This window comes from Coregonus lavaretus (genome assembly GCF_964263955.1).
Source record: "Coregonus lavaretus genome assembly, contig: HAP1_SCAFFOLD_2206, whole genome shotgun sequence".
Taxonomy (NCBI): domain Eukaryota; kingdom Metazoa; phylum Chordata; class Actinopteri; order Salmoniformes; family Salmonidae; genus Coregonus; species Coregonus lavaretus.
Window position 1 is genome coordinate 21,144 of NW_028165381.1, and position 65,104 is coordinate 86,247.

Here is a 65,104-nt window from a genome sequence, read left to right on the forward strand (position 1 = left end):
ACTGGTCATCCCCAAAGCCAACACCTTCTTTGGCCGCAATTCCTTCCAGTTCTCTGCTGCCAATGACTGGAACAAATTGCAAAAATCTCTAAAGCTGGAGACACTTATCTCCCTCACTAACTTTAAGCATCAGTTGTCAGAGCACCTTACCGATCACTGCACCTGTACACAGCCCATCTGAAATTAGCCCGCCCAACTACCTCATCCCTATATTGTTATTTATTTTGCTCATTTGTACCCCAGTATCTCTATTTGCACATCATCTCTTGCACATCATTCCAGTGTTAATACTAAATTGTAATTATTTTGCACTATAGCCTATTTTATTGCCTTACCTCCATAACTTGCTAAATTTGCACACTGTATATTATATGTATTTCTGTTGTATTTTTGACTTTGTTTTGTTTTACCCCATATGTAACTCTGTGTTGTTGTTTTTATCGCACTGCTTTGCTTTATCTTGGCCAGGTCGCAGTTGTAAATGAGAACTTGTTCTCAACTGGTTTACCTGGTTAAATAAAGGTGAAATAAAAAAATAAAAAAAATAAAAAATCTTTGTCAATTGTCATGACAGCCAGGTGATGCATTCTATCTTGGTTCATTGTGCTCCTAAACCAGGTATGTAGACGTCTTAAAGCACTGAAAGACCTCTCACAGCTGCAGCTGCTAACTGGGATGGTCTGAAAGACCTCTCACAGCTGCAGCTGCTAACTGGGATGGTCTGAAAGACCTCTCACAGCTGCAGCTGCTAACTGGGATGGTCTGAAAGACCTCTCACAGCTGCAGCTGCTAACTGGGATGGTCTGAAAGACCTCTCACAGCTGCAGCTGCTAACTGGGATGGTCTGAAAGACCTCTCACAGCTGCAGCTGCTAACTGGGATGGTCAGCGCGACCTGTATGATTGCCTTCAGTGATGGGAACATATCAGGGTCTAACAGTTTATACACACAGGACATGTCAGAAGTGGCATCTTTCTTTTTTTAGAGGTAATATTTAGCAACAACTACTTCCTCTGGCTTGAGAGGAATATGATACATGTCTTCGTCTGACAACACGTTTTGTGAGGTACAGTGCCTTGCAAAAGTATTCATCCCTCTTGGCGTTTTTCCTATTTTGTTGCATTACAACCTGTAATTTAAATTGATTTTTATTTGGATTTCATGTAATGGACACACACAAAATAGTCCAAATCGGTGAAGTGAAATGAAAAAAATAAGTAGTTTAAAAAAATTCTAAAAAATAAATAACGGAAAAGTGGTGCGTACATATGTATTCACCCCCTTTGCTATGAAGCCCCTAAATAAGATCTGGTGCAACCAATTGCTTTCAGAAGTCACATAATTAGTTAAATAAGTATGAAGAAAAAAAAAAAATATGTATGCACTGGATAAGAGCGTCTGCTAAATGACTAAAAATGTAAATGTAAAATGTAAATAAAGTCCACCTGTGTGGAATCTAAGTGTCACATGATCTGTCACATTATCTCAGTATATATACACCAGTTCTGAAAGGCCCCGTCACGATCGTCGAAGGAGGAGGACCAAGGCGCAGCGTGATATACGTACATCTTATTTTATTAAGTGCACAACACAACAACAAAACAACAAAGGATAACGTGACGTCATTAGACAAACACAACCTACTTGGAACAAGATCCCACAACTACTGTGGGAAAACAGCCTGTTTAAATGTGGTTCCCAATCAGAGACAACCAGCAACAGCTGACACTCGTTGCCTCTGATTGAGAACCACTCTGGCCAACATAGAAATACAACAACTAGAATATTTAACATAGAACACAAACACATAGAATCTACACACCCTGGCTCAACATATAGAGTCCCCAGAGCAGGGTGTGACAGTACCCCCCCCCAAAGGTGCGGACTGCGACCGCGCCTCAACATAAACCAAACAGGGGAGGGCTGGGTGGGCATTCCTCCTCGGAGGCGGTTCCGGCTCCGGGCTTGACCACCACCCTCCAACCATCCCCCCGTAGCGCCCCTGGTCCAGTCTGGCCCCGCTGGCTGGAGCTGGACTGGACATCGTAGGAGCGGATTGTTTAGGCTCCGGTGTGGAGCAGCTGACCGGTACCTGACCAGGCACCGGTGACCCAGGCACGGGTTGTGCCGGACTGACGACGCGCACCCCTGGCTTGGTGCGTGGAGCAGCAACGGGCCGGACCGGGCTGACGATGCTCACCCCTGGCTTGGTGCGTGGAGCAGCAACGGGCCGGACCGGGCTGACGATGCGCACCCCTGGCTTGGTGCGTGGAGCAGGAACGGGCCGGACCGGGCTGACGATGCGCACCCCTGGCTTGGTGCGTGGAGCAGGAACGGGCCGTACCGGGCTGACGACTCGCACCCCTGGCTTAGTGCGAGTGGCAGGAACAGGCCGGGCCGGGCTGGCGACGCGCACCATAGGCTTGGTGCGGGGAGCAGGAACAGGCCGGGCCGGGCTGGCGACGCACACCGTAGGCTTGGTGCGAGGGGCAGGAACAGGCCGGGCCGGGCTGGCGACGCACACCGTAGGCTTGGTGCGAGGGGCAGGAACAGGCCGAGCCGGGCTGGCGACGCGCACCGTAGGCTTGGTGCGAGGGGCAGGAACAGGCCGGGCCGGGCTGGCAATGTGCACCATTAGCTTGGTGCAGGGAGCAGGAACAGGCCGGGCCGGGCTGGCGACGCGCACCATTAGCTTGGTGCGGGGAGCAGGAACAGGCCGGGCCGGGCTGGCGACGCGCACCATTAGCTTGGTGCGGGGAGCAGAAACAGGCCGGGCTGGCGACGCGCACCGTAGGCTTGGTGCGAGGGGCAGGAACAGGCCGGGCCGGGCTGGCGACGCGCACCGTAGGCTTGGTGCGGGGAGCAGGAACAGGCCGGGCCGGGCTGGCGACGCGCACCACTTGCTTGGTGTGAGGAGCGGGACTGGGTTTCTTCATAACCCTCCGCTCCCTCAGCTGCCTACACAGTTCCTCTCGCCGTGCCTCTACTCTCACCTTCTCCCTTATCGCCTCCAGTAGCTCCACCCTCTGAACCACTAACTCCTGCTCCCTCTGGACCAATAGCCCCCTTAACCTGGTGGCCTCCTCACCTAACCTCCCAATACGCCCTGTAGCTGCCTCCTGCTGCCCTGTCGCCCATGCCGTGTGCCCCCCCCTAAAAATTTTTTGGGGTTGCCTCTCGTCCGTCCGACGACGACACTGTTGACGCCGTTGCTCCTCTCTCCGTCGCGCCTCTACCGTCTCCTTCCACGGACGGCGATCCATCCCGGCCTGGATTTCCTCCCAGGTCCAGGACCCCTGCCCGTCCAATATCTTCTCCCACGTCCAGGCTGTCTGCTCCTGGGCACGCTGCTTGGTCCTGTTACGGTGGGATCTTCTGTCACGATTGTCGAAGGAGGAGGACCAAGGCGCAGCGTGATATACGTACATCTTATTTTATTAAGTGCACAACACAACAACAAAACAACAAACGATAACGTGACGTCCTTAGACAAACACAACCTACTTGGAACAAGATCCCACAACTACTGTGGGAAAACAGCCTGTCTAAATGTGGTTCCCAATCAGAGACAACCAGCCACAGCTGACACTCGTTGCCTCTGATTGAGAACCACTCTGGCCAACATAGAAATACAAGAACTAGAATATTTAACATAGAACACAAACACATAGAATCTACACACCCTGGCTCAACATATAGAGTCCCCAGAGCCAGGGTGTGACACCCAGAGTCTGCAACACCACTAAGCAAGGGGCACCACCAAGCAAGCGGCACCATGAAGACCAAGGAGCTCTCCAAACAGGTCAGGGACAAAGTTGTGGAGAAATACAGATCAGGGTTGGGCTATAAAAAAATATCAGAAACTGAACATCCCACGGAGCACCATTAAATCAATTATTAAAAAATGCAAAGAATATGGCACCACAACAAACCTGCCAAGAGAGGGCCGCCCACCAAAACTCACGGACCAGGCAAGGAGGGCATTAATCAGAGAGGTAACAAAGAGACCAAAGATAACCCTGAAGGAGCTGCAAAGATCCACAGCAGAGATTGGAGTATCTGTCCATAGGACCACTTTAATCCGTACACACCACAGAGCTGGGCTTTACGGAAGAGTGTCCAGAAAAAAGTTGAGCTTTTTGGCCGTCAAGGAAAACGTTATGTCTGGCGCAAACCCAACACCTCTCATCACCCTGAGAACACCATCCCCACAGTGAAGCATGGTGGTGGCATCATCATGCTGTGGGCATGTTTTTCATCGGCAGGGACTGGGAAACTGGTCAGAATTGAAGGAATGATGGATGACGCTAAATACAGGAAAATTATTGAGGGAAACCTCTTTCAGTCTTCCAGAGATTTGAGACTGGGACGGAGGTTCACCTTCCAGCAGGACAATGACCCTAAGCATACTGCTAAAGCAACACTTGAGTGGTTTAAGGGGAAACATTTAAATGTCTTGGAATGGTCAAGTCAAAGCCCAGACCTCAATCCAATTGAGAATCTGTGGTATGACTTAAAGATTGCTGTACACCAGCGGAACCCATCCAACTTGAAGGAGCTGGAGCAGTTTTGCCTTGAAGAATGGGCAAAAATCCCAGTGGCTAGATGTGCCAAGCTTATAGAGACATACCCCAAGAGACTTGCAGCTGTAATTGTTGCAAAAGGTGGCTCTACAAAGTATTGACTTTGGGGGGGGGGGGGGGGGGGTGAATAGTTATGTAAGCTCAAGTTCTGTTTTTTTGTGTTATTTCTTGTTTGTTTCACCCCAAAAAATATTTTGCATCTTCAAAGTGGTAGGCATGTTGTGTAAATCAAATGATACAAACCCATAAAAAATCCATTTTAATTCCAGGTTGTAATGCAACAAAATAGGAAAAACGCCAAGGGGGGTGATTACTTTCTGTAGGGCTACAGGCTTGGATGCCTCCTAGCCGGTCAGCTCCAACTGATGAAAACCCAAGATCTAGCAGGTCAGCTCCAACTGATGAAAACCCAAGATCTAGCAGGTCAGCTCCAACTGATGAAAACCCAAGATCTAGCAGGTCAGCTCCAACTGATGAAAACCCAAGATCTAGCTCAGCAAGCATTCTGTCTAGGCAAGGGAAATGTAGTTTGCGTTGAAGATTCTATTCACTAGTGCTGTTGCTGACCTTTGAACGTGCACCACATGCAGACTCGATAACAAAACCGTCCATGCGTTTTTGTTTCCTTTGCCCTCCAGCAGGAGCTGGCTCTGGGATTTCATTGATTTCACAGAAGGACTTTGTTCTCTCGTACAACTCTGTGGCCATCTCATCTCTGCGCTTGCTTTTCAAACCATCACACACGGCTTCCTTGTAGTTGACTGCATAGGCTAAGTCAACTGTTTCCCTTTGGAGGAACTTGTGGAGTCCCTCAGTGGTGTCCAGAAGTCTTCTGAACATCAGAAGGAGATAGACAGTTGAGTCCAGAAGTCTTCTGAACATCGGAAGGAGATAGACAGTTGAGTCCAGAAGGCTTTTGAACATCGGAAGGAGATAGACAGTTGAGTCCAGAAGTCTTCTGAACATCGGAAGGAGATAGACAGTTGAGTCCAGAAGGCTTCTGAACATCGGAAGGAGATAGACAGTTGAGTCCAGAAGGCTTTTGAACATCGGAAGGAGATAGACAGTTGAGTCCAGAAGGCTTTTGAACATCGGAAGGAGATAGACAGTTGAGTCCAGAAGTCTTTTGAACATCAGAAGGAGATAGACAGTTGAGTCCAGAAGGCTTCTGAACATCAGAAGGAGATAGACAGTTGAGTCCAGAAGGCTTTTGAACATCGGAAGGAGATAGACAGTTGAGTCCAGAAGGCTTCTGAACATCAGAAGGAGATAGACAGTTGAGAACTTTGACAGTTTTGCCAATAGACCCACCTCTATGGCATTATTAACAGTGGCCAGGCACTGAAGTAGAGCAGGAAAGTTATCCAACACTGCGTTGACAGACCGCAACTGGCATGCCCAGCGGTGTTGGATAACTGAACAAGTTCAGCTTTCTGCAGACCCAGTTGTTTCTGTACTTTTTCAAATTTCTGATGGTTAACAAGACTTCCACTAAAGAAAGAATACACGCTCTCCAACATGTCAAATCATTAATTCGCTTCTGGAATGGCTTTGCAGGTGTGGAACAACACCACATTTTATTCATGAGCGTAACAGTTGACGTAAATTGCTTCCGGATGTTTCTCACGGAAATGGGCCTGAACCCCACCAACTGCCCCACCCAGCTGTTCAGTTTGAGTCATATACCGAACACAGACTGCCAGCTGTTCAGTTTGAGTCATATACCGAACACAGACTGCCAGCTGTTCAGTTTGAGTCATATACCGAACACAGACTGCCAGCTGTTCAGTTTGAGTCATATACCGAACACAGACTGCCAGCTGTTCAGTTTGAGTCATGTACCGAACACAGACTGCCAGCTGTTCAGTTTGAGTCATATACCGAACACAGACTGCCAGCTGTTCAGTTTGAGTCATATACCGAACACAGACTGCCAGCTGTTCAGTTTGAGTCATGTACCGAACACAGACTGCCAGCTGTTCAGTTTGAGTCATGTACCGAACACAGACTGCCAGCTGTTCAGTTTGAGTCATGTACCGAACACAGACTGCCAGCTGTTCAGTTTGAGTCATATACCGAACACAGACTGCCAGCTGTTCAGTTTGAGCCATATACCGAACACAGACTGCCAGCTGTTCAGTTTGAGCCATGTACCGAACACAGACTGCCAGCTGTTCAGTTTGAGTCATATACCGAACACAGACTGCCAGCTGTTCAGTTTGAGTCATATACCGAACACAAACTGCCAGCTGTTCAGTTTGAGCCATATACCGAACACAGACTGCCAGCTGTTCAGTTTGAGTCATATACCGAACACAGACTGCCAGCTGTTCAGTTTGAGTCATATACCGAACACAGACTGCCAGCTGTTCAGTTTGAGCCATATACCGAACACAGACTGCCAGCTGTTCAGTTTGAGTCATATACCGAACACAGACTGCCAGCTGTTCAGTTTGAGTCATATACCGAACACAGACTGCCAGCTGTTCAGTTTGAGTCATATACCGAACACAGACGGCCAGCTGTTCAGTTTGAGTCATATACCGAACACAGACTGCCAGCTGTTCAGTTTGAGTCATATACCGAACACAGACTGCCAGCTGTTCAGTTTGAGTCATATACCGAACAAAGACTGCCAGCTGTTCAGTTTGAGTCATATACCGAACACAGACTGCCAGCTGTTCAGTTTGAGCCATATACCGAACACAGACTGCCAACTGTTCAGTTTGAGTCATATACCGAACACAGACTGCCAGCTGTTCAGTTTGAGTCATATACCGAACACAGACTGCCAGCTGTTCAGTTTGAGCCATATACCGAACACAGACTGCCAGCTGTTCAGTTTGAGCCATGTACCGAACACAGACTGCCAGCTGTTCAGTTTGAGTCATATACCGAACACAGACTGCCAGCTGTTCAGTTTGAGTCATATACTGAACACAGACTGCCAGCTGTTCAGTTTGAGCCATATACCGAACACAGACTGCCAGCTGTTCAGTTTGAGTCATATACCGAACACAGACTGCCAGCTGTTCAGTTTGAGTCATATACCGAACACAGACTGCCAGCTGTTCAGTTTGAGCCATATACCGAACACAGACTGCCAGCTGTTCAGTTTGAGTCATATACCGAACACAGACTGCCAGCTGTTCAGTTTGAGTCATATACCGAACACAGACGGCCAGCTGTTCAGTTTGAGTCATATACCGTACACAGACTGCCAGCTGTTCAGTTTGAGTCATATACCGAACACAGACTGCCAGCTGTTCAGTTTGAGTCATATACCGAACAAAGACTGCCAGCTGTTCAGTTTGAGTCATATACCGAACACAGACTGCCAGCTGTTCAGTTTGAGCCATATACCGAACACAGACTGCCAACTGTTCAGTTTGAGTCATATACCGAACACAGACTGCCAGCTGTTCAGTTTGAGTCATGTACCGAACACAGACTGCCAGCTGTTCAGTTTGAGTCATGTACCGAACACAGACTGCCAGCTGTTCAGTTTGAGTCATATACCGAACACAGACTGCCAGCTGTTCAGTTTGAGTCATATACCGAACACAGACTGCCTGCTGTTCAGTTTGAGTCATATACCGAACACAGACTGCCAGCTGTTCAGTTTGAGTCATATACCGAACACAGACTGCCAGCTGTTCAGTTTGAGTCATATACCGAACACAGACTGCCAGCTGTTCAGTTTGAGTCATATACCGAACACAGACTGCCAGCTGTTCAATTTGAGTCATATACCGAACACAGACTGCCAGCTGTTCAATTTGAGTCATATACCGAACACAGACTGCCAGCTGTTCAGTTTGAGTCATATACCGAACACAGACTGCCAGCTGTTCAGTTTGAGTCATATACCGAACACAGACTGCCAGCTGTTCAGTTTGTTTGACCCTGGCTTCATCTGCCATCACTGCAAATATTTTAGATTCCTTCATTTCCATGACAATTGTTGCTGTTATTTCTTCTGCACAGCACTCAGTTAAGAGGTAGGTGCTGTGGGGACTCTTATCACGCTGCGTATACGAGCGTAACATGGAGAGAGGGAGGTGGGGACTCTTATCACGCTGCGTATACGAGCGTAACATGGAGAGAGGTAGGTGCTGTGGGGACTCTTATCACGCTGCGTATACGAGCGTAACATGGAGAGAGGTAGGTGGGGACTCTTATCACGCTGCGTATACGAGCGTAACATGGAGAGAGGGAGGTGGGGACTCTTATCACGCTGGGTATACGAGCGTAACATGGAGAGAGGGAGGTGGGGACTCTTATCACGCTGCGTATACGAGCGTGACATGGAGAGAGGGAGGTGGGGACTCTTATCACGCTGCGTATACGAGCGTGACATGGAGAGAGGGAGGTGGGGACTCTTATCACGCTGCGTATACGAGCGTAACATGGAGAGAGGTAGGTGCTGTGGGGACTCTTATCACGCTGCGTATACGAGCGTAACATGGAGAGAGGTAGGTGGGGACTCTTATCACGCTGCGTATACGAGCGTGACATGGAGAGAGGGAGGTGGGGACTCTTATCACGCTGCGTATACGAGCGTGACATGGAGAGAGGTAGGTGGGGACTCTTATCACGCTGCGTATACGAGCGTGACATGGAGAGAGGGAGGTGGGGACTCTTATCACGCTGCGTATACGAGCGTAACATGGAGAGAGGTAGGTGGGGACTCTTATCACGCTGCGTATACGAGCGTGACATGGAGAGAGGGAGGTGGGGACTCTTATCACGCTGCGTATACGAGCGTGACATGGAGAGAGGTAGGTGCTGTGGGGACTCTTATCACGCTGCGTATACGAGCGTGACATGGAGAGAGGGAGGTGGGGACTCTTATCACGCTGCGTATACGAGCGTGACATGGAGAGAGGTAGGTGCTGTGGGGACTCTTATCACGCTGCGTATACGAGCGTGACATGGAGAAAGGGAGGTGGGGACTCTTATCACGCTGCGTATACGAGCGTGACATGGAGAGAGGTAGGTGGGGACTCTTATCACGCTGCGTATACGAGCGTGACATGGAGAGAGGTAGGTGGGGACTCTTATCACGCTGCGTATACGAGCGTGACATGGAGAGAGGGAGGTGGGGACTCTTATCACGCTGCGTATACGAGCGTGACATGGAGAGAGGTAGGTGCTGTGGGGACTCTTATCACGCTGCGTATACGAGCGTGACATGGAGAGAGGGAGGTGGGGACTCTTATCACGCTGCGTATACGAGCGTGACATGGAGAGAGGGAGGTGGGGACTCTTATCACGCTGCGTATACGAGCGTAACATGGAGAGAGGTAGGTGCTGTGGGGACTCTTATCACGCTGCGTATACGAGCGTAACATGGAGAGAGGTAGGTGCTGTGGGGACTCTTATCACGCTGCGTATACGAGCGTAACATGGAGAGAGGTAGGTGGGGACTCTTATCACGCTGCGTATACGAGCGTGACATGGAGAGAGGGAGGTGGGGACTCTTATCACGCTGCGTATACGAGCGTGACATGGAGAGAGGGAGGTGGGGACTCTTATCACGCTGCGTATACGAGCGTGACATGGAGAGAGATAGGTGGGGACTCTTATCACGCTGCGTATACGAGCGTGACATGGAGAGAGGGAGGTGGGGACTCTTATCACGCTGCGTATACGAGCGTAACATGGAGAGAGGGAGGTGGGGACTCTTATCACGCTGCGTATACGAGCGTGACATGGAGAGAGGTAGGTGGGGACTCTTATCACGCTGCGTATACGAGCGTGACATGGAGAGAGGTAGGTGCTGTGGGATGGTGGATGTTCTCCTGTGTTCTCCTCGCTCTGTCCTGTCTGTTCCCCTCTCTCTCTGTTCTCCTGTCCCCTCCCCTCTCCTCTCTCTCTATGTTCTCCTGTCCCCTCCCCTCTCTCTCTCTCTCTGTTCTCCTGTCCCCTCCCCTCTCCTCTCTCTCTATGTTCTCCTGTCCCCTCCCCTCCCCTCTCTCTATGTTCTCCTGTCCCCTCCCCTCTCTCTCTCTCTCTGTTCTCCTGTCCCCTCCCCTCTCCTCTCTCTATGTTCTCCTGTCCCCTCCCCTCTCTCTCTCTCTCTGTTCTCCTGTCCCCTCCCCTCTCTCTCTATGTTCTCCTGTCCCCTCCCCTCTCCTCTCTCTCTATGTTCTCCTGTCCCCTCCCCTCTCTCTCTCTCTCTGTTCTCCTGTCCCCTCCCCTCTCCTCTCTCTCTCTGTTCTCCTGTCCCCTCCCCTCTCCTCTCTCTCTCTGTTCTCCTGTCCCCTCCCCTCTCCTCTCTCTCTATGTTCTCCTGTCCCCTCCCCTCTCTCTCTCTCTCTGTTCTCCTGTCCCCTCCCCTCTCCTCTCTCTCTATGTTCTCCTGTCCTCTCCCCTCTCTCTATGTTCTCCTGTCCCCTCCCCTCTCCTCTCTCTCTCTGTTCTCCTGTCCCCTCCCCTCTCCCCTCTCTCTATGTTCTCCTGTGTTCTCCTCGCTCTGTCCTGTCTGCTCCCCTCTCTCTATGTTCTCCTGTCCCCTCCCCTCTCTCTGTTCTCCTGTCCCCTCCCCTCTCTCTCTCTGTTCTCCTGTGTTCTCCTCGCTCTGTCCTGTCCCCTCCCCTCTCTCTCTCTGTTCTCCTGTGTTCTCCTCGCTCTGTCCTGTCCCCTCCCCTCTCTCTCTCTGTTCTCCTGCATGCTCCTGTCTGTCCTTTGTGGGCATCTGTCTCTCTATGTATATGCAGAATAATATCAGTGAATTTGCAATTGTATTGTAAACACACACAATCTATTCACTTACTCCTGCAAATAGAACAACAGTCTCTGTTTGCTGAGCTGCATCTCTCTTCCTCTTTCTGAAGAATAAATTCTGTATGTTTATCTTCTATAAGTTGGAAAAACAATGTTAACTCAGCTATCCAGCTTTGTTTTTTCAACAGATAATTGGGCTGGCGTTACCAAAAGTAGCTAACGTCATGTTATCCATTGTCACACCTCAAGTTAGCTAGCTACTGTAGCTAGCTAGCTTTATTAGCAAGTTTTAGCATATTTGGACAGTAATTGATTAGACAGTAATTTATTAGTTAGTGATACTTTTTGGGTGGTGAACAGAGCTCCAGCAGTTGGATTCAGTGTCCAGATAGATAATCAATTACTGTCAAAACCCTGCTCATAAAATTTGCCATCTAGCTAATGTTAGCAGCACTTTTATCTAGACAAGCTAGCTTAACGTTATCTGTCAGTGCAACTTTTGAGTCGACAACATGTTGAAATGTAAGTTACTTGAATCTGGCTTACTGTGAGGTCAATAACTTTGAATTACCTCATCATGGACTAACAAAATTAACTATAGTAGTAACAAGCTAACACATTTTACCTCAGGTTCTCCCTCTCATCTTTGCGCTCTCTCCCTCAGAGAAGGAACAGTCGCCGGCGCACGCCAAAATAGAATTTCTTTGCACTAATTAAAAAGGACTTTGGAAACAACTTTGACTCCGCCTCCTAAAGTACAACCGTACACAGAAATGCTGGTTTTAGGCAACAATGGCAGGGCAGGCCGGGGCTCATGATTGGAGGATTCATTGCAGTGTGTAATGCAGTGTAGCCTAGTTTGTTTTACACTATCCCAGCAGGGCAAAATAACTTGGGGCCAAAATCATTCGAGGCTAAAGCCCGGGCCTGATGACCTCAATGATCAGGATCAAATCCTCTGTTCTCCTCGAGCTCATTAATGATAGAATGTTCATATTTGAAGATGGCAGAAAGACCAGTCTCTTTGGCACATGACATGGGGTGTTTCTCAAAATGCTCTGAGCACGGGAGGGTCGGAGAATGAGTCCAAATCAACGTATGCGAAACGGAGTTCTCGAATGTGTACATATTTTGAAGTATGCATCGATGCAAACTTCAACAGAAAGTATGCAAAGAAATATGATGCAACCAAGTTAAAATGATGCACATTTTCTTGAAATCACTGACGGCCATTATTTGAGCTCAAGGGAGAGAAAATACACTCCGACTTAGGAATGAAATGTGTTGCCTGACTACAATATCTTATCTTTGCTACGTTAATAAATACATGCTGTGTGAATTTTGGCATTGTGCACCTGCCTACAATACCCACTGTAGTGTGCGTAGGTCGTAAGCCCATAGTAAGTCAATAGAGCTAACTGGCTAGCTACTACCGTTAGCTAGCCAGAAAGCCACGAATAATTGACATCAACCTTGGATAACATTAGTTTTAGGTCATTTTTACCTGTTATACTAACTGGTTAGCTACATTATTATGATTCCCAAATACAGTTGAAGTCGGAAGTTTACATACACCTTAGCCAAATACATTTAAACTCAGTTTTTCACAATTCCTGACATTTAATCCTAGTAAAAATTCCCTGTCTTAGGGTCAGTTAGGATCACCACTTTATTTTAAGAATGTGAAATGTCAGAATAATAGTAGAGAGAATGATTTATTTCAGCTTTTATTTCTTTCATCACATTCCCATTGGGTCAGAAGTTTACATAAACTCAATTAGTATTTGGTAGCATTGCCTTTAAATTGTTTAACTTGGGTAAAACATTTCAGGTAGCCTTCCACAAGCTTCCCACAATAAGTTGGGTGAATTTTGGCCCAGTCCTCCTGACAGAGCTGGTGTAACTGAGTCAGGTTTGTAGGCCTCCTTGCTCGCACACGCTTTTTCAGTTCTGCCCACACATCTTCTAAAGGATTGAGGTCAGGGCTTTGTGATGGCCACTCCAATACCTTGACTTTGTTGTCCTTAAGCCATTTTGCCACATCTTTGGAAGTATGCTTGGGGTCATTGGGTTCATTTGGACCCATTAGTGACCAAACTTTAACTTCCTGACTGATGTCTTGAGATGTTGCTTCAATATATCCACATAATTTTCCTTCCTCATGATGCCATCTATTTTGAGAAGTGCACCAGTCCCTCCTGCAGCAAAGCACCCCCACAGCATGATGCTGCCACCCCCATGCTTCACGGTTGTGATGGTGTTCTTCAGCTTGCAAGCAACCCCCTTTTTCCTCCAAACATAACGGTGGTCATTATGGCCAAACAGTTCTATTTTTGTTTCATCAGACCACAGGACAGTTCTCCAAAAAGTACGATCTTTGGGCCCATGTGCAGTTGCAAACCGTAGTCTGGCTTTTTTATGGCGGTTTTGGAGCAGTGGCTTCTTCCTTGCTGAGCGGCCTTTCAGGTTATGTTGATATAGGACTTGTTTTACTGTGGATATAGATACATTTACATTTACATTTTAGTCATTTAGCAGACGCTCTTATCCAGAGCGACTTACAGGAGCAATTAGGGTTAAGTGCCTTGCTCAAGGGCACATTAACGTCATTTAGCAGACGCTCTTAGCCAGAGCGACTCACAAATTGGTGCGTTCACCCTATAGCCAGTGGGATAACCACTTTACAATTTGGGGGGGGGGTAGAAGGATTACTTTATCCTATCCCAGGTATTCCTTAAAGAGGTGGGGTTTCAAATGTCTCCGGAAGGTGGTGAGTGACTCCGCTGTCCTGGCGTCGTGAGGGAGCTTGTTCCACCATTGGGGTGCCAGAGCAGCGAACAGTTTTGACTGGGCTGAGCGGGAACTATGCTTCCGCAGAGGAAGGGGAGCCAGCAGGCCAGAGGTGGATGAACGCAATGCCCTCGTTTGGGTGTAGGGACTGATCAGAGCCTGAAGGTACAGAGGTGCCGTTCCCCTCACTGCTCCATAGGCAAGCACCATGGTCTTGTAGCGGATGCGAGCTTCAACTGGAAGCCAGTGGAGTGTGCGGAGGAGGGGGGTGACGTGAGAGAACTTGGGAAGGTTGAACACCAGACGGGCTGCGGCATTCTGGATGAGTTGTAGGGGTTTAATGGCACAGGCAGGGAGGCCAGCCAACAGCGAGTTGCAGTAGTCCAGCCGGGAGATGACAAGTGCCTGGATTAGGACCTGTGCCGCTTCCTGTGTAAGGCAGGGTCGTACCTGTTTCCTCCAGCATCTTCACAAGGTCCTTTGCTGTTGTTCTGGTATTGATTTGCACTTTTCGCACCAAAGTACGTTCATCTCTAGGAGACAGAACGCGTCTCCTTCCTGAGCGGTATGACGGCTGCGTGGTCCCATGGTGTTTATACTTGCGTACTATTGTTTGTACAGATGAACGTGGTACCTTCAGGCGTTTGGAAATTGCACCCAAGGATGAACCAGACTTGTGGAGGTCTACAATTCTTTTTCTGAGGTCTTGGCTGATTTATTTTGATTTTCCCATGATGTCAAGCAAAGAGGCACTGAGTTTGAAGGTAGACCTTGAAATACATCAACAGGTACACCTCCAATTGACTCCAATGATGTCAATTAGCCTATCAGAAGCTTCTAAAGCCATTACATCATTTTCTGGAATTTTCCAAGCTGTTTAAAGGCACAGTCAACTTAGTGTATGTAAACTTCTGACCCACTGGAATTGTGATACAGTGAATTATAAGTGAAATAATCTGTCTGTAAACAATTGTTGGAAAAATTACTTGTGTCATGCACAGATGTCCTAACCGACTTGCCAAAACGATAGTTTAGTGGTTAAGAGCATTGTGCCAGTAACCGAAAGGTCGCTGGTTCTAATCTCTGAGCCGACTAGGTGAAAAATCTGTCGATGTGCCCTTGAGCAAGGCACTTAACCCTAATTGCTCCTGTAAGTCGCTCGGGATAAGAGCGTCTGCTAAATGACTAAAAACGTAAAAAAATGTAAAAATGTAAACAATACATTTGTGGAGTGGTTGAAAAAATAGTTTTAATGACTCCAACCTAAGTGTATGTAAACTTCCGACTTCAACTGTATCGAGCTGATAGTTCTGAAGTAAAACGTTTGCTTTGTGTATATCTTGTTTCGTCTCTATCGCCATTGTCTGGCTAGAAGAAGGAAGGTTCAGTGAATGGGTACAGTAAGTCCACAGTAAGTCAATAGGGCTAACTGGCTAGTTAGCTAGCCATGAAGAATTGACATCTACCTTCCATAACATTAGTTTTAGGTAATTTATACCTGTTTACGATTCACATATATCGAGCTCATAATTATGAGGTGAAACGTTTTCTTTGTGTATATCTTGTTTCGTCTCTATTGTTGCCGTTGTCCTGGCTGGAATAAGGTTCAGTGATTGGGGAGATGGAGCGTGAGGTAATACAGTAGGGGGAGTGGCCAGTGCTTCTCAAATGAAACGTTTGTGTTCTCCACACTCTTGTTCTCACAGGAATGTACTCGAGAGAACGTCCTTGGAGAATGCACTTGGAGCATGAGGGTGTGGAGCAGGTAGTATGCATAATGAGAAACCCCCATAATGAGAAACCCCCATGGAGGACAGGGAGTGGATTAGGGTTAACAGGTAGTATGCATAATGAGAAACCCCCATGGAGGACAGGGAGTGGATTAGGGTTAACAGGTAGTATGCATAATGAGAAACCCCCATGGAGGACAGGGAGTGGATTAGGGTTAACAGGTAGTATGCATAATGAGAAACCCCCATGGAGGACAGGGAGTGGATTAGGGTTAACAGGTAGTATGCATAATGAGAAACCCCCATGGAGGACAGGGAGTGGATTAGGGTTAACAGGTAGTATGCATAATGAGAAACCCCCATGGAGGACAGGGAGTGGATTAGGGTTAACAGGTAGTATGCATAATGAGAAACCCCCATGGAGGACAGGGAGTGGATTAGGGTTAACAGGTAGTATGCATAATGAGAAACCCCCATGGAGGACAGGGAGTGGATTAGGGTTAACAGGTAGTATGCATAATGAGAAACCCCCATGGAGGACAGGGAGTGGATTAGGGTTAACAGGTAGTATGCATAATGAGAAACCCCCATGGAGGACAGGGAGTGGATTAGGGTTAACAGGTAGTATGCATAATGAGAAACCCCCATGGAGGACAGGGAGTGGATTAGCTAAACAGGTAGTATGCATAATGAGAAACCCCCATGGAGGACAGGGAGTGGATTAGCTAAACAGGTAGTATGCATAATGAGAAACCCCCATGGAGGACAGGGAGTGGATTAGGGTTAACAGGTAGTATGCATAATGAGAAACCCCCATGGAGGACAGGGAGTGGATTAGGGTTAACAGGTAGTATGCATAATGAGAAACCCCCATGGAGGACAGGGAGTGGATTAGGGTTAACAGGTAGTATGCATAATGAGAAACCCCCATGGAGGACAGGGAGTGGATTAGGGTTAACAGGTAGTATGCATAATGAGAAACCCCCATGGAGGACAGGGAGTGGATTAGCTAAACAGGTAGTATGCATAATGAGAAACCCCCATGGAGGACAGGGAGTGGATTAGCTAAACAGGTAGTATGCATAATGAGAAACCCCCATGGAGGACAGGGAGTGGATTAGGGTTAACAGGTAGTATGCATAATGAGAAACCCCCATGGAGGACAGGGAGTGGATTAGCTAAACAGGTAGTATGCATAATGAGAAACCCCCATGGAGGACAGGGAGTGGATTAGGGTTAACAGGTAGTATGCATAATGAGAAACCCCCATGGAGGACAGGGAGTGGATTAGGGTTAACAGGTAGTATGCATAATGAGAAACCCCCATGGAGGACAGGGAGTGGATTAGGGTTAACAGGTAGTATGCATAATGAGAAACCCCCATGGAGGACAGGGAGTGGATTAGGGTTAACAGGTAGTATGCATAATGAGAAACCCCCATGGAGGACAGGGAGTGGATTAGGGTTAACAGGTAGTATGCATAATGAGAAACCCCCATGGAGGACAGGGAGTGGATTAGGGTTAACAGGTAGTATGCATAATGAGAAACCCCCATGGAGGACAGGGAGTGGATTAGGGTTAACAGGTAGTATGCATAATGAGAAACCCCCATGGAGGACAGGGAGTGGATTAGGGTTAACAGGTAGTATGCATAATGAGAAACCCCCATGGAGGACAGGGAGTGGATTAGGGTTAACAGGTAGTATGCATAATGAGAAACCCCCATGGAGGACAGGGAGTGGATTAGGGTTAACAGGTAGTATGCATAATGAGAAACCCCCATGGAGGACAGGGAGTGGATTAGGGTTAACAGGTAGTATGCATAATGAGAAACCCCCATGGAGGACAGGGAGTGGATTAGGGTTAACAGGTAGTATGCATAATGAGAAACCCCCATGGAGGACAGGGAGTGGATTAGGGTTAACAGGTAGTATGCATAATGAGAAACCCCCATGGAGGACAGGGAGTGGATTAGCTAAACAGGTAGTATGCATAATGAGAAACCCCCATGGAGGACAGGGAGTGGATTAGGGTTAACAGGTAGTATGCATAATGAGAAACCCCCATGGAGGACAGGGAGTGGATTAGGGTTAACAGGTAGTATGCATAATGAGAAACCCCCATGGAGGACAGGGAGTGGATTAGCTAAACAGGTAGTATGCATAATGAGAAACCCCCATGGAGGACAGGGAGTGGATTAGCTAAACAGGTAGTATGCATAATGAGAAACCCCCATGGAGGACAGGGAGTGGATTAGGGTTAACAGGTAGTATCAATCAATCAATTTTATTTTATATAGCCCTTCTTACATCAGCTAATATCTCGAAGTGCTGTACAGAAACCCAGCCTAAAACCCCAAACAGCTAGTAATGCAGGTGTAGAAGCACGGTGGCTAGGAAAAACTCCCTAGAAAGGCAAAAACCTAGGAAGAAACCTAGAGAGGAACCAGGCTATGAGGGGTGGCCAGTCCTCTTCTGGCTGTGCCGGGTGAAGATTATAACAGAACCATGCCAAGATGTTCAAAAATGTTCATAAGTGACAAGCATGGTCAAATAATAATCAGGAATAAATCTCAGTTGGCTTTTCATAGCCGATCATTAAGAGTTGAAAACAGCAGGTCTGGGACAGGTAGGGGTTCCATAACCGCAGGCAGAACAGTTGAAACTGGAATAGCAGCAAGGCCAGGCGGACTGGGGACAGCAAGGAGTCACCACGGCCGGTAGTCCCGACGTATGGTCCTAGGGCTCAGGTCTCTCAGTTGGCTTTTCATAGCCGATCATTAAGAGTTGAAAACAGCAGGTCTGGGACAGGTAGGGGTTTCGTAACCGCAGGCAGAACAGTTGAAACTGGAATAGCAGCAAGGCCAGGCGGACTGGGGACAGCAAGGTGTCATCATGCCCGGTAGTCCTGACGTATGGTCCTAGGGCTCAGGTTCTCAGAGAGAAAGAGAGAACGAGAGAATTAGAGAGAGCATACTTAAATTCACACAGGACACTGGATAAGACAGGAGAAGTACTCCAGGTATAACCAACTAACCCCAGCCCCCCGACACATAAACTACTGCAGCATAAATACTGGAGGCTGAGACAGGAGCGGTCCGGAGACACTGTGGCCCCATCCGAAGAAACCCCCGGACAGGGCCAAACAGGAAGGATATAACCCCACCCACTCTGCCAAAGCACAGCCCCCGCACCACTAGAGGGATATCCTCAACCACCAACTTACAATCCTGAGACAAGGCCGAGTATAGCCCACAGAGGTCTCCACCACAGCACAAACCAAGGGGGGGCGCCAACCCAGACAGGAAGATCACGTCAGTAACTCAACCCACTCAAGTGACGCACCCCTCCCAGGGACGGCATGAAAGAGCACCAGCAAGCCAGTGACTCAGCCCCTGCAACAGGGTTAGAGGCAGAGAACCCCAGTGGAGAGGGGAACCGGCCCGGCAGAGACAGCAAGGGCTGTTCGTTGCTCCAGAGCCTTTCCGTTCACCTTCACACTCCTGGGCCAGACTACACTCAATCATATGACCTACTGAAGAGATAAGTCTTCAGTAAAGACTTAAAGGTTGAGACCGAGTCTGCGTCTCTCACATGGGTAGGCAGACTGTTCCATAAAAATGGAGATCTATAGGAGAAAGCCCTGCCTCCCGCTGTTTGCTTAGAAATTCTAGGGACAATTAGGAGGCCTGCGTCTTGTGACCGTAGCGTACGTATTGGTATGTACGGCAGGACCAACTCGGAAAGATAGGTAGGAGCAAGCCCATGTAACGCTTTATAGGTTAACAGTAAAACCTTGAAATCAGCCCTTGCCTTAACAGGAAGCCAGTGTAGGGAAGCTAGCACTGGAGTAATATGATCAAATTTCTTGGTTCTAGTCAGGATTCTAGCAGCCGTATTTAGCACTAACTGAAGTTTATTTAGTGCTTTATCCGGGTAGCCGGAAAATAGAGCATTGCAGTAGTCTAACCTAGAAGTAACAAATGCATGGATTAATTTTTCTGCATCATTTTTCGACAGAAAATGTCTGATTTTTGCAATGTTACGTAGATGGAAAAAAGCTGTCCTTGAAACAGTCTTGATATGTTCGTCAAAAGAGAGATCAGGGTCAAGAGTAACGCCGAGGTCCTTCACAGTTTTATTTGAGACGACTTTACAACCATCAAGATGAATTGTCAGATTTAACAGAAGATCTCTTTGTTTCTTGGGACCTAGAACAAGCATCTCTGTTTTGTCCGAGTTTAAAAGTAAAAAGTTTTCAGCCATCCACTTCCTTATGTCTGAAACACAGGCTTCTAGCGAGGGCAATTTTGGGGCTTCACCATGTTTCATTGAAATGTACAGCTGTGTGTCATCCGCATAGCAGTGAAAGTTAACATTATGTTTTCGAATAACATCCCCAAGAGGTAAAATATATAGTGAAAACAATAGTGGTCCTAAAACGGAACCTTGAGGAACACCGAAATGTACAGTTGATTTGTCGGAGGACAGACCATTCACAGAGACAAACTGATATCTTTCCGACAGGTAAGATCTAAACCAGGCCAGAACTTGTCCGTGTAGACCAATTTGGGTTTCCAGTCTCTCCAAAAGAATGTGGTGATCGATGGTGTCAAAGGCAGCACTAAGGTCTAGTAGCACGAGGACAGATGCAGAGCCTCGGTCTGACGCCATTAAAAGGTCATTTACCACCTTCACAAGTGCAGTCTCAGTGCTATGATGGGGTCTAAAACCAGACTGAAGCATTTCGTATACATTGTTTGTCTTCAGAAAGGCAGTGAGTTGCTGCGCAACAGCTTTTTCTAAAAATTTTGAGAGGAATGGAAGATTCGATATAGGCCGATAGTTTTTTATATTTTCCGGGTCAAGGTTTGGCTTTTTCAAGAGAGGCTTTATCACTGCCACTTTTAGTGAGTTTGGTACACATCCGGTGGATAGAGAGCTGTTTATTATGTTCAACATAGGAGGGCCAAGCACAGGAAGCAGCTCCTTCAGCAGTTTAGTAGGAATAGGATCCAGTATGCAGCTTGAAGGTTTAGAGGCCATGATTATTTTCATCATTGTGTCAAGAGATATAGTACTAAAACACTTAAGTGTCTCTCCCGATCCCAGGCCCTCGCAGAGCTGTGCAGATCCAGGACAGCTAAGCCCTGGAGGAATACGCAGATTCAAAGAGGAGTCCGTAATTTGCTTTCTAATGGTCATGATCTTTTCCTCAAAGAAGTTCATGAATTTATTACTGCTGAAGTGAAAGCCATCCTCTCTTGGGGAATGCTGCTTTTTAGTTAGCTTTGCAACAGTATCAAAAATAAATTTTGGATTATTCTTATTTTCCTCGATTAAGTTGGAAAAGTAGGATGATCGAGCAGCAGTGAGGGCTCTTCGGTACTGCACGGTACTGTCTTTCCAAGCTAGTCGGAAGACTTCCAGTTTGGTGTGGCGCCATTTCCGTTCCAATTTCCTGGAAGCTTGCTTCAAAGCTCGGGTATTTTCTGTATACCAGGGAGCTAGTTTCTTATGACAAATGTTTTTCGTTTTTAGGGGTGCAACTGCATCTAGGGTATTGCGCAAGGTTAAATTGAGTTCCTCAGTTAAGTGGTTAACTGATTTTTGTCCTCTGACGTCCTTGGGTAGGCAGAAGGAGTCTGGAAGGGCATCAAGGAATTTTTGTGTTGTCTGAGAATTTATAGCACGACTTTTGATGCTCCTTGGTTGGGGTCTGAGCAGATTATTTGTTGCGATTGCAAACGTAATAAAATGGTGGTCCGATAGTCCAGGATTTTGTGGAAAAACATTAAGATCTACAACATTTATTCCATGGGACAAAACTAGGTCCAGAGTATGACTGTGGCAGTGAGTAGGTCCAGAGACATGTTGGACAAAACCCACTGAGTCGATGATGGCTCCGAAAGACTTTTGGAGTGGGTCTGTGGACTTCTCCATGTGAATATTAAAATCACCAAAAATTAGAATATGATCTGCTATGACTACAAGGTCTGATAGGAATTCAGGAAACTCAGAGAGGAACGCTGTATATGGCCCAGGAGGCCTGTAAACAGTAGCTATAAAAAGTGATTGAGTAGGCTGCATAGATTTCATGACTAGAAGCTCAAAAGATGAAAACGCCATTTTTTTTTTTGTAAATTGAAATTTGCTATCGTAAATGTTAGCAACACCTCCGCCTTTGCGGGATGCACGGGGAATATGGTCACTAGTGTAACCAGGAGGTGAGGCCTCATTTAACACAGCAAATTCATCAGGCTTAAGCCATGTTTCAGTCAGGCCAATCACATCAAGATTATGATCAGTGATTAGTTCATTGACTATGACTGCCTTTGAAGTGAGGGATCTAACATTAAGTAACCCTATTTTGAGATGTGAGGTATCACGATCTCTTTCAATAATGGCAGGAATGGAGGAGGTCTTTATCCTAATAAGATTGCTAGGGTGAACACCGCCATGTTTAGTTTTGCCCAACCTAGGTCGAGGCACAGACACAGTCTCAATGGGTATGGCTGAGCTGACTACACTGACTATGCTATTGGCAGACTCCACTAAGCTGGCAGGTTGGCTAACAGCCTGCTGCCTGGCCTGCACCCTATTTCACTGTGGGGCTAGAGGAGTTAGAGCCCTATCTATGTTGGTAGATAAGTATGCATAATGAGAAACCCCCATGGAGGACAGGGAGTGGATTAGGGTTAACAGGTAGTATGCATAATGAGAAACCCCCATAATGAGAAACCCCCATGGAGGACAGGGAGTGGATTAGCTAAACAGGTAGTATGCATAATGAGAAACCCCCATGGAGGACAGGGAGTGGATTAGGGTTAACAGGTAGTATGCATAATGAGAAACCCCCATGGAGGACAGGGAGTGGATTAGGGTTAACAGGTAGTATGCATAATGAGAAACCCCCATGGAGGACAGGGAGTGGATTAGGGTTAACAGGTAGTATGCATAATGAGAAACCCCCATGGAGGACAGGGAGTGGATTAGGGTTAACAGGTAGTATGCATAATGAGAAACCCCCATGGAGGACAGGGAGTGGATTAGGGTTAACAGGTAGTATGCATAATGAGAAACCCCCATGGAGGACAGGGAGTGGATTAGCTAAACAGACTGATACCCAGGCTAGTTCGTCCAGTCAGTACAAATGGAATGGGCTCCATTGGATATTTGTTTTAATGATTTATGCTTCAATATTGTAACGAAATGAAAGCCAGCTTTCACATATTTACATAGTCATCCTTATATATGTATACATCTAACCCTAACTCTGACATCTTTATATATCCAATCCTAACCCTAACTCTGACATCTTTATATATCCAATCCTAACCCTAACTCTGACATCTTTATATATCCAATCCTAACCCTAAACCGTATCTTTATATATTTAACCCTTATCAAAGAGGAGGAAGCTGGGTTAGGGTTAATAGAGTTAGAGGAGGAAGCTGGGTTAGGGTTAATAGAGTTAGAGGAGGAAGCTGGGTTAGGGTTAGTAGAGTTAGAGGAGGCAGCTGGGTTAGGGTTAATATAGTTAGAGGAGGAAGCTGGGTTAGGGTTAATAGAGTTAGAGGAGGAAGCTGGGTTAGGGTTAATAGAGTTAGAGGAGGAAGCTGGGTTAGGGTTAATAGAGTTAGAGGAGGAAGCTGGGTTAGGGTTAGAGTTAGAGGAGGAAGCTGGGTTAGGGTTAATAGAGTTAGAGGAGGAAGCTGGGTTAGGGTTAATAGAGTTAGAGGAGGAAGCTGGGTTAGGGTTAGTAGAGTTAGAGGAGGAAGCTGGGTTAGGGTTAATAGAGTTAGAGGAGGAAGCTGGGTTAGGGTTAATAGAGTTAGAGGAGGAAGCTGGGTTAGGGTTAATAGAGTTAGAGGAGGAAGCTGGGTTAGGGTTAGTAGAGTTAGAGGAGGAAGCTGGGTTAGGGTTAATAGAGTTAGAGGAGGAAGCTTGGTTAGGGTTAATAGAGGTAGAGGAGGAAGCTGGGTTAGGGTTAATAGAGGTAGAGGAGGAAGCTGGGTTAGGGTTACTAGAGTTAGAGGAGGAAGCTGGGTTAGGGTTAGTAGAGTTAGAGGAGGAAGCTGGGTTAGGGTTAATAGAGTTAGAGGAGGAAGCTGGGTTAGGGTTAATAGAGTTAGAGGAGGAAGCTTGGTTAGGGTTAATAGAGTTAGAGGAGGAAGCTGGGTTAGGGTTAATAGAGTTAGAGGAGGAAGCTGGGTTAGGGTTAATAGAGAAAGAGGAGGAAGCTGGGTTAGGGTTAGAGTTAGAGGAGGAAGCTGGGTTAGGGTTAGTAGAGTTAGAGGAGGAAGCTGGGTTAGGGTTAATAGAGTTAGAGGAGGAAGCTGGGTTAGGGTTAATAGAGTTAGAGGAGGAAGCTGGGTTAGGGTTAGTAGAGTTAGAGGAGGAAGCTGGGTTAGGGTTAATAGAGTTAGAGGAGGAAGCTGGGTTAGTAGAGTTAGAGGAGGAAGCTGGGTTAGGGTTAATAGAGTTAGAGGAGGAAGCTGGGTTAGGGTTAATAGAGTTAGAGGAGGAAGCTGGGTTAGTAGAGTTAGAGGAGGAAGCTGGGTTAGGGTTAGAAGAGTTAGAGGAGGAAGCTGGGTTAGGGTTAATAGAGGTAGAGGAGGAAGCTGGGTTAGGGTTAATAGAGTTAGAGGAGGAAGCTTGGTTAGGGTTAGTAGAGTTAGAGGAGGAAGCTGGGTTAGGGTTAATAGAGTTAGAGGAGGAAGCTGGGTTAGGGTTAATAGAGTTAGAGGAGGAAGCTGGGTTAGGGTTAATAGAGTTAGAGGAGGAAGCTGGGTTAGGGTTAGTAGAGTTAGAGGAGGAAGCTGGGTTAGGGTTAGTAGAGTTAGAGGAGGAAGCTGGGTTAGGGTTAATAGAGTTAGAGGAGGAAGCTGGGTTAGGGTTAATAGAGTTAGAGGAGGAAGCTGGGTTAGGGTTAGTAGAGTTAGAGGAGGAAGCTGGGTTAGGGTTAATAGAGTTAGAGGAGGAAGCTGGGTTAGTAGAGTTAGAGGAGGAAGCTGGGTTAGGGTTAATAGAGTTAGATGAGGAAGCTGGGTTAGGGTTAATAGAGTTAGAGGAGGAAGCTGGGTTAGTAGAGTTAGAGGAGGAAGCTGGGTTAGGGTTAGAAGAGTTAGAGGAGGAAGCTGGGTTAGGGTTAATAGAGGTAGAGGAGGAAGCTGGGTTAGGGTTAATAGAGTTAGAGGAGGAAGCTTGGTTAGGGTTAGTAGAGTTAGAGGAGGAAGCTGGGTTAGGGTTAATAGAGTTAGAGGAGGAAGCTGGGTTAGGGTTAATAGAGTTAGAGGAGGAAGCTGGGTTAGGGTTAATAGAGTTAGAGGAGGAAGCTGGGTTAGGGTTAGTAGAGTTAGAGGAGGAAGCTGGGTTAGGGTTAGTAGAGTTAGAGGAGGAAGCTGGGTTAGGGTTAGTAGAGTTAGAGGAGGAAGCTGGGTTAGGGTTAATAGAGTTAGAGGAGGAAGCTGGGTTAGGGTTAGTAGAGTTAGAGGAGGAAGCTGGGTTAGGGTTAATAGAGTTAGAGGAGGAAGCTGGGTTAGGGTTAGTAGAGTTAGAGGAGGAAGCTGGGTTAGGGTTAATAGAGTTAGAGGAGGAAGCTGGGTTAGGGTTAATAGAGTTAGAGGAGGAAGCTGGGTTAGGGTTAATAGAGTTAGAGGAGGAAGCTGGGTTAGGGTTAATAGAGAAAGAGGAGGAAGCTGGGTTAGGGTTAGTAGAGTTAGAGGAGGAAGCTGGGTTAGGGTTAATAGAGTTAGAGGAGGAAGCTGGGTTAGGGTTAGTAGAGTTAGAGGAGGAAGCTGGGTTAGGGTTAATAGAGTTAGAGGAGGAAGCTGGGTTAGGGTTAATAGAGTTAGAGGAGGAAGCTGGGTTAGGGTTAATAGAGTTAGAGGAGGAAGCTGGGTTAGGGTTAGTAGAGTTAGAGGAGGAAGCTGGGTTAGGGTTAATAGAGTTAGAGGAGGAAGCTTGGTTAGGGTTAATAGAGGTAGAGGAGGAAGCTGGGTTAGGGTTAATAGAGGTAGAGGAGGAAGCTGGGTTAGGGTTACTAGAGTTAGAGGAGGAAGCTGGGTTAGGGTTAGTAGAGTTAGAGGAGGAAGCTGGGTTAGGGTTAATAGAGTTAGAGGAGGAAGCTGGGTTAGGGTTAATAGAGTTAGAGGAGGAAGCTTGGTTAGGGTTAATAGAGTTAGAGGAGGAAGCTGGGTTAGGGTTAATAGAGTTAGAGGAGGAAGCTGGGTTAGGGTTAATAGAGAAAGAGGAGGAAGCTGGGTTAGGGTTAGAGTTAGAGGAGGAAGCTGGGTTAGGGTTAGTAGAGTTAGAGGAGGAAGCTGGGTTAGGGTTAATAGAGTTAGAGGAGGAAGCTGGGTTAGGGTTAATAGAGTTAGAGGAGGAAGCTGGGTTAGGGTTAGTAGAGTTAGAGGAGGAAGCTGGGTTAGGGTTAATAGAGTTAGAGGAGGAAGCTGGGTTAGTAGAGTTAGAGGAGGAAGCTGGGTTAGGGTTAATAGAGTTAGAGGAGGAAGCTGGGTTAGGGTTAATAGAGTTAGAGGAGGAAGCTGGGTTAGTAGAGTTAGAGGAGGAAGCTGGGTTAGGGTTAGAAGAGTTAGAGGAGGAAGCTGGGTTAGGGTTAATAGAGGTAGAGGAGGAAGCTGGGTTAGGGTTAATAGAGTTAGAGGAGGAAGCTTGGTTAGGGTTAGTAGAGTTAGAGGAGGAAGCTGGGTTAGGGTTAATAGAGTTAGAGGAGGAAGCTGGGTTAGGGTTAATAGAGTTAGAGGAGGAAGCTGGGTTAGGGTTAATAGAGTTAGAGGAGGAAGCTGGGTTAGGGTTAGTAGAGTTAGAGGAGGAAGCTGGGTTAGGGTTAGTAGAGTTAGAGGAGGAAGCTGGGTTAGGGTTAATAGAGTTAGAGGAGGAAGCTGGGTTAGGGTTAATAGAGTTAGAGGAGGAAGCTGGGTTAGGGTTAGTAGAGTTAGAGGAGGAAGCTGGGTTAGGGTTAATAGAGTTAGAGGAGGAAGCTGGGTTAGTAGAGTTAGAGGAGGAAGCTGGGTTAGGGTTAATAGAGTTAGAGGAGGAAGCTGGGTTAGGGTTAATAGAGTTAGAGGAGGAAGCTGGGTTAGTAGAGTTAGAGGAGGAAGCTGGGTTAGGGTTAGAAGAGTTAGAGGAGGAAGCTGGGTTAGGGTTAATAGAGGTAGAGGAGGAAGCTGGGTTAGGGTTAATAGAGTTAGAGGAGGAAGCTTGGTTAGGGTTAGTAGAGTTAGAGGAGGAAGCTGGGTTAGGGTTAATAGAGTTAGAGGAGGAAGCTGGGTTAGGGTTAATAGAGTTAGAGGAGGAAGCTGGGTTAGGGTTAATAGAGTTAGAGGAGGAAGCTGGGTTAGGGTTAGTAGAGTTAGAGGAGGAAGCTGGGTTAGGGTTAGTAGAGTTAGAGGAGGAAGCTGGGTTAGGGTTAATAGAGTTAGAGGAGGAAGCTGGGTTAGGGTTAGTAGAGTTAGAGGAGGAAGCTGGGTTAGGGTTAATAGAGTTAGAGGAGGAAGCTGGGTTAGGGTTAGTAGAGTTAGAGGAGGAAGCTGGGTTAGGGTTAATAGAGTTAGAGGAGGAAGCTGGGTTAGGGTTAATAGAGTTAGAGGAGGAAGCTGGGTTAGGGTTAATAGAGTTAGAGGAGGAAGCTGGGTTAGGGTTAATAGAGAAAGAGGAGGAAGCTGGGTTAGGGTTAGTAGAGTTAGAGGAGGAAGCTGGGTTAGGGTTAATAGAGTTAGAGGAGGAAGCTGGGTTAGGGTTAATAGAGTTAGAGGAGGAAGCTGGGTTAGGGTTAATAGAGAAAGAGGAGGAAGCTGGGTTAGGGTTAGTAGAGTTAGAGGAGGAAGCTGGGTTAGGCTTAATAGAGTTAGAGGAGGAAGCTGGGTTAGGGTTAATAGAGGTAGAGGAGGAAGTTGGGTTACGGTTAATAGAGTTAGAGGAGGAAGCTGGGTTAGGGTTAATAGAGTTAGAGGAGGAAGCTGGGTTAGGGTTAGTAGAGTTAGAGGAGGAAGCTGGGTTAGGGTTAATAGAGTTAGAGGAGGAAGCTGGGTTAGGGTTAGAAGAGTTAGAGGAGGAAGCTGGGTTAGGATTAATAGAGTTAGAGGAGGAAGCTGGGTTAGGGTTAATAGAGTTAGAGGAGGAAGCTGGGTTAGGGTTAATAGAGTTAGAGGAGGAAGCTGGGTTAGGGTTAATAGAGTTAGAGGAGGAAGCTGGGTTAGGGTTAATAGAGTTAGAGGAGGAAGCTGGGTTAGGGTTAATAGAGTTAGAGGAGGAAGCTGGGTTAGGGTTAATAGAGTTAGAGGAGGAAGCTGGGTTAGGGTTAATAGAGGTAGAGGAGGAAGCTGGGTTAGCGTTAATAGAGTTAGAGGAGGAAGCTGGGTTAGGGTTAGTAGAGTTAGAGGAGGAAGCTGGGTTAGGGTTAATAGAGTTAGAGGAGGAAGCTGGGTTAGGGTTAATAGAGTTAGAGGAGGAAGCTGGGTTAGGGTTAATAGAGTTAGAGGAGGAAGCTGGGTTAGGGTTAGTAGAGTTAGAGGAGGAAGCTGGGTTGGGGTTAATAGAGTTAGAGGAGGAAGCTGGGTTAGGGTTAATAGAGTTAGAGGAGGAAGCTGGGTTAGGGTTAGAGTTAGAGGAGGAAGCTGGGTTAGGGTTAGTAGAGTTAGAGGAGGAAGCTGGGTTAGTAGAGTTAGAGGAGGAAGCTGGGTTAGGGTTAATAGAGTTAGAGGAGGAAGCTGGGTTAGGGTTAGAGTTAGAGGAGGAAGCTGGGTTAGGGTTAGTAGAGTTAGAGGAGGAAGCTGGGTTAATAGAGTTAGAGGAGGAAGCTGGGTTAGGGTTAATAGAGTTAGAGGAGGAAGCTGGGTTAGGGTTAGAGTTAGAGGAGGAAGCTGGGTTAGGGTTAATAGAGTTAGAGGAGGAAGCTGGGTTAGTAGAGTTAGAGGAGGAAGCTGGGTTAGTAGAGTTAGAGGAGGAAGCTGGGTTATCATCTAACAACTGGTCCAGTCACATACCATACTAACCCTAACCCATACCATGCTAACCCTAACCCTAACCCATACCATACTAACCCTAACCCTAACCCATACCATACTAACCCTAACCCATACCATACTAACCCTAACCCATACCATACTAACCCTAACCCATACCATACTAACCCTAACCCATACCATGCATCTACCATGCACCCTAACCCTAACCCATACCATACTAACCCTAACCCTAACCCTAACCCCAACCCTAACCCATACCATACTAACCCTAACCCTAACCCTAACCCATACCATACTAACCCTAACCCTAACCCATACCATACTAACCCTAACCCATACCATACTAACCCTAACCCATACCATACTAACCCTAACCCTAGCCCATACCATACTAACCCTAACTCATACCATACTAACCCTAACCCATACCATACTAACCCTAACCCTAGCCCATACCATACTAACCCTAACCCATACCATACTAACCCTAACCCATACCATACTAACCCTAACCCTACTAACCCTAACCCTAACCATACTAACCCTAACCCATACCATACTAACCCTAAACCCTAACCTAACCCTACCCTAACCCTAACCCCTAACCCTAACCTAACCCTAACCCCTAACCCTAACCCTAACCCTACTAACCCTAACCCTAACCCAAACCCTAACCACTAACCCTAACCCCTAACCCTAACCACTAACCCTAACCCTAACCCCTAACCCTAACCCTTAACCCTAACCCCTAACCCTAAACCCTAACCCTAACCCTACGACATTACCTTCTCCACATACAGAATTGGACAGGGGTGTCCAATTGAGTTTTTATCCCTGTACCCTAACCCTAACATAACCACATTTTGAAATCCACCTAGCCCCCTCCAAAGCACATCGATGGACATCTACGGCCTTCCAGGAGTACAACAAAACAAACCCCAGCTCCCCACGACATTACCTTCTCCACAAACAGAATTGGACAGGGGTGTCCAATTGAGCTTTTATCCCTGTACCTAACCCTAACCCTAACATGTACCTAACCCTAACTCTAACCCTAACCCTAACCCTAACCCCTAACCACATTTTGAAATCCACCTAGCCCCCCCAAAGCATATTGATGGATATCTACGGCCTCCCAGGAGTACAACAAAACAAACCCCAGCTCCCCAAGACATTACCTTCTCCACATACAGAATTGGACAGGGGTGTCCAATTGAGTTTTTATCCCTGTACCTAACCAAATTTTGAAATCCACCTAGCCCCCTCCAAAGCACATCGATGGACATCTACGGCCTCCCAGGAGTACAACAAAACAAACCCCAGCTCCCCACGACATTACCTTCTCCACATACAGAATTGGACAGGGGTGCCCAATTGAGTTTTTATCCCTGTACCTAACCACATTTTGAAATCCACCTAGCCCCCTCCAAAGCACATCGATGGACATCTACGGCCTCCCAGGAGTACAACAAAACAAACCCCAGCTCCCCAAGACATTACCTTCTCCACATACAGAATTGGACAGGGGTGTCCGATGGAGTTTTTATCCCTTTACCTATGTGCAAAAAACATAACCACATTTTGAAATCCACCTAGCCCCCTCCAAAGCACATCGATGGACATCTACGGCCTCCCAGGAGTACAACAAAACAAACCCCAGCTCCCCACGACATTACCTTCTCCACATACAGAATCCAGGCTCTGTCGTAGCCGGCCGCGACCGGGAGACCCATGCGACGGCGCACAATTCGTCCAGGGTAGGGGAGGGAATGGCCGGCAGGGATGTAGCTCAGTTGGTAGAGCATGGCGTTTGCAACGCCAGGGTTGTGGGTTTGATTCCCACGGGGGGCCAGTATGAAAAAATAAAAATAATAATGAATGCACTCACTAACTGTAAGTCGCTCTGGATAAGAGCGTCTGCTAAATGACTAAAAATGTAAATGTAAAAAAAATCTGAAAGGCGCTCTCCAAACAGGTCAGGGACAAAGTTGTGGAGAAGTACAGATCAGGGTTGGGTTATAAAAATATATCAGAAACTTTGAACATCCCACGGAGCACCATTAAATCCATTATATAAAAATGGAAAGAATATGGCACCACAACAAACCTGCCAAGAGAGGGCCGCCCACCAAAAATCACAGACCAGGCAAGGAGGGCATTAATCAGAGAGGCAACAGAGACCAAAGATAACCCTGAAGGAGCTGCAAAGCTCCACAGCGGAGATTGGAGTATCTGTCCATAGGACCACTTTAAGCTGTACACTCCTGAGCTGGGCTTTACGGAAGAGTGGCCAGAAAAAATACATTGCCTAAAGAAAAAAATAAGCAAACATGTTTGGTGTTCGCCAAAAGCCATGTGGGAGACTCCCCAAACATATGGAAGAAGGTACTCTGGTCAGATGAGACTAAAATTGAGCTTTTTGGCCATCAAGGAAAACGCTATGTCTGGCGCAAACCCAACACCTCTCATCACCCCGAGAACACCATCCCCACAGTGAAGCATGGTGGTGGCAGCATCATACTGTGGGGATGTTTTTCATCAGCAGGGACTGGGAAACTGGTCAGAATTGAAGGAATGATGGATGACGCTAAATATAGGGAAATTCTTGAGGAAAACCTGTTTCAGTCTTCCAGAGATTTGAGACTGGAACGGAGGTTCACCTTCCAGCTGGACAATGACCCTAAGTATACTACCAAAGCAACACTCGAGTGGTTTAAGGGGAAACATTTAAATGTCTTGGAATGGCCTAGTCAAAGCCCAGACCTCAATCCAATTGAGAATCTGTGGTATGACTTAAAGATTGCTGTACACCAGCGGAACCCATCCAACTTGAAGGAGCTGGAGCAGTTTTGCCTTGAAGAATGGGCAAAAATCCCAGTGGCTAGATGTGCCAAGCTTATAGAGACATACCCCAAGAGACTTGCAGCTGTAATTGCTGCAAAAGGCAGCTCAACAAAAGTATTGACTTTGTCTTTGTATGGAATAATTTTAATTGACCAATGTTGTCTATGTATGGGATAACTTTAATAGGATGCTGTTGTACATGTATGGAATAAATTTATTAGACCACTTTTGTATATGTATGGAATAATTTTAATAGGACGTGGTTGTCTATATATGGAATAATTTTAATTGACCCCTGTTGTCTGTATATGGAATAACTTTCATAATAGACCCCTGTTGTCTGTATATGGAATAACTTTAATAGACCCCTGTTGTCTGTATATGGAATAACTTTAATAGACCCCTGTTGTCTGTATATGGAATAACTTTAATAGACCCCTGTTGTCTGTATATGGAATAACTTTAATAGACCCCTGTTGTCTACGTATGAAGATTCCAACAAGAGCTTGCCTGCCCCAACTCCAGGGGGTCTCTAAGGAGGTTGTCTGCCCCAACTCCAGGGGGTCTCTAAGGAGGTTGTCTGCCCCAACTCCAGGGGGTCTCTAAGGAGGTTGTTGGACAACTAGTCTAGCAACTCATTCATCCTGCTTTTGTGTCTTTGCACAAACCTTGTTTTAAATATGACAGTATTTCTAAATCCCATTAAAGAGAACATGGGTTGACCTTTGAATGTTTCACTATGGATGGAGTTTTCTAATGTTTGGCTTCATGCTCTTCCAAGCAGCAGCTGTGTTTAATGAAGTGTGGGACCTTGTCTATTCTCTAGCAACAATTCAGACAATTACATCATTTCACAAAATCCATGTCATAACAGACTAAAACATTGTCATGAGACTAAAGAACTGAAATCATTGAGTGTCTTAAAGAGTAATCACTGACACAGACAAAGCTCTGTACATTAACATAACTGCCTCTGTGTTCAATCTAAAAAGAGAGAAGAGGTGGTGTCTCCTGCCATGCCAGTCCTGTTGCATACAGAGTTCAGCACATGGTCAGTTGGCAGACACAGAGCAGATGGAAGTGTCATTGTTAGTTGACAGATACAGAGCAGATGGAAGTGTCATTGTTAGTTGGCAGATACAGAGCAGATGGAAGTGTCATTGTTAGTTGACAGATACAGAGCAGATGGAAGTGTCATTGTTAGTTGACAGATACAGAGCAGATGGAAGTGTCATTGTTAGTTGACAGACACAGAGCAGATGGAAGTGTCATTGTTAGTTGACAGATACAGAGCAGATGGAAGTGTCATTGTTAGTTGACAGATACAGAGCAGATGGAAGTGTCATTGTTAGTTGACAGATACAGAGCAGATGGAAGTGTCATTGTTAGTTGACAGATACAGAGGAGATGGAAGTGTCATTGTTAGTTGGCAGACACTGAAGGCAGGTTAATATAACTCTTCATGGGGGGTAGTGGTTTGATCTTGCGTCCGGCCCAGCCGCCTTTCCTCTTCCACAAGCCGCTGGAGGGCCGGATGCCGAGCCAACGGTTCCTGCCAGCTTTACCAATGATCCGTTTGTTGTGATCGATGTTGGACACCCGTCCCACTGTTGCCATGCATGTCTCAATCACCTGGAAACAGAAGACAACAGCTGGTGAACTGCGGTCAGAGCATCAGCTTCTAGAATCTAGATCTGGTGAGGTGCAGTCAGAGCATCAGCTTCTAGAATCTAGATCTGGTGAGGTGCAGTCAGAGCATCAGCTTCTAGAATCTAGATCTGGTGAGGTGCAGTCAGAGCATCAGCTTCTAGAATCTAGATCTGGTGAGGTGCAGTCAGAGCATCAGCTTCTAGAATCTAGATCTGGTGAGGTGCAGTCAGAGCATCAGCTTCTAGAATCTAGATCTGGTGAGGTGCAGTCAGAGCATCAGCTTCTAGAATCTAGATCTGGTGAGGTGCAGTCAGAGCATCAGCTTCTAGAATCTAGATCTGGTGAGGTGCAGTCAGAGCATCAGCTTCTAGAATCTAGATCTGGTGAGGTGCAGTCAGAGCATCAGCTTCTAGAATCTAGATCTGGTGAGGTGCAGTCAGAGCATCAGCTTCTAGAATCTAGATCTGGTGAGGTGCAGTTAGAGCATCAGCTTCTAGAATCTAGATCTGGTGAGGTGCAGTCAGTGCATCAGCTTCTAGAATCTAGATCTGGTGAGGTGCAGTCAGAGCATCAGCTTCTAGAATCTAGATCTGGTGAGGTGCAGTTAGTAAACAGATCTAGATGGTCAAACCATTTAAAATCATCATCATACAGGCCCCTAAAATCATTGACAGGTAGCACCATTGATATATGACATCAGTAATTGTCTTAAAATAAATACGTTCATATTATTTTGAAAGAATATCAGTCAAATAAGGGAGGCACCAGATAATATGGTCTGAATGTGGACACAGTGGAAGGATAAGATACATTTTAATACAATGTGTAGATGCAACAAACGTTGATCCGATAGTGATTGGATCTTAATGATCAGATGACGAAACTCACGGTAAAGTGTAAATGAGACTATGGACAGACAAACCAGAGGACAACAGTTATAGAATATATAACAGTTATATTACCTGAATTTGCTGTTTAGATGGCAGCTGTACAATCGCTGTTCCGTTGACTTTACGAAGTAACACTCCACTCGTACCTTCAACAACCACAATAAAACTGTTTCAATAGTGATCAGACTCAATAATATCATTTCTCAATAGTGATCAGACTCAATATCATTTCTCAATAGTGATCAGACTCAATAATATCATTTCTCAATAGTGATCAGACTCAATATCATTTCTCAATAGTGATCAGACTTAATAATATCATTTCTCAATAGTGATCAGACTCAATATCATTTCTCAATAGTGATCAGACTTAATAATATCATTTCTCAATAGTGATCAGACTCAATATCATTTCTCAATAGTGATCAGACTTAATAATATCATTTCTCAATAGTGATCAGACTCAATATCATTTCTCAATAGTGATCAGACTTAATAATATCATTTCTCAATAGTGATCAGACTCAATATCATTTCTCAATAGTGATCAGACTTAATAATATCATTTCTCAATAGTGATCAGACTCAATATCATTTCTCAATAGTGATCAGACTCAATAATATCATTTCTCAATAGTGATCAGACTCAATAATATCATTTCTCAATAGTGATCAGACTCAATATCATTTCTCAATAGTGATCAGACTCAATAATATCATTTCTCAATAGTGATCAGACTCAATAATATCATTTCTCAATAGTGATCAGACTAAAAAACTAATTACTATTGTTATTCCACTTCTAATGTATGACATGGAGATTGTTTGTTAAGCTGCAGCACGGATAGGGGTTAGAGGTTAGAGGTCAGGGGTAAAGGTTACCTGCAGCACGGATAGGGGTTAGAGTTTAGGGGTAAAGGTTACCTGCAGCACGGATAGGGGTTAGAGGTCAGGGGTAAAGGTTACCTGCAGCACGGATAGAGGTCAGGGGTTAGAGGTCAGGGGTAAAGGTTACCTGCAGCACGGTTAGGGGTTAGAGGTCAGGGGTAAAGGTTACCTGCAGCACGGATAGGGGTCAGGGGTTAGAGGTCAGGGGTAAAGGTTACCTGCAGCACGGTTAGGGGTTAGAGGTCAGGGGTAAAGGTTACCTGCAGCACGGATAGGGGTCAGGGGTTAGAGGTCAGGGGTAAAGGTTACCTGCAGCACGGATAGAGGTTAGAGGTCAGGGGTAAAGGTTACCTGCAGCACGGATAGGGGTTAGAGGTCAGGGGTAAAGGTTACCTGCAGCACGGATAGGGGTTAGAGGTTAGAGGTCAGGGGTAAAGGTTACCTGCAGCACGGATAGGGGTTAGAGGTCAGGGGTAAAGGTTACCTGCAGCACGGATAGGGGTCAGGGGTTAGAGGTCAGGGGTAAAGGTTACCTGCAGCACGGATAGGGGTTAGAGGTCAGGGGTAAAGGTTACCTGCAGCACGGATAGAGGTTAGAGGTCAGGGGTAAAGGTTACCTGCAGCACGGATAGGGGTCAGGGGTTAGAGGTCAGGGGTAAAGGTTACCTGCAGCACGGATAGGGGTTAGAGGTCAGGGGTAAAGGTTACCTGCAGCACGGATAGAGGTTAGAGGTCAGGGGTAAAGGTTACCTGCAGCACGGATAGGGGTCAGGGGTTAGAGGTCAGGGGTAAAGGTTACCTGCAGCACGGATAGGGGTTAGAGGTCAGGGGTAAAGGTTACCTGCAGCACGGATAGAGGTTAGAGGTCAGGGGTAAAGGTTACCTGCAGCACGGATAGGGGTCAGGGGTTAGAGGTCAGGGGTAAAGGTTACCTGCAGCACGGATAGGGGTCAGGGGTTAGAGGTCAGGGGTAAAGGTTACCTGCAGCACGGATAGAGGTTAGAGGTCAGGGGTAAAGGTTACCTGCAGCACGGATAGGGGTTAGGGGTTAGAGGTCAGGGGTAAAGGTTACCTGCAGCACGGATGGAGGTCAGAGGTCAGGGGTAAAGGTTACCTGCAGCACGGATAGGGGTTAGAGGTCAGGGGTAAAGGTTACCTGCAGCACGGATAGGGGTCAGGGGTTAGAGGTCAGGGGTAAAGGTTACCTGCAGCACGGATAGGGGTTAAAGGTCAGGGGTAAAGGTTACCTGCAGCACGGATAGGGGTCAGGGGTTAGAGGTCAGGGGTAAAGGTTACCTGCAGCACGGATAGGGGTCAGGGGTTAGAGGTCAGGGGTAAAGGTTACCTGCAGCACGGATAGGGGTCAGGGGTTAGAGGTCAGGGGTAAAGGTTACCTGCAGCACGGATAGGGGTCAGGGGTTAGAGGTCAGGGGTAAAGGTTACCTGCAGCACGGATAGGGGTTAGAGGTCAGGGGTAAAGGTTACCTGCAGCACGGATAGGGGTTAGAGGTCAGGGGTAAAGGTTACCTGCAGCACGGATAGGGGTCAGGGGTTAGAGGTCAGGGGTAAAGGTTACCTGCAGCACGGATAGGGGCTAGGGGTTAGAGGTCAGGGGTAAAGGTTACCTGCAGCACGGATAGAGGTTAGAGGTCAGGGGTAAAGGTTACCTGCAGCACGGATAGGGGTTAGAGGTCAGGGGTAAAGGTTACCTGCAGCACGGATAGGGGTTAGAGGTTAGAGGTCAGGGGTAAAGGTTACCTGCAGCACGGATAGGGGTTAGAGGTCAGGGGTAAAGGTTACCTGCAGCACGGATAGAGGTTAGAGGTCAGGGGTAAAGGTTACCTGCAGCACGGATAGGGGTTAGAGGTCAGGGGTAAAGGTTACCTGCAGCACGGATAGGGGTCAGGGGTTAGAGGTCAGGGGTAAAGGTTACCTGCAGCACGGATAGGGGTTAGAGGTCAGGGGTTAGGGGAAGGTTACCTGCAGCACGGATAGGGGTCAGGGGTTAGAGGTCAGGGGTAAAGGTTACCTGCAGCACGGATAGGGGTCAGAGGTCAGGGGTAAAGGTTACCTGCAGCACGGATAGGGGTCAGGGGTTAGAGGTCAGGGGTAAAGGTTACCTGCAGCACGGATAGGGGTTAGAGGTCAGGGGTAAAGGTTACCTGCAGCACGGATAGGGGTCAGGGGTTAGAGGTCAGGGGTAAAGGTTACCTGCAGCACGGATAGGGGTCAGGGGTTAGAGGTAAAGGTTACCTGCAGCACGGATAGGGGTCAGGGGTTAGAGGTCAGGGGTAAAGGTTACCTGCAGCACGGATAGGGGTCAGGGGTTAGAGGTCAGGGGTAAAGGTTACCTGCAGCACGGATAGAGGTTAGAGGTCAGGGGTAAAGGTTACCTGCAGCACGGATAGGGGTTAGAGGTCAGGGGTAAAGGTTACCTGCAGCACGGATAGGGGTTAGAGGTTAGAGGTCAGGGGTAAAGGTTACCTGCAGCACGGATAGGGGTTAGAGGTCAGGGGTAAAGGTTACCTGCAGCACAGATAGGGGTTAGAGGTCAGGGGTAAAGGTTACCTGCAGCACGGATAGGGGTCAGGGGTAAAGGTTACCTGCAGCACGGATAGGGGTTAGGGGTTAGAGGTCAGGGGTAAAGGTTACCTGCAGCACGGATAGGGGTTAGAGGTCAGGGGTAAAGGTTACCTGCAGCACGGATAGGGGTTAGAGGTTAGAGGTCAGGGGTAAAGGTTACCTGCAGCACGGATAGGGGTTAGAGGTCAGGGGTAAAGGTTACCTGCAGCACGGATAGGGGTCAGGGGTAAAGGTTACCTGCAGCACGGATAGGGGTTAGGGGTTAGAGGTTAGGGGTAAAGGTTACCTGCAGCACGGATAGGGGTTAGAGGTCAGGGGTAAAGGTTACCTGCAGCACGGATAGGGGTTAGAGGTCAGGGGTAAAGGTTACCTGCAGCACGGATGTAGGTGGCTCCTTTCCCAGGATACAGTTCCAGGTTGTTGACCAGAGTTCCAACAGGAAGAGCTCCCAGGGGGAACGAGTCTCCTTCTTTAGCTGAAACTGGAGAGGACATCATGACAGAAACATTACAATATTATACAGACATACATTACACATTAGACAGGAGACAACAGATCCATTATAACAGACTTGAGACAGCTCCATTATCTTGTGGAGAGGACAGGTGGGTTAGAGACAGCTCCATTATCTTGTGGAGAGGACAGGTGGGTTAGAGACAGCTCCATTATCTTGTGGAGAGGACAGGTGGGTTAGAGACAGCTCCATTATCTTGTGGAGAGGACAGGTGGGTTAGAGACAGCTCCATTATCTTGTGGAGAGGACAGGTGGGTTAGAGACAGCTCCATTATCTTGTGGAGAGGACAGGTGGGTTAGAGACAGCTCCATTATCTTGTGGAGAGGACAGGTGGGTTAGAGACAGCTCCATTATCTTGTGGAGAGGACAGGTGGGTTAGAGACAGCTCCATTATCTTGTGGAGAGGACAGGTGGGTTAGAGACAGCTCCATTATCTTGTGGAGAGGACAGGTGGGTTAGAGACAGCTCCATTATCTTGTGGAGAGGACAGGTGGGTTAGAGACAGCTCCATTATCTTGTGGAGAGGACAGGTGGGTTAGAGACAGCTCCATTATCTTGTGGAGAGGACAGGTGGGTTAGAGACAGCTCCATTATCTTGTGGAGAGGACAGGTGGGTTAGAGACAGCTCCATTATCTTGTGGAGAGGACAGGTGGGTTAGAGACAGCTCCATTATCTTGTGGAGAGGACAGGTGGGTTAGAGACAGCTCCATTATCTTGTGGAGAGGACAGGTGGGTTAGAGACAGCTCCATTATCTTGTGGAGAGGACAGGTGGGTTAGAGACAGCTCCATTATCTTGTGGAGAGGACAGGTGGGTCTAACCCTGAATAAAATTCCCAATCTGGCCATCTAATCTTCCCCAGCTTCCAATTGGCTCATTCATCCCAATTCCTCTCCCCTGTAACTATTCCCCAGGTCGTTGCTGTAAATGAGAACGTGTGCTTAGCTGGTAAATGAAGGGTAAAATACAAATCCAAAAAGGCAGGTTTGATTCAAGCTCTTACCTGCCATGCGGCCGATAATCCCAGAGGTTTTAATGAGGTCTCCTACTTGCATGTTCTCTGTAGCAATGATCCAACGCTTCCTCTTCCCTCCTGCCACCAGAGCTATTTCTGCAGATCTGTTACGAAACACAAGTAGATATATCACTGAGACAGCAGACGTCTTCTAGATTCACATAGAGAAAGACCAGTAGATATGCATCTTTTTCCACATTTTGTTACGTTACAGCCTTAAATTGTCCCCCCCACCCCCCCATTAATCTACACACAATACCCCATAATGACAAAGCAAAAACAGGTCTAGAAATGTTTGCACATTTATTAAAAATACAAAAACTTTAATATCACATTTGTATAATTATTCAGACCATTTACTCAGTACTTTGTTGAAGTACCTTTGGCAGCGATTAAAGCTTAGAGTCTTCTTGGGTATGACGCTACAAGCTTGGCACACCTGTATTTGGGGAGTTTCTCCCATTCTTCTCTGCAGATCCTCTTAAGCTCTGTCAGGTTGGATTGGGAGCGTCGCTGGAAAGCTCTTTTTAGGTCTTTCCAGAGATGTTCGATCGCGTTCAAGTTCGAGCTCTGGCTGGGCCACTCAAGGACATTCAGAGAATTGTCCCAAAGCCACTCCTGTGTTGTCTTGGCTGTGTGCTTAGGGTCATTGTCCTGTTGGAAGGTGAACCTTCGCCCCAGTCTGAGGTCCTGATCGCTCTGGAGCAGGTTTTCATCAAGGATCTCTGTACTTTGCTCTGTATATCTTTCCCTCGATCCTGACTAGTCTCCCAATCCCTGCCGCTGAAAAACATCCCCACAGCATGATGCTGCCACCACCATGCCAGGTTTCCTCCAGACATGATGCTTGGCATTCAGGCCAAAGAGTTCAATCTTGGTTTTATCAGACCAGACAATCTTGTTTCTCATGGTCTGAGAGTCCTTTAGGTGCCTTTTGGCAAACTCCAAGCGGGCTGTCATGCCTTTTACTGAGGAGTATTTTTATTTTTTATGGATCCCCATTAGTTCCTGCCAATGCAGCAGCTACTCTTCCTGGGGTCTGGCAAAATTAAGGCAGTTATACAATTTTAAAAACATTATAATACATTCATAACAGATTTCACAATTATAATAATAATTAGTCATTTAGCAGACGCTCTTATCCAGAGCGACTTACAGGAGCAATTAGGGTTAAGTGCCTTGCTCAAGGGCACCGACAGATTTTTCACCTAGTCGGCTCGGGGATTAGAACCAGCGACCTTTCGGTTACTGGCACAACGCTCTTAACCACTAAGCTACCTGCCGCCCTCAGGCCCCTCCTCCAATACCACATATCTACAACACAAAATCCATGTGTACGTGTGTGTATAGTGCGTATGTTATCATGTGTGTGTATGCATGTGTCTATGTCTGTGTTGCTTCACAGTCCCCGCTGTTCCATAAGGTGTATTTTTATCTGTTTTTTAAATCTGATTCTACTGCTTGCATCAGTTACCTGATATGGAACAGAGTTCCATGTAGTCATGGCTCTATGTAGTACTGTGCACCTCCCCATAGTCTGTTCTGGACTTGGGGACTGTGAAGAGACCTCTGGTGGCATGTCTTGTGGGGTATGCATGGGTGTCTGAGCTGTGTGCTAGTAGTTCAAACAGACAGCTCGGTGCTTTCAACATGTCAATACCTCTCACAAATACAAGTAGTGATGAAGTCAATCTCTCCTCTACTTTGAGCCAGGAGAGATTGACATGCATATTATTAATGTTTGCTCTCTGTGTACATCCAAGGGCAAGCCATGCTGCCCGGTTCTGAGCAAATTGAAATTTTCCTAAGTCCCTCTTTGTGGCACCTGACCACAAGACTGAACAGTAGTCCAGGTGCGATAAAACTAGGGCCTGTAGGACCTGCCTTGTTGATAGTGCTGTTAAGAATGCATTGTAACGCTTTATTATGGACAGACTCCCCTACCCTGGACGACGCTGGGCCAATTGTGCGCCGCCCCATGGGTCTCCCGGTCGCGGCCGGCTACGACAGAGCCTGGATTCGAACCAGGATCTCCCGTGCCTTAGAGCACTGCGCCACTCGGGAGACATAGACACAGTGGCTTTACTCAAAGCCAGTGGCATGCCGTTAGTAAAGATTGAAAAAAGTAAGGTGCCTAGACAGCTGCCCTGGGGAATTCCTGATTCTACCTGGATTATGTTGGAGAGGCTTCAATTAAAGAACACCCACTGTGTTCTGTTAGACAGGTAACTTTATCCACAATATAGCAGGGGGTGTAAAGCCATAACACATACAGTGGGGGAAAAAAGTATTTAGTCAGCCACCAATTGTGCAAGTTCTCCCACTTAAAAAGATGAGAGAGGCCTGTAATTTTCATCATAGGTACATGTCAACTATGACAGACAAATTGAGAGAAAAAAATCCAGAAAATCACATTGTAGGATTTTTTATGAATTTATTTGCAAATTATGGTGGAAAAAAAGTATTTGGTCACCTACAAACAAGCAAGATTTCTGGCTCTCACAGACCTGTAACTTCTTCTTTAAGAGGCTCCTCTGTCCTCCACTCGTTACCTATATTAATGGCACCTGTTTGAACTTGTTATCAGTATAAAAGACACCTGTCCACAACCTCAAACAGTCACACTCCAAACTCCACTATGGCCAAGACCAAAGAGCTGTCAAAGGACACCAGAAACAAAATTGTAGACCTGCACCAGGCTGGGAAGACTGAATCTGCAATAGGTAAGCAGCTTGGTTTGAAGAAATCAACTGTGGGAGCAATTATTAGGAAATGGAAGACATACAAGACCACTGATAATCTCCCTCGATCTGGGGCTCCACGCAAGATCTCACCCCGTGGGGTCAAAATGATCACAAGAACGGTGAGCAAAAATCCCAGAACCACACGGGGGGACCTAGTGAATGACCTGCAGAGAGCTGGGACCAAAGTAACAAAGCCTACCATCAGTAACACACTACGCCGCCAGGGACTCAAATCTTGCAGTGCCGAGAAGTGTCCCCCTGCTTAAGCCAGTACATGTCCAGGCCCGTCTGAAGTTTGCTAGAGTGCATTTGGATGATCCAGAAGAGGATTGGGAGAATGTCATATGGTCAGATGAAACCAAAATAGAACCTTTTGGTAAAAACTCAACTCGTCGTGTTTGGAGGACAAAGAATGCTGAGTTGCATCCAAAGAACACCATACCTACTGTGAAGCATGGGGGTGGAAACATCATGCTTTGGGGCTGTTTTTCTGCAAAGGGACCAGGACGACTGATCCGTGTAAAGCAGGGGTGTCAAACGTCCGGCCCGCGGGCTGGATCAGGCCCGCAAACGGTTTAATCCGGCCCGCGAGATGATTTTGTAAAGTATAAAAATGAGCTGCAATTTTTCAATAAAAGAAACTGCTGTTCCAATTGTGTCCACTGTATGGCGCAATAGCAATTGTGTTAAGCAAGCAAACTGTTTATACCGGGGCAGAGCAAATACAGTGGGGAAAAAAAGTATTTAGTCAGCCACCAATTGTGCAAGTTCTCCCACTTAAAAAGATGAGAGAGGCCTGTAATTTTCATCATTGGTACACGTCAACTATGACAGACAAATTGAGAAAAAAAATCAAGAAAATCACATTGTAGGATTTTTTATGAATTTATTTGCAAATAATGGTGGAAAATAAGTATTTGCTCACCTACAAACAAGCAAGATTTCTGGCTCTCACAGACCTGTAACTTCTTCTTTAAGAGGCTCCTCTGTCCTCCACTCGTTACCTGTATTAATGGCACCTGTTTAAACTTGTTATCAGTATAAAAGACACCTGTCCACAACCTCAAACAGTCACACTCCAAACTCCACTATGGCCAAGACCAAAGAGCTGTCAAAGGACACCAGAAACAAAATTGTAGACCTGCACCAGGCTGGGAAGACTGAATCTGCAATAGGTAAGCAGCTTGGTTTGAAGAAATCAACTGTGGGAGCAATTATTATGAAATGGAAGACATACAAGACCACTGATAATCTCCCTCGATCTGGGGCTCCACGCAAGATCTCACCCCGTGGGGTCAAAATGATCACAAGAACGGTGAGCAAAAATCCCAGAACCACACGGGGGGACCTAGTGAATGACCTGCAGAGAGCTGGGACCAAATAAACAAAGCCTACCATCAGTAACACACTACGCCGCCAGGGACTCAAATCCTGCAGTGCCAGACGTGTCCCCCTGCTTAAGACAGTACATGTCCAGGCCCGTCTGAAGTTTGCTAGAGTGCATTTGGATGATCCAGAAGAGGATTGGGAGAATGTCATATGGTCAGATGAAACCAAAATATAACTTTTTGGTAAAAACTCAACTCGTCGTGTTTGGAGGACAAAGAACGCTGAGTTGCATCCAAAGAACACCATACCTACTGTGAAGCATGGGGGTGGAAACATCATGCTTTGGGGCTGTTTTTCTGCAAAGGGACCAGGACGACTGATCCGTGTAAAGGAAAGAATGAATGGGGCCATGTATCGTGAGATTTTGAGTGAAAACCTCCTTCCATCAGCAAGGGCATTGAAGATGAAACGTGGCTGGGTCTTTCAGCATGACAATGATCCCAAACACACCGCCCGGGCAACGAAGGAGTGGCTTCGTAAGAAGCATTTCAAGGTCCTGGAGTGGCCTAGCCAGTCTCCAGATCTCAACCCCATAGAAAATCTTTGGAGGGAGTTGATTGTCCGTGTTGCCCAGCGACAGCCCCAAAACATCACTGCTCTAGAGGAGATCTGCATGGAGGAATGGGCAAAAATACCAGCAACAGTGTGTGAAAACCTTGTGAAGACTTACAGAAAACGTTTGAACTGTGTCATTGCCAACAAAGGGTATATAACAAAGTATTGAGAAACTTTTGTTATTGACCAAATACTTATTTTCCACTATAATTTGCAAATAAATTCATTAAAAATCCTACAATGTGATTTTCAGGATTTTTTTTTCTCATTTTGTCTGTCATAGTTGACGTGTACCTATGATGAAAATTACAGGCCTCTCTCATCTTTTTAAGTGGGAGAACTTGCGCAATTGGTGGCAGACTAAATACTTATTTTCCCCACTGTAGGTCAAGCAAGTGCAGCCAGTCCGGATGAGCTACTTTGTTTTGCCCGCGATATTTATTACGGCTTCTACTTTTAACATTATGTGCTTTGGCACCCTCATTGCCCCAATATGTCTCTGTCAAAAAAGAGAAAAGTGGACGCAGAGTGCAGAGTGTTCCAAGAAAAATTGTCATCCTTCTATTTATTCACGGAATTGAATGGGAAAGCTGTATGTTTGGTGTGTTCACAGCATGTTGCAGTGCTGAAAGAATATAACCTTTGTCGCCACTATGTGAGTCTTCATGCCGACAAATATGACAACTTTCAAGGACAGCGGAGAAGAGAGAAGGTGAATGAACTGTTGGTGGGTCTGAAGAAACAGCAGTCTGTGTTTACTCACAGCCGAGACATCAGTGACGCTGCAGTGAAAGCTAGCTACCTCATTGCTAATGAAATCGTAGTGGCTTCAAAACCATTTAGTGAGGGTGAATTTGTAAAAACATGCATGATGAAGGCAGCAGAGATTGTGTGCCCTGAAAAGCACCAGGCTTTTGCAAATATCAGCCTGACAAGAAACACAGTTGCAGACAGGATTTCCGATCTTTCAGTGGATTTGGACAGCCAGTTGAAGCAAAAAGTAAAGTCATTTATTGCGTTTTCGGTTGCAATTGATGAAAGCACGGACATTACAGATGTTGCACAACTGGCCATTTTCATCCGCGGAGTTGATGACACATTGACCGTCACGGAGGAGTTCGTGGAGTTGGTGCCGATGACAGATACAACGACAGCAGCTGATATTTTCACTGCACTCGTCGGCGCGCTGGTCAGGGTCGGAGTGGACTGGTCCCGCGCTGTCAGCCTGGCTACAGATGGTGCGCCCTCAATGATCGGGAAAAAAGCGCCTGATATTGATGCGCTGGTGAAAGCTAAAAGATGCCAGGTATCAGGAGTCAAATAAACTATGCAACCCCACTTAAAGTGCTGCATGAGACACCCTGATATAGTTCTGTGATATACTTCTGTGAATCACTGAGGCATTGTGTGTTTGTGTGTTGTTTGTCCTCAGAATTTCAAATAACTTGAGGTGTTTTATGATTAATAGTGATGTTGTCCTTTTGGACACACTGTCCTCAGGCTCCAGCTTTATGTTTATATGTTTTTATGTTGATGTGCTATTGTTTTTAATTGATTTTATTTTATTTGTATATTTAACCTATTCTTGACTCTGTGGTTCTTGCACTTGTTTGGGGAACAGGATTTCATTATTTGTATCTACATTTCTGCCTGAGAAATGACACCCTGATATAGTTCTGTGATCTGTGAAACAGTTATGTGAATCACTGAGGCATTGTGTGTTTGTGTGTTCTTTTTGTTTAGAATTTTCAAATAAACTTGAGGTGTTTTATGATTAATAGTGATGTTGTGCTTGTACTATTTTGGACACACTGTCCTCAGGCTCCAGCTTTATGTTGTATGTTGATCGTATTAAAACAAAGAAACAAAGAAAACAATCTGAAGTTGTTGTTTTTAAGTTATATATACCATGATTTTACCGGTCCGGCCCACATGGAGGAGATTTTCCTCCATGTGGCCCCTGAGCTAAAATGAGTTTGACACCCCTGGTGTAAAGGAAAGAATGAATGGGGCCATGTATCGTGAGATTTTGAGTGAAAAACTCCTTCCATCAGCAAGGGCATTGAAGATGAAACATGGCTGGGTCTTTCAGCATGACAATGATCCCAAACACACCGCCCGGGCAACGAAGGAGTGGCTTCGTAAGAAGCATTTCAAGGTCCTGGAGTGGCCTAGCCAGTCTCCAGATCTCAACCCCATAGAAAATCTTTGGAGGGAGTTGAAAGTCCGTGTTGCCCAGCGACAGCCCCAAAACATCACTGCTCTAGAGGAGATCTGCATGGAGGAATGGGCCAAAATACCAGCAACAGTATGTGAAAACCTTGTGAAGACTTACAGAAAACGTTTGACCTGTGTCATTGCCAACAAAGGGTATATAACAAAGTATTGAGAAACTTTTGTTATTGACCAAATACTTATTTTCCACCATAATTTGCAAATAAATTCATTAAAAATCCTACAATGTGATTTTCTGGATTTCTTTCCCTCATTTTGTCTGTCATAGTTGACGTGTACCTATGATAAATTACAGGCCTCTCTCATCTTTTTAAGTGGGAGAACTTGCACAATTGGTGGCTGACTAAATACTTTTTTCCCCCACTGTACGTTTTTCCAGCAGCCGACACTGAAGTCTAACAAAACAGCCCCCACAACCTTTAATCATCAATTTCTCTCAGCCAATCATCAGTCATTTGTGTAAGTGCTGTAGTTGTTGAATGTAGGGGGATAAAATCTAATTTCATTAGTCACATTTGCCGAATACAACAGGTGTAAACCTTACAGTGAAATACTTACAAGCCCTTAACCAACAATGGAGTTTTAAGAAAAATAAAAGTGTTATGTAAAAAAAGAGATAAGTAAAAAATAACAGTAGCGAGGCTATATACAGGGGGTACCGGTACAGAGTCAATGTGCGGGGGCACAGGTTAGTCGAGGTAATTGAGGTAATATGTACATGTAGGTAGAGTTATTAAAGTGACTATACATAGATAATAAGCAGCGAGTAGCAGCAGCGTAAAAAGAGGGGGTGGGGTGAACAATGCAAATAGTCCGGGTAGCAATTTGATTAGCTGTTCGGGAGTCTTATGGCTTGGGGGTAGAAGCTGTTCAGGAGTCTCTTGGACCTAGACTTGGCACTCCGGTACAGCTTGCCGTGCGGTAGCAGAGAGAACAGTCTATGACTAGGGTGGCTAGAGTCTTTGACAATTTTGAGGGCCTTCCTCTGACACCGCCTGGTATAGAGGTCCTGGATGGCAGGAAGCTTGGCCCCAGTGATGTACTGGGCCGTACGCACTACCCTCTGTAGTGCCTTGCGGTTGGAGGCCGAGCAGTTGCCATACCAGGCGGTGATGCAACCAGTCAGGATGATCTCGATGGTGCAGCTGTATAACTTTTTGAGGATTTGAGGACCCATGCCAAATCTTTTCAGTCTCCTAAGGGGGAATAGGCTTTGTCGTGCCCACTTCACGACTGTCTTGGTGTGTTTGGAACATGATAGTTTGTTGGTGATGTGGACACCAAGGAACTTGAAGGTCTCAACCTGCTCCACTACAGCCCCGTCGATGAGAATGGGGGCGTGCTCAGTCCTCCTTTTCCTGTAGTCCACAATCATCTCCTTTGTCTTGATCACGTTGAGGGAGAGGTTGTTATCCTGGCACCACATGGCCAGGTCTCTGACCTCCTCCCTATAGGCTGTCTCATCATTGTTGGTGATCAGGCCTACCACTGTTCTGTCGTCAGCAAACTTAATGATGGTGTTGGAGTCGTGCTTGGCCATGCAGTCATGGGTGAACAGGAAGTACAGGAAGGGACTGAGCACGCACCCCTAAGGGGCCCCCGTGTTGAGGATCAGAGTTGTTACCTACCCTTACCACCTGGGGGGGCGGCCCGTCAGGAAGTCCAGGATCCAGTTGCAGAGGGAGGTGTTTAATCCCAGGGTCCTTAGCTTAGTGATGAGCTTTGAGGGCACTATGGTGTTGAATGCTGAGCTGTAGTCAAAGAATAGCATTCTCACGTAGGTGTTCCTTTAGTCCAGGTGGGAAAGGGCAGTGTGGAGTGCAATAGAGACTGCGTTATCTGTGGATCTGTTGGGGCGGTATGCAAATTGGAGTGGGTCTAAGGTTTCTGGTATAATGGTGTTGATGTGAGCCATGACCAGCCTTTCAAAGCACTTCATGGTTACAAATGTGAGTGCTACGTGTTGGTAGTCATTTAGGCAGGTTACCCTAGTGTTCTTGGGCACAAGGACTATGGTGGTCTGCTTGAAACATGTTGGTATTACAGACTCAGACAGGGAGAGGTTGAAAATGTCAGTGAAGATACTTGCCAGTTGGTCAGCGCATGCTCTGAGTACACGTCCTGGTAATCTGTCTGGCCCTGCAGCCTTGTGAATGTTGACCTGTTTAAAGGTCTTACTCACATCGGCTACGGAGAGCGTGATCACACAGCCGTCCTGAACAGCTGATGCTCTCATGCATGCTTCAGTGTTGCTTCCCTCGAAGCGAGCATTGAAGTAATTTAACTCGTCTGGTAGGCTCGTGTCACTGGGAAGCTCGCGGATGTGCTTCCCTTTGTAGTCTGTAATAGTTTTCAAGCCCTGCCACATCCGACGAGCGTCAGAGCCGGTGTAGTACGATTCGATCTTAGTCCTGTATTGACGCTTTGCCTGTTTGATGGTTCGTCGGAGGGCATAGCGGGATTTCTTATAAGCGTCCGGGTTAGAGTCCCGCTCCTTGAAAGCGGAAGCTCTACTACCCTTTAGCTCAGTGCGGATGTTACCTTTAATCCATGGCTTCTGGTTGGGGTATGTACGTACGGTCACTGTGGGGACGACGTCATCGATGCACTTATTGATGAAGCCAGTGACTGATGTGGTGTACTCCTCAATGCCATCGGAAGAATCTCTGAACATATTCCAGTCTGTGCTAGCAAAACAGTCCTGTAGCTTAGCATCTGCATCATCTGACCACTTCTGTATTGAGCGAGTCACTGGTACTTCCTGCTTTAGTTTTAGCTTGTAAGCAGGAATCAGGAGGATAGAGTTATGGTCAGATTTGCCAAATGGAGGGCGAGGGAGAGCTTTGTATGCATCTCTGTGTGTGGAGTAAAGGTGGTCTAGAGTTTTTTTCCCTCTGGTTGCACATTTAACATGCTGGTAGAAATTAGGTAAAACGGATTTAAGTTTCCCTGCATTAAAGTCCCCGGCCACTAGGAGCGCTGCATCTGGATGAGCATTTTTTGTTTGCTTATGGCCTTATACAGCTCGTTGAGCCAGCATCAGTTTGTGGTGGTAAATAGACAGCTATGAAAAATAGATGAAAAATCTCTTGGTAAATAGTGTGGTCTACAGCTTATCATGAGATACCTCAGGCGAGCAATACCTTGAGACTTCCTTATAATTAGATTTTGTGCACCAGCTGTTATTCGGATCCTTACAAGGCACCCCGACCTACATCCCCGATATCTCCGTCTCTTTCTAATGCGAATGACAGGGATTTGGGCCTTGTCGGGTTTCTGAAGTAAATCCTTCGCGTCAGACTCGTTAAAGAAAAATCTTCGTCCTATACGAGGTGAGTAATCGCTGTCCTGATATCCAGAAGCTCTTTTTGGTTATAAGAGACTGTGGCAGAAACATTATGTAAAAAATAAGTTACAAATAACGAAAAAAACACACACAATTGGTTAGGAGCCGTAAAACGGCAGCCATCTCCTCCGGCACCCACCTTATCAACAGGGTAAGAGGGGGGGCCAACAACAGGGTAAGGTGGGGGGCCAACAACAGGGTAAGGTGGGGGGACATCAACAGGGTAAGGTGGGGGGGCAACAACAGGGTAAGGTGGGGGGGCAACAACAGGGTAAGGTGGGGGGGGGGCAACAACAGGGTAAGGTGGGGGGGGGCAACAACAGGGTAAGGTGGGGGGGGCCAACAACAGGGTAAGGTGGGGGGCCAACAACAGGGTAAGGTGGGGGGCCAACAACAGGGTAAGGTGGGGGGGCCAACAACAGGGTAAGGTGGGGGGGCCAACAACAGGGTAAGGTGGGGGGGCAACAACAGGGTAAGGTGGGGGGGCAACAACAGGGTAAGGTGGGGGGGCAACAACAGGGTAAGGTGGGAGACATCAACAGGGTAAGGTGGGGGGGCAACAACAGGGTAAGGTGGGGGGGGCAACAACAGGGTAAGGTGGGGGGGCAACAACAGGGTAAGGTGGGGGGGCAACAACAGGGTAAGGTGGGGGGGGCAACAACAGGGTAAGGTGGGAGACATCAACAGGGTAAGGTGGGGGGGGGCAACAACAGGGTAAGGTGGGAGACATCAACAGGGTAAGGTGGGGGGGCAACAACAGGGTAAGGTGGGGGGGCAACAACAGGGTAAGGTGGGGGGGGCAACAACAGGGTAAGGTGGGGGGGGCAACAACAGGGTAAGGTGGGAGACATCAACAGGGTAAGGTGGGGAGACATCAACAGGGTAAGGTGGGGGGGCAACAACAGGGTAAGGTGGGGGGGCAACAACAGGGTAAGGTGGGGGGGCCAACAACAGGGTACGGTGGGGGAGGGGCAACAACAGGGTAAGGTGGGAGACATCAACAGGGTAAGGTGGGGGGGGGCAACAACAGGGTAAGGTGGGGGGGCAACAACAGGGTAAGGTGGGAGACATCAACAGGGTAAGGTGGGGGGGGCAACAACAGGGTAAGGTGGGAGACATCAACAGGGTAAGGTGGGGGGGCCAACAACAGGGTAAGGTGGGAGACATCAACAGGGTAAGGTGGGGGGGCAACAACAGGGTAAGGTGGGAGACATCAACAGGGTAAGGTGGGGGGGCAACAACAGGGTAAGGTGGGAGACATCAACAGGGTAAGGTGGGGGGGACAACAACAGGGTAAGGTGGGGGGGCAACAACAGGGTAAGGTGGGGGGGCCAACAACAGGGTAAGGTGGGGGGGCAACAACAGGGTAAGGTGGGGGGGCCAACAACAGGGTAAGGTGGGAGGGGCAACAACAGGGTAAGGTGGGGGGGGGCAACAACAGGGTAAGGTGGGGGGGCAACAACAGGGTAAGGTGGGGGGGGGGCAACAACAGGGTAAGGTGGGGGGGCCAACAACAGGGTAAGGTGGGAGGGGCAACAACAGGGTAAGGTGGGGGGGGGCAACAACAGGGTAAGGTGGGGGGGCAACAACAGGGTAAGGTGGGGGGGGGGCAACAACAGGGTAAGGTGGGGGGGCCAACAACAGGGTAAGGTGGGAGGGGCAACAACAGGGTAAGGTGGGGGGGCAACAACAGGGTAAGGTGGGGGGGCCATCAACAGGGTAAGGTGGGAGACATCAACAGGGTAAGGTGGGGGGGCCAACAACAGGGTAAGGTGGGGGGGCAACAACAGGGTAAGGTGGGGGGGCCATCAACAGGGTAAGGTGGGGGGACATCAACAGGGTAAGGTGGGGGGGCAACAACAGGGTAAGGTGGGGGGGCAACAACAGGGTAAGGTGGGGGGGCAACAACAGGGTAAGGTGGGAGACATCAACAGGGTAAGGTGGGGGGGCAACAACAGGGTAAGGTGGGGGGGCAACAACAGGGTAAGGTGGGGGGGCCAACAACAGGGTAAGGTGGGGGGCCAACAACAGGGTAAGGTGGGGGGGCCAACAACAGGGTAAGGTGGGGGGGGCAACAACAGGGTAAGGTGGGGGGGGGGGGGCAACAACAGGGTAAGGTGGGGGGGGGGAAACAACAGGGTAAGGTGGGGGGGGGGGCAACAACAGGGTAAGGTGGGGGGGCAACAACAGGGTAAGGTGGGGGGGGGGGGCAACAACAGGGTAAGGTGGGAGACATCAACAGGGTAAGGTGGGGGGGGGGCAACAACAGGGTAAGGTGGGGGGACATCAACAGGGTAAGGTGGGGGGGCAACAACAGGGTAAGGTGGGGGGCCAACAACAGGGTAAGGTGGGAGGGGCAACAACAGGGTAAGGTGGGGGGGGGCAACAACAGGGTAAGGTGGGAGACATCAACAGGGTAAGGTGGGAGACATCAACAAGGTAAGGTGGGGGGGCAACAACAGGGTAAGGTGGGGGGCCAACAACAGGGTAAGGTGGGGGGGGCAACAACAGGGTAAGGTGGGGGGGCAACAACAGGGTAAGGTGGGGGGGCAACAACAGGGTAAGGTGGGGGGGCAACAACAGGGTAAGGTGGGGGGCCAACAACAGGGTAAGGTGGGGGGGCAGCAACAGGGTAAGGTGGGGGGGCCAACAACAGGGTAAGGTGGGGGGGCAGCAACAGGGTAAGGTGGGAGACATCAACAGGGTAAGGTTAAGAGTAATTCTCATACCTGCAGGGGTCATACCGGACCTCCACCACCCTCTCCTCGAAGGTCTGCTCCTCTCTGCCTGGTTCATAGCGGAGACGTTGGAAGTCAATCCAACGGTATCTCTGTTTATGGCCTCCTCCAATGCCATGCGTACGAACCCTCCCTATAGGTCAGTTGGGAAATATAGCTCAATCAATGATATGTCTGTCCCAGTCAGTCTCACTGTGTTAGGATCAGTCTGTCCCAGTCAGTCTCACTGTGTTAGGATCAGTCTGTCCCAGTCAGTCTCACTGTGTTAGGATCAGTCTGTCCCAGTCAGTCTCACTGTGTTAGGATCAGTCTGTCCCAGTCAGTCTCACTGTGTTAGGATCAGTCTGTCCCAGTCAGTCTCACTGTGTTAGGATCAGTCTGTCCCAGTCAGTCTCACTGTGTTAGGATCAGTCTGTCCCAGTCAGTCTCACTGTGTTAGGATCAGTCTGTCCCAGTCAGTCTCACTGTGTTAGGATCAGTCTGTCCCAGTCAGTCTCACTGTGTTAGGATCAGTCTGTCCCAGTCAGTCTCACTGTGTTAGGATCAGTCTGTCCCAGTCAGTCTCACTGTGTTAGGATCAGTCTGTCCCAGTCAGTCTCACTGTGTTAGGATCAGTCTGTCCCAGTCAGTCTCACTGTGTTAGGATCAGTCTGTCTGATGGTGTACTATGGGTAGAGATAAGGGGTTAGGGGTAGAGATAAGGGGTTAGGGGTAGAGAGTAGGGGTTAGGGGTAGAGAGTAGGGGTTAGGGGTAGAGATAAGGGGTTAGGGGTAGAGAGTAGGGGTTAGGGGTAGAGATAAGGGGTTAGGGGTAGAGAGTAGGGGTTAGGGGTAGAGAGTAGGGGTTAGGGGTAGAGATAAGGGGTTAGGGGTAGAGAGTAGGGGTTAGGGGTAGAGATAAGGGGTTAGGGGTAGAGAGTAGGGGTTAGGGGTAGAGAGTAGGGGTTAGGGGTAGAGAGTAGGGGTTAGGGGTAGAGATAAGGGGTTAGGGGTAGAGAGTAGGGGTTAGGGGTAGAGAGTAGGGGTTAGGGGTAGAGAGTAGGGGTTAGGGGTAGAGAGTAGGGGTTAGGGGTAGAGAGTAGGGGTTAGGGGTAGAGAGTAGGGGTTAGGGGTAGAGAGTAGGGGTTAGGGGTAGAGAGTAGGGGTTAGGGGTAGAGAGTAGGGGTTAGGGGTAGAGAGTAGGGGTTAGGGGTAGAGAGTAGGGGTTAGGGGTAGAGAGTAGGGGTTAGGGGTAGAGAGTAGGGGTTAGGGGTAGAGAGTAGGGGTTAGGCTTACCTGAGTGATCTCTGCCTCCAGTCTTCTTCATGCCTATAGGCCTAATGGAGTATTTCTCCCTCTGTTTCCATGTGTTTCTGTTCTGCTCCAGACAGGTTGTAGTCAGGAAGCCTCTCCACCCAGAGCAGGTTAGAGGGGGAGACAACATGGAGCTGGTCTGGGCCCGGAGCACAGTGCCTCTCCACCCAGAGCAGGTTAGAGGGGGAGACAACATGGAGCTGGTCTGGGCCCGGAGCACAGTCTGTCCTACTGTCTATGAACATAACACAGACAGTCTGTCCTACTGTCTATGAACATAACACAGACAGTCTGTCCTACTGTCTATGAACATAACACAGACACACACAGTCCATTCAGAAAGTATTCAGACCCCTTGACTTTTTCAACATTTTGTTACGTTACAGCCTTTTTCTAAAATGGATCAAATGCTTTTCCTCATCAGTCTACACACAATACCCCATAATGACAACGCGAAAAACAGGTTTTTAGAAAACAGAAATAACTTATTTACATAAGTATTCAGACCCTTTGCTATGAGACTTGAAATTGAGCTCAGGTGCATCCTGTTTCCATTGATCGTCCTTGAGATGTTTCTACAACTTGATTTGAGTCCACCTTTGGAAAATGCAATTGATTGGACATGATTTGGAAAGGCACACACCTGTCTATATAAGGTCCCACAGTTGACAGTGCATGTCAGAGCAAAAACCAAGCCATGAGGTCGAAGGAATTGTCCGTTGAGCTCTGAGACAGGATTGTGTTGAGGCACAGATCTGGGGAAGGGTACCAAAAAATGTCTAAAGCATTGAAGGTCCCCAAGAACACAGTGGCCTCCATCATTCTTAAATGGAAAAAGTTTGGAACCACCAATACTCTTCCTAGAGCAGGCCGCCCGGCCAAACTGAGCAATCGGGGGAGAAGGGCCTTGGTCAGGGAGGTGACCAAGAACCTAACGATCAATCTGACAGAGCTCCAGAGTTCCTCTGTGGAGATGGGAGAACCTTCCAGAAGGACAACCATCTCTGCAGCACTCCACCAATCAGGCCTTTATGGTAGAGTGGCCAGACGGAAGCCACTCCTCAGTAAAAGGCACATGACAGCCCGCTTGGAGTTTGCCAAAAGGCACCTAAAGGACTCTCAGACTATGAGAAACAAGATTCTCTGGTCTGATGAAACCAAGATTGAACTCTTTGGCCTGAATGCCAAGCGTCACGTCTGGAGGAAAACTGGCACCATCCCTACGGTGAAGCATGGTGGTGGCAATGAACCTAACCACACTGCCAAGACAATGCAGGAGTGGCTTCAGGACAAGTCTCTGAATGTCCTTGAGTGGCCCAGCCAGAGCCCGGACTGGAACCCGATCGAACATCTCTGGAGAGACCTGAAAATAGCTGTGCAGCAATGCTCCCCATCCAACCTGACAGAGCTTGAGAGGATCTGCAGAGAAGAATGGGAGAAACTCCCCATATACAGGTGTGCCAAGCTTGTAGCGTCATACCCAAGAAGACTCAAGGCTGTAATCGCTGCCAAAGGTGCTTCAACAAAGTACGGAGTAAAGGGTCTGAATACTTACGTAAATGTGATCTGTTTTTTATTTGTAATATATTTGCAAAAATTTCTAAAAATCAGTTTTTGCTTTTTCATTTTGGGGTATTGTGTGTAGATTGATGAAGGGGAAAAACAATTGAATCAATTTTAGAATAAGGCTGTAACGTAACAAAATGTGGAAAAAGCCAAGGGGTCTGAATACACTGACTTATATACAGCTGTGGAAAAATGAAGAGACCACTGCACATCTCTTAAATCCGCATCTCTACATGTATGACACCCATTCCATTCCAGTGTCTGTTGAATTCCAACACAGGCACACCTCATTCTACTGAATTAGGTACTGATTAGGTGATCACATGAACCAAATCTTATTTAACGAGGAAAAGTATAAAAACCACTGCTGTGGTCATCACTATCCTCTTGCAATAGGACCAGCTGGATGGCAAAAACAGTGCTAATAGTACCTCAAAAGTAATATTAATCAAAAAATAACTATTGACCATGCCAAAAGAGTTGAAAAGGAACGTTTTGAGTGAGGAAAATAAAGGTTCAATTCTGGCTTTACTGGCAGAGGGATACAGTGAGCGTCAGGTTGCTTCCATCCTTAAAATTTCAAAGACGGTGGTTCATAAGAACAAGGTCAAGCAGCAGACATTGGGGACAACAAAGCTACAGACCGGCAGAGGGCGAAAACGACTCTCTACGGACCGGGATGACCGCCAACTCATTCGAATGTCACTCAACAACCGTAGGATGACATCAAGTGACCTACAAAAAGAATGGCAAACGGCAGCTGGGATGAAGTGCACGGCGAGGACGGTTCGAAACAGGCTCCTAGAAGCAGGGCTGAAGTCGTGCAAAGCTAGAAAAAAGCCCTTCATCAATGAGAAGCAAAGAAGAGCCAGGCTGAGGTTTGCAAAAGACCATAAGGATTGGACCGTAGAGGACTGGAGTAAAGTCATCTTCTCTGATGAGTCCAATTTTCAGCTTTGCCCAACACCTGGTCGTCTAATGGTTAGACGGAGACCTGGAGAGGCCTACAAGCCAGTGTCTCGCACCCACTGTGAAATTTGGTGGAGGATCGGTGATGATCTGGGGGTGCTTCAGCAAGGCTAGAATCGGGCAGATTTGTCTTTGTGAAGGACGCATGAATCAAGCCACGTACAAGGTTGTCCTGGAAGAAAACTTGCTTTCTTTTGCTCGGACATTATTCCCCAACTCGGAGGATTGGTTTTTCCAGTAGGACAATGTGCCATGCCACACAGCCAGGTCAATCAAGGTGTGGATGGAGGACCACCAGATCAAGACCATGTCATGGCCAGCCCAATCTCCAGACCTGAACCCCATTGAAAACTTCTGGAATGTGATCAAGAGTAAGATGGATGGTGACAAGCCATCAAACAAAGCCGAGCTGCTTGAATTTTTGCGCAAGGAGTGGCATAAAGTCACCCAACATCAATGTGAAAGACTGGGGGAGAGCATGCCAAGACGCATGAAAGCTGTGATTGAAAATCAGGGTTATTCCAACAAATATTGATTTCTGAAGTCTTCCTAAGTTAAAACATTGCTATTGTGTTGTTTAAAAATGAACATTAACTTATTTTCTTTGCATTATTCGAGGTCTGACAACACTGCATATTTTTTGTTATTTTGACCAGTTGTCATTTTCTGCAAATAAATGCTCTAAATGACAATATTTTTATTTGGAATTTGGGAGAAATGTTGTCAGTAGTTTATAAAATAAAAATGTTTTTTTTTACCCAAACACATACCTATAAATAGTCAAACCAGAGAAACTGATAATTTTGCAGTGGTCTCTTAATTCTTTCCGCAGCTGTATGTATGATATATATATATATATATATATATATATATATATATCTGGCCTGAGTCCTGCCTGACTATGCGCTGTCCTACTGTCTAAACATTCATAGGAGTCAGCTGGTCAACACATATCATATATAGCGCAAACAGTACATATCTATAACCGATATCCGTTTGACTAGAGCCTACCTGGGTAGGTAATAGAGCCGGCCGGGAGAAGGACAGCGAGCGCAGAGCCCGCGATAGTGATGATACCGCCATGACGACAATGTCCAGAGGAAACCCTGATGGATGAATAACATTCACATCATTAGGTTGAATCCTAGACCGGGTTGAATGAATTAATAATGTTAGCTAGCTACACTGGCCCGGTCCTGACCGTTCTGCCTCCCTAGGCGAGACCAAAAAATAAAACATCCTGCCACACAAATCTAGACTAGTGTAGCCTATTGTCAGCCCGCAATGCAATTTCATGAATACCCATCCACGTGGTTCCGTTTGTAAACCAGGCAGTCACAGTCTTTATTAACCCATAGTCCTGACTCATTAACATATAGCCCACAGAGATGGATGGACACTCCCACACAGCAGTCGTGAGTAAGTTCATTAAATAATGTCAACTATATTTTGACTTCTGTTTTCAGGAGATGGTGTTTGTTAACATGCTACAGGCGTTTTCACTCAGTTCTGAGCTATACAGTCCCCCAGTACACACACTGTTCGAATCAGAGTTTGATTATTTGTTATATTGCCTTTTTTCCCCATTTGGTCTGGTTGGTTTCACATTGCCAAATGTTCAATGAACGTGTTCATGTTAGTCATTTGTGTTAATGCTAGAAACGCTCACATTAAATCCATCTATGATTATTATGAAGCATCACGTGTGTCCCAATCTTCATATTACTTTAGCTTATTTGGTCTTCCAACAGCATGCGGGAGGAAACAGCGCAATAACAACATAAATATTTTGGCAAAGTAGGCACTGCTTATCATGGGTAGGCACTGCTTATCATGGGCGGCATCAGTGCTCACGTAAATAGCCCATATGCCACTGGGTCAGAGAAGTTTTCATTGTTTTGGGGCAGAATTATGTGTTGGAGCTAGGGCTGGGCGATACGGACTGAAACTCATATCTCAATTTTTTCAAACTCATGGGCGATTGACAATATACATCTCGATTTTTTAAATGTTCTCTAAATAAGCTTTGTTGTACAATTAAAAGGTCAAATACACTGCATTTCAAACAGTCAGCAATAATCTAATGAATTCAGAGTTTGTGAAATTATACCTAGGCTGAATATATGCCTTCCACAACCATAATACCCACTAATAATGTAATTATTTTATCAAAATAGTTGTACCTGCTTTTTTTGCAATAACGTTTTTGTAACCCTGTAGCTCAATTGGTAGAGCATGGCGCTTGCAACGCCAGGGTTGTGGGTTCGTCTCCCACGGGGGGCCAGTATGAAAATGTATGCACTCACTAACTGTAAGTCTCTCTGGATAAGAGTGTCTGCTAAAATGACAAAAAATAAAAATAAAAATTTCTAACCAGAACCATGCATAATGCACATTCACTAATAATGTAGCAGGCATTATAGAAAATTAACACCGGTCTCATAAACAATCTCTCAAGCACAAACACAAGCGCTAGTGAGAAGCCAGCTAATATTTATGTTTCAAATTTAGCCAACTTGGATCTAGGTATAATTTCACAAGCTCTGAATACAGCTAACAAGGAAAAACGGTTGAATTGTTATGAACACAACCTTCTGTCCGTCTCCAACTATTGAACCGCATGTTAGCCTGTCCACTTTGATCAGATGTTGAAATGAAGTGGCCTACCTTATTTCTCAGAATGAGAACGAGTTGCCAATTCCTTATATAATAGTTTTCTGCTTACTGCACATTTATAAAAACAGACTAAACAGCTAGTATAACAATCTTTATTTGACAAAAATGCTGCTAGCGATACCGTAATGCGGGCGCGACCAACTGAGCATTAATTTTCCAGAAAATTGGTACATCCGTTTTAGTAGTGTCTGCTCTGCTCGAAATCTGAGGAGTTGAAACATAAACAGGGTATGGTTCGAAAGGTTAACTCCTCCTCTATTACAGCAAAATAATGTCTCCATGTGTTTCGGTGTCCATTTTACCGATTCTGTTGGACCAAACCTCAAATAGCGAGTTGAAACCATTTGTCAGAGAGGAAGAAGTGAGCATCATCTTTGTTGTTGTGAGGGGGAGGGGCTTGGGAGAAAGAGGCAAAGCAAAAGGTTTCACTCTCGTCAAAATCTGTCCAAAATAAACCCAATGCGTTTCTATGCTCTTATTTTGAACCTAAACTTGTCGGCTGTATTCCCGCCTTTGGGACAACTCCCATTGTTAGGGCGTAAACATGATCATCTCATCATTATATACAGATCTCTGGTGTAAATGGGAAGGTGCACAGCACAGAAGGAGCGAACGAGATGTGACCAAAAAGTCAACATTAGAACAAGTGGACATAAACGCTCATAAAAACTTGATTCTGCAATACTGGCATTTTGAATGACGCGCAAAAACAATTCAAATTAATTTGATATATCGCCCACCCCTAGTTAGAGGTGCGTCTTGGTCAGTTTAGCACAGAAAATACCGCCTCAATCTGGTGCCCTAATCCAGCCCTGTAACTACAACAATCTGTCACTTTATTAGGTTGAATTAATATGTTAACTACCTACAACAAGATCAGTCATGTTACTAGGTTGAATGACCTAATCAGGTGTCAGTCAAATAACCAGGTTGAATGACAGAGCAGCAACAAGCTTCTTATGGGCTAGACAACACCGGGCTAGGACCGAGTTTGGGAAACCCTGCTGTAAATTACTAGCTATAAATTTAGACTCGGCTAGTTAGCTAGCTAGCGAACTGATACGACGTTCTGAGCAGTAACCTACAGTATACATCTTCAACTCTTAAACGTGAATAGCATGTTTATACAATATAATGTATCAAGCTATGTCTAGCTAATTTGATAAGTTATCGTAACTAGCTAATAACGGACCAATTGTTCTGTCTGCTTGTGATAACGTTAGCTAGCTAACGCTGCCTACTGTGTGAATCTCGTAGCTAACGACGTAGCCCGTAGCGTCAATGTAAATACAGTATTAATTTGGGCATTCATTGCTGAAAGTCGTGAATTTAATGAGCTACATAGCCACCTGAAGTTATTTCGTGCGACCACTCCACTCGATTCTGCTTGTCCTTCAGCTAACACGTTGGGTCGCACATATTTGACGTCAGAAGCTTCTTCTTCTTCTGTGGTGTTCGTTCTTCTTCTTCGATGGGGTTTAACAGCGGTTGGCATGCAATGTTAATGGTGCATTACCCCCACCAGTTGGGCGGGGTATTGAACGATCAAATAAAACATATATTGCAGTAAAGGTGGAAAAATGAGACCTAAAGACATTTATGCATGTTACTGACTAGTTTTACTGTCTAGTTTGACTAGTTTTAATGGAGCTGGTGGTCTAAGACAATGATGAATATTTATACACTACCAGTCAAAAGTTTGGACACACCTACTCATTCAAGGGTTTTTCTTTATTTTTTACTATTTTCTACATTGTAGAATAATAGTGAAGACATCAAAGCTATGTAATAACACATATGGAATCATGCAGTAACCAAAAAAGTGTTAAACAAATCAAAATATATTTTATATTTGAGATTCTTCAAATAGACACCTTTTGCCTTGATGACAGCTTTGCACACTCTTGGCATTCTCTCAACCAGCTTCATGAGGAATGCTTTTCCAATCGTTTTGAAGGAGTTCCCATATATGCTGAGCACTTGTTGGCTGCTTTTCCTTCACTCTGCCGTCCGACTCATCCCAAACCATCTCAATTGGGTTGAGGTCGAGTGATTGTGGAGGCCAGGTCATCTGATGCAGCACTCCATCACTCTCCTTCTTGGTAATATAGCCCTTACACAGCCTGGAGGTGTGTTGGGTCATTGTCCTGTTGAAAAACAAATGATAGTCCACTAAGCCCATTTCTTTGGTTACTACATGATTCCATATGTGTTATTTCATAGTGTTGATGTCTTCACTATTATTCTAAAATGTAGAAAATAGTAAAAAATAAAGAAAAACCCTTGAATGAGTAGGTGTGTCCAAACTGCTGACTGGTACTGTATATGTATATGTGTGTTTATATATGTGTGTGTGTGTACCAGTGCTGAGTTGATGTGCAGGGGTACGAGGTAATAACATGGTTATATACAGGAAGTACCAGTGCTGAGTTGATGTGCAGGGGTACGAGGTAATCGAGGTAATACAGTATGTACAGTTGAAGTCAGAAGTTTACATACACCTTAGCCAAATACATTTAAACTCAGATTTTCACAATTCCTGACATTTAATCCTAGTAAAAATTCCCTGTCTTAGGTCAGTTAGGATCACCACTTTATTTTAAGAATGTGAAATGTCAGAATAATAGTAGAGAGAAGGATTTATTTAAGCTTTGATTTCTTTCATCACATTCCCAGTGGGTCAGAAGTTTACATACACTCAATTAGTATTTGCTAGCATTGCATTTAAATTGTTTAACCTGGGTCAAACGTTTCGGGTAGCCTTCTACAAGCTTCCCACAATAAGTTGGGTGAATTTTGGCCCATTCTTCCTGACAGAGCTGGAGAGAGATGGAGAGAGGGAGAGAGAGAGATGGAGAAGGGGGGAGAGAGAGATGGAGAGAGAGAGAGAGAGAGAGAGACATGGAGAGAGGGAGGGAGAAAGATGGAGAGAGAGAGGGAGAGAGAGACATGGAGAGAGGGAGAGAGAGACGTAGAAAGAGACATGGAGAGAGACATGGAGAGAGGGAGAGAGACATGGAGAGAGAGAGAGAGACATGGAGAGAGGGAGAGAGAGAGACATGGAGAGAGATGGAGAGAGGGAGAAAGACATGGAGAGAGAGGGAGAGAGAGAGGGAGAGAGAGATGGAGAAAGGGAGAGAGAGAGATGGAGAGAGGGAGAGAGTGATGGAGAAAGGGAGAGAGAGAGATGGAGAGCGGGAGAGAGAGACATAGAGAGAGGGAGAGAGAGAGAGACATGGAGAGAGGGAGAGAGAGAGAGAGACATGGAGAGAGATGGAGAGAGGGAGAGAGACATGGAGAGAGAGGGAGAGATAGAGATGGAGAGAGGGAGAGAGAGATGGAGAAAGGGAGAGAGAGAGATGGAGAGAGGGAGAGAGAAAATTGAGAGAGGGAGAGAGAGAGATGGAGAGAGGGAGAGAGAGAAATGGAGAGAGGGAGAGAGAGAGATGGAGAGAGGGATAGAGAGAGAGAGAGGGAGAGAGAGAGGGAGAGAGGGAGAGAGAGTGAGGGAGAGAGGGAGAGAGAGATGGAGAGAGGGAGAGAGAGAGAGACAGGGAGAGAGATGAAGAGAGGGAGAGAGAGAGATGGAGAGAGGGAGAGAGAGACATGGAGAGACGGAGAGAGAGAGAGAGAGAGAGAGAGAGAGAGAGAGAGAGAGAGAGAGAGAGAGAGAGAGAGAGAGAGAGAGAGAGAGAGAGAGAGAGAGAGAGAGAGAGAGAGAGAGAGAGAGAGAGAGAGAGAGGGAGAGAGAGAGGGAGAGAGAGAGGAGAGAGAGAGGGAGAGAGAGAGGGAGAGAGATAGGGAGAGAGAGGGAGAGAGGGAGAGAGAGATGGAGAGAGGGAGAGAGAGACATGGAGAGAGGGAGAGAGAGAGACATGGAGAGAGAGAGAGACATGGAAGAGATAGAGAGAAGGAGAGAGAGAGATGGAGAGAAAGAGACATGGAGAGAGGGAGGGGAGAGAGATGGAGAGAGGGAGAGGGAGAGAGGGAGAGAGAGAGATGGAGAGAGGGAGAGAGAGAGAGACAGGGAGAGAGATGAAGAGAGGGAGAGAGAGATGGAGAGAGGGAGAGAGAGACATGGGAGAGATTGAGAAAGAGACAAGGAGAGAGGGAGAGAGAGAGAGGGAGAGAGGGAGAGAGAGAGATGGAGAGAGGGAGAGAGAGAGAGACAGGGAGAGAGATTAAGAGAGGGAGAGAGAGATGGAGAGAGGGAGAGAGAGACATGGAGAGAGGGAGAGAGAGAAAGAGACATGGAGAGAGGGAGAGAGGGAGAGAGAGAGACATGGAGAGAGGGCGAGAGAGAGAGACAGGGAGAGAGATGAAGAGAGGGAGAGAGAGATGGAGAGAGGGAGAGAGAGACATGAGAGAGGGAGAGAGACATGGAGAGAGGGGAGAGAGAGAGATGGAGAGAGGGAGAGAGAGAGATGGAGAGAGAGAGGAAGATAGAGAGAGAGAGAGAGAGGGATGAGAAGAGAGGGACAGAGAGAGGGATGGAGAGAGGGGACAGAGAGAGGGACGGAGGAGAGAGGGACAGAGAGAGGGACAGAGAAACGGAGAGAAGGATGGAAAGAGAGATAGGTACAGAGGGATGGAGAGATGAAGAGGGATGGAGAGATAGGGAGAGATAGGAGAGAGAGAGAGAGAGAGAGAGAGAGAGAGAGAGAGAGAGAGAGAGAGAGAGAGAGAGAGAGAGAGAGAGAGAGAGAGAGAGAGAGAAGAGAGAGAGAGAGAGAGAGAGAGAGAGGAAGAGAGAGAGGACAGAGAGAGGACGAGAGGGAGAGAGAGGGACAGGAGAGGATGGAGAGAGAGGGACAGAGAGAGGGACAGAGAACAGAGAGATGGAAAGAGAGAGGAAGAGGAAGAGAGGGATGGAGAGATAGGGAGGAGAGAGAGAGAGAAGAGAGAGAGAGATAGAGAGAGAGAGAGAGAGAGAGAGAGAGAGTTACAGATACAGGGGTAACACAAAGACAATTACAACGTGGAATAGGCATTGAATTGAATTCACTACCTGACACAGCCACAAAGTCATACAATGTAACCCTAACCCTAACCCTAACCTAACCACCAACCTTAACCCTAACCTTAACCATACTGCTAACCCTAATGCCTAACCCTAACCTTAACCATACTACTAACCCTAACCCTAACCCTAACCTTAACCATAACCTTAACCATACTACTAACCCTAACCCTAACCTTAATCCTAACCTTAACCATACTACTAACCCTAACCCTAACCTTAACCTTAATCCTAACCTTAACCATACTACTAACCCTAACCCTAACCCTAACCCTAACCCTAGCCTTAACCATACTACTAACCCTAATGCCTAACCCTAACCTTAATCCTAACCTTAACCTTAACCCTAACCTTAACCATACTACTAACCCTAATGCCTAACCCTAACATTAAAGTAAACGTTTGTCTTTTTTGTGCATTTTTACAATATAGCCAATTTTGACTTTGCAGTTGGCCTATCTAAGCGGAAATGGCTCAGTTCTGCCTCCAGGACAAGACCTGCTAATAGTTTGCTCTGGGAAGTCACAGAGGACAGTATTCTAACCCCTTGACTTATTCCACATTTTGCTCTGGGAAGTCACAGAGGACAGTATTCACACCCCTTGACTTATTCCACATTTTGCTCTGGGAAGTCACAGAGGACAGTATTCAAACCCCTTGACTTATTCCACATTTTGCTCTGGGAAGTCACAGAGGACAGTATTCACACCCCTTGACTTATTCCACATTTTGCTCTGGGAAGTCACAGAGGACAGTATTCAAACCCCTTGACTTATTCCACATTTTGCTCTGGGAAGTCACAGAGGACAGTATTCAAACCCCTTGACTTATTCCACATTTTGCTCTGGTAAGTCACAGAGGACAGTATTCAAACCCCTGGACTTATTCCACATTTTGCTCTGGGAAGTCACAGAGGACAGTATTCAAACCCCTTGACTTATTCCACATTTTGCTCTGGGAAGTCACAGAGGACAGTATTCATACCCCTTGACTTATTCCACATTTTGTTGGGTTACAGACTGAATTCAAAACTGATTTTTTAAAAGTCTCCATCTACACACAATACTCCATAATGACAAAGTGAGCGCTTGATTTTAGAAATGTTTACTAATTCATTGAAAATTAAATACATAAATATATCATTTACATAACTATTCACACCTCTGAGTCAATACTTTGAAGAAGCACCTTTGGAGGCAATTACAGCTGTGAGTTTTTTTGGGTAGTCTATAAAAGTTTTGCATACCCGGATTGTACAATATTTGCCCATTATTCTTTTAAAAATTCTTCAAGCTCTGTCAAGTTGATTGTTGATCATTGCAAGACAGCCATTTTCAAGTCTTGCCATAGATTTTCAAGCCGATT

At 46.7% G+C, this 65,104-nt stretch overlaps 1 protein-coding gene across 3 annotated transcripts; it reads right to left on the bottom strand.

Annotated features, from left to right (window-relative positions):
- Window positions 1-32,108: 32,108 nt before the first annotated feature.
- On the bottom strand, window positions 32,109-60,160 carry mrpl2 (mitochondrial ribosomal protein L2). 3 transcript variants are annotated; one of them, XM_084191040.1, is made up of 9 exons: window positions 60,069-60,143; window positions 57,055-57,149; window positions 53,795-53,811; window positions 53,491-53,660; window positions 52,207-52,348; window positions 39,197-39,312; window positions 38,049-38,159; window positions 34,280-34,353; window positions 32,109-33,299 (listed from the first exon to the last, which is right to left on the bottom strand). In XM_084191040.1, exons 2-9 carry the CDS (start codon window positions 57,124-57,126, stop codon window positions 33,090-33,092), a joined length of 912 nt encoding a protein of 303 aa, XP_084047166.1. In that variant the 5' UTR covers window positions 57,127-57,149; window positions 60,069-60,143; the 3' UTR covers window positions 32,109-33,089. The 3 variants fall into 3 exon arrangements, with proteins under 3 accessions (XP_084047166.1, XP_084047165.1, XP_084047167.1); XM_084191039.1 differs by lacking the exon at window positions 53,795-53,811 and having other exon boundaries at window positions 53,491-53,743; window positions 60,069-60,160; XM_084191041.1 differs by lacking the exons at window positions 53,795-53,811; window positions 57,055-57,149 and having other exon boundaries at window positions 53,491-53,743; window positions 60,069-60,140.
- Window positions 60,161-65,104: the final 4,944 nt, after the last annotated feature.

Bases quoted from the DNA above. Each gene is read 5' to 3' on its own strand.
- mrpl2 (XM_084191039.1), bottom strand. From the start codon at position 57,126: ATGGCGGTATCATCACTATCGCGGGCTCTGCGCTCGCTGTCCTTCTCC. The intron at 38,160-39,196 runs GTAAGAGCTTGA...TGTCCTCTCCAG, and splicing joins GATTATCGGCCGCATGGCAG to TTTCAGCTAAAGAAGGAGAC. The intron at 33,300-34,279 runs GTAATATAACTG...TTCTGTTTCCAG, and splicing joins CATCTAAACAGCAAATTCAG to GTGATTGAGACATGCATGGC.